This window comes from Mustela erminea, chromosome 7 (genome assembly GCF_009829155.1).
Source record: "Mustela erminea isolate mMusErm1 chromosome 7, mMusErm1.Pri, whole genome shotgun sequence".
Classification (NCBI taxonomy): Eukaryota; Metazoa; Chordata; class Mammalia; order Carnivora; family Mustelidae; genus Mustela; species Mustela erminea.
In genome coordinates, this window is record NC_045620.1 from 86,462,279 (window position 1) to 86,534,367 (window position 72,089).

The 72,089-nt window shown below is 38.4% G+C and overlaps 1 long non-coding RNA gene across 1 annotated transcript; it reads right to left on the reverse strand.

Annotated features, from left to right (window-relative positions):
* Positions 1-11,013: 11,013 nt before the first annotated feature.
* On the reverse strand, positions 11,014-35,729 carry LOC116594686. The gene is made up of 3 exons (XR_004287369.1): positions 35,703-35,729; positions 27,166-27,171; positions 11,014-11,103 (listed from the first exon to the last, which is right to left on the reverse strand). It is a non-coding gene; the product is annotated as an uncharacterized LOC116594686 (long non-coding RNA).
* Between the last annotated feature and the right edge of the window lie 36,360 nt (positions 35,730-72,089).

Genomic DNA, 72,089 nt, shown 5'->3' on the forward strand with positions numbered 1-72,089 from the left:
TTAAGGGATACTCTAACCTGTCGCTTGAAAAAGTACTGAGAAAGCTCCAAGAATCAAAAACATTGCTCAATGCAAATTGATGGCTTTAAAAAATATGTTCTTATTGTGGTGAATTTCAAACACAGAATAGTACAATGAACTACTCAGGTTCAACAATAAACTCATAGCCAATCCTGGTTTCAGCTATTCTCCCTTCCCATGTTATTTTGAAGCAACTTATACATCATATCATTTCATCTGCAAATATTTCAGTAAGTAATGCATGTACCACCAAAAGATAATGAATCTTTAAGAAATCATAATACCATAATCACAGCTCTTAAAATTAGCAATATTTTCTAAATAGTTTTCAAATATCTAGTCAATGTTCACATCTACAACTGTCTTGTAATTGTCACAATTTTAAAATTTGTATGCCTGTACTAGGAGGCAAATGAAATCCACATATTGCAATTTATTTGTAAATATTTAATATCCTTTGATTTATGGGTTCCATCTAATTTCTCTTTTGTCGTTCATGTAATATGTTTGTTAAAAAAAATCAAGTAATAACCCCTAAAGATTTTTCCATAGTCCAATGTAGCTGATTGCATCCCCATGGTACTGTTTAACACTTTCCTCTCTCCCCTCCTGTAAATTGGTATTTGGAACGAAAAGCTTCATCAGATTCAGGTGTGGATGGCATTGTGAACCATTAGTCAAGGATATATATTCATGTATCTTATAATGTCTTAGATATAAGGTGCCTAGGAAATTCCAGGCTGTAGTAAGGTGCCATTCACTTACAGCAAATAAATAACTCAAACAGAGAGAGTTCACATGGCAGGATGTTATTCTAAAACTCACACAAGCTAACATTTCCAAGTCAAAGGAAAAGAAACTGCATGAATTTGGGGCTGCAAGCACAGGTACTGTTGACTCATTTATAAGGATGTAAACACATTTCTCGGTGTTTCATTGATCAACCTACATCATAGCACACTCCTGAAAGCCCCGCATGAACAAAGCAGGCTAAAAATGTAGTTCTCCCTCTAAGGTGTCTGTTTTCTCCCCTGCTCGCCTTCTAATACCCTCATCTTTCCCATCTTTGTCATATTTGACTAGCTCCCTGGCAGCAAAGTCAACTACAAATGATTTTGAAAGAAACATCCCTGGAACAAAAGTTGATGTAAATCAATATATATTACAAAATGCAGATGCTGGGTAGATATTCTTTGATTCTCTGACTCTGACAAATAGGAGTTCTGTACAGCCATCTGGGCTGAATCCACAAAAGTTATACTTTCAACCAACACCGTGCCGTCAAATTTCAGGCAATGGAGAGCTGAAATGGAGTGTAAAGACAAAATATGAAGGCTTGCTTAGAAACTATTTAGTCTGTTCCTCTTGTTTCTCAAAAGCTCAGAGAATCTAGACTTCCAGTTAAAAGACATGGTGAGTCTAGAACCCAGTACTCCTGAGTTCTAATCAGTGGCTTTCTGCACCGCATCCCCTCCATTCTGCTAAAAGGCTAAAGATATCTCAGCTCACAAGTCCAAAGTCTGTATAACCCTAAGCCTTCCCATTACTGTCCTTGAGCTGAAGCCTAAGGAAAGATCTCTCTGGAATGAGGGAATGAATGATCTTCTATCTACCCACTCTCTATATTAACTGGGATTATACTATTTCACTGTTCACCTTTCCTACCTTGGGATAGAAAAAAGCAAATTCTTTTCTCCCAAGGCTTCAATATCATCAACAATGTCAATTTCTTCCTCCATTGCTACTTATACATACCAGGTGGCAAGTCTAAGCAGTTCTGTGTGTCATTCATCTCTCGTCCTTTGTCTCTCGTGCACCTGCTCAGATCCAGGTTACTCGATCCATGAGTTATGGCAATCTCTTCTCCCTGCTCACTTTCTGTTCCCACTAAAACAGATGTGAACATGGTGCTGCATGGCTGGGATACTCCAGTTATTAAAAATCTTCTAAGGACAGTTGTCATCCATGTAGCCCAAATGCAAGCTCCTGACCCGGATTTTCAGTGCTGTTTCACCAGTCAGTTGTCCCATACTTAATCTCACTCACTTTTTGTGCTGCTGGCTTAACCCTCTGATTTCATGTTTCCATCCCCTCATAACATCTTCTCCAACCCTCTCAAAAGACTTTGCCAAACCTATAGATTTCATGCAGAGAACATTTTAAAAAATAGGCCAAGTTCTCTTTCTTCTGAGACATCTCCACTTTGTACAAATCCCAACGTCCTTGACGTCTCATTCATGATATTTTCCACCATAAGTACATACTGTGTTATCTCCACATACAAACTCCTCTGGCTAAATTAACACCACTTATAGGAACATTCTGACTGCGAACAAATTCTCCAACTTCTCCATACAATTGCAATCTACTGATAAATATTTTTTGAGTATTTATTAAATACTACATAATACTACATAGGAGGCACTAATCTAAATAGTATGGTGTTTACCCCAATGTACTAAGACCCTTATATTCTAGCTGGACCAACAAAACATGCACATTTGAAAAGATTGCTAATAACCAAAGCAGATAATCTTAAATGAACAATCAGTAATAGCCTAATAATGGCTGCTATGGGGAATTCAGAAGGGAGGTCCTGGAAGAAGAAAGAATTTAGACTGGCTTTATTTGAGATTTTAGTGGGTGGGGAGAGGGTCAGAATTAGCTAGGGCATGGTGAACACATAGTGCAGGTAATTAGCAGATATGGACCATTTTTAATCTTTAGTGTACTTCTTAAAAAAGCACAACTGCTGACTATATACAGGACAATGATAATGTTAACAATGATGCTAACGATGGAGTTGTGAAGGAGGTAAGGATCCTGACAGCACTAACAAATGACAGTGATGATTCTAGTGAAATAGGCCTTACAAGAGAAGCCATTTTCTTTTTGCCAGTCTGGACTTGATTTGTATCAGTTAGTGTGAAATAGTCTCTCATTTCAACCTGCCATCCCAATCTCATTTTGATAGCAATGCTGCAATGGGCTATTTTTTTCTTGCTTTATATCAATGGCTTAATGAATTTGTTTTTTTCAGTGGAATAGGAGAAAAGTTTGTGGGCTGATGCTAATTTAGCTGGCGAGGGTCTTGTTATTATACTTAGATTTGGTGAAGTATGGTCCATGGAGTGCTCAGGAAAAGCACAAATAATTGACAGCTTTCCCCAGAGTTTGCTTTCCTTTAGATGTTGCCTCAATTTCATCCCACTGACTTGGCTTCGAAACTGAGGATAATACAAGCCAATAACCTTACCTCCAACTGAAAAAACAGTGTCCGTGTATATAACCAACGTTAAGATTCTCTTGTTAATGCATTTATACGTCTGAACTCACAAGAACACACACACGCATACAGAGGCACACACAGGCGCTCCATTTCACGTGAAAGATCTTGCCATTTTACTCTTAAGCTTGGGAAAATTGAAGGCGCGAAGGCAAGCATGTTCTCAGTTCCACTCTGTAGAGGCTGGAGCTAAAAGGACGCCTGGAAAGCAAATGCGGTGACCTTTAAAGGAATCAAGAAGAAGCTATTTCCAGCACATTACTAAATGCTATATTTTAAAGGTTCTAACCTTATTTGCTACAAGTGTATAATATCAAGAAACCCTTGTGAGGGAAGGGTCTGCATTCATCACATGGCATAAGTCACTTACAGAAGAGATGAGAAAGTTATTACTTTCTAACTTGCGGACACCAAAGTTCAACCCAGCTCCTTTTGTGGTTGGCTGCATTAAATAAGGTTCAGGGATCACTTGGAGAATTACAGGTTTCTTGACCTAACAAAAATAGAAAGTTTTCTGCAAATAACAATGGCTAGATCATCATGCAGAGCAGTTTATGACACATACACATATCCACACTCCACTTTTCACAGTTGCTGCCAGCTGGCAATCTGACACTTCCTTCATCTGTGTATGGTATCACATTTACTCTTCCAGTTGATGAATAAGTACGGATCTATAAGACCCACTATCAAAATAAAGAATGAGTAAACAGAAGAAAATTACTCATTAAAAAAATCCTAACAAACAGTATTTGAAACTGAAGTTGGACTGCACTATGAAGGTCTGGAGAACTATTTGCAAAAAAGTAAAATATAGAGTCATAAAATTAAATATCTTAATATTTAATAGTAGACAGATCTTAATAATGCTCACAATATCTCCTTAAATTTGTATACTTTTTAATAATACAAAACACTAGTATTTGGCCATACTTTTATATTCATAACCTCATTATATTTTATAGATTAAAAGTAAAGATTTCCTGCAGGTCAGCTTCAGTGGATCTTTTTCCCACCCTGATTGCATAATCCACGTCTGTGAAGCAATGAGTTGCCAATTATCTCATGGATATAGGATTTATAAATTGGCCAAGCCAATAAAACATCATGGGGGAGGAGGGCCTATGTGGTCAGAATTGCCTCCAGTTCACCTTTATGCTAAGTGGAGACGTCAAAACATTAGTAAATAACCCTGATCACCTAACAATTTGCTGGCCTCTGTGTTCTGGTCTGACTGATTTCTGATTTTTAACGGTGGGCTGGAAATCCATTTCAACCTAGTTAGCATAAAAATCATTGTTCCTGTTTATTGGTTTTCCATACTAAGAATTCAAAGAATGAGCCCAGAAACACAAACCAACTACACGAGGCCTATGACATGGCTTTTCAGGCAAGAGGGAGTTCTCTTAGGATTCTATCCTGGTCAGAAAACAATTATGTGAGTTTGAAATCTCTTATTTAACTGAAGCCCCAGGCAAAGAAACTAATGAGGGCATTGCTTTCACAAGCAGCAACAGGCAAAGTCAAAGAAGAAAAGAAAACCAAATAGTTAAAGGTAGTATGCAAACTACACTCAGCAGTTTCACAGTTGAGGGTGGGAAAAGCCTAGAATCTCAGCAAGGAGCTATTAAATCAAGGAGCCACTTAGACCTAACAGTCTTGCCAATGGTTCCTTTGTGACTTGCCTCATCACAGTTCCAAAGCTCCCTTAGCTGAGTTACTGAAAATCTAAGGTCTATGGCAGCTGCTGACTTTTAACGGCACAATGAGTATTCTAAAGTGTTTTGGGCTACTATTGTTGAGACTCCCTAAAATGAAACAAAATACACATTGACTTTCATTACAGAGATCCCAGTATTATCGTAAGTCAAAAAGTGTTTCTGCAAGGTAATTCCTTATATCCTAAGATGTAATAAACTCAGCGAAGTTTAGGCCTGTGAAGTCCCTCACACTAGCCCATCCTGAATCAGTTTGGATTGCTCAGTCTGGGCATTTTTTTTTTGCTGCCCCCCCCCCCCCACCAATTGCCTCTAGGAGAAACTTCGCACATAGATGGTTTTATTCAATTCAAACTCAATAAAGGTAATCAAAAGTGACAGTACTGGACACAATATATTGGAGACAAGTGTCAGGGCTCCCCTCATATTCCCTGTTGGCAAAATTAGTCATGGGTTTGCCAAGGGAGACTGGAATGATCTGTTTTCAGTTGAACTTCAGGTTCATATGACTTCAGTGGAAGGACATATTCATTTATCTACTTATAAACATGCTGGATATTGGCATGTAGCCAATAAGCCATTTCTAGGTTCCAGATGGATATCATGCCTTCTTGGTCTCCATCTCTTTGCTCTATTATCCTCTATAACAATAATGGCTAACTTTCACTGAGTGCCTGTAATATGCCAGGCTCTGTTCTAAATACTTGCTATGAGAGTACTCATTTTATCTTCTGAATAATCCTGGCAGTGGGTGCTATGATCATTGCCATTTTCCTATAAAGGAAACTGAAGAATAAAGAGGCTAAAGGACTTGTCAAGGTCACACAGCCAGTGGCAGAGCTGAAATTTGAAACTAGTTCATTGATTTTGGATATTTGCTACCTTACAAAGTTTTATGAGGATTCAAACATTTCTAACACATAGTACATAAATTGACTTATTTTTATTATTTAGACTCGTATCCTATTATTATTTAATTTTGTTAACTAGGTTTTTAGAACCATCTTAAAGACTTTGACTTACATGTAAATTATACTCTTTCCTGGGCTTATCTTCTCAAAATATAGTAGAATTTGACAGGATGCAAATATACAATATTTAATCTTACTAGTTAACAAGGAAACCACCATGATCGTTAGTTTTATGCCTCAACTTGGCTTGGCTACAGTGCCTAGATATTTGGTGGAACATTATTCTGGATGTTACTATGTTTTTTGGGTGAACTTGACATTTAAGTGGACTTTGAGTAAAGCAGATTACCCTCCACAATACAGATGGGTCTTATTTAGTCAAAGGCCTTAACAGAACAAAGACTGACTTCCCTGAAAAAGAAATAATTCTGCTGGTAGAGGTCTTTGGACTTAACTCCAACATTAGCTCTTCCCGGGATCCCCAGCCTGAGCTACAGGTAGGTCCCCTACCCTGAAGATTTTGGACTTATTAGTCTCCATAATCACATGAACCAATTCCTTGAAGTTTCTCTCCCCACCCCACCCACCGTGTGTGTATAGACAGACAGACAGACACACAGACACACACACACAAGCACATCTTATTAGTCCTGTTTCTCTGGAGAACTGTGACTAATATACCTACAACCTAAAATGTTAAAAACGAACCTGACTCCTGGGCATTTTTCACCAGCCTACACAATTCATCATTTCTCCCCATCCTTCCTGGAACCATGAGAGTTATAAAATCCCCACATTTCTCCCAGAGGGGTGGACCTTCACAGTCTCATTTGTTTGTTCTCACTCCTTTTTGGTTCAATTGCCTAGAAAGAAGAACTCTAGGCTATATGATAAACAAACAGAAATGTCAGCAGAGTGAGCAGATTGCTTGAGGCTGTGACTTGTTCCTGGATACCCGGTCATCCTGAGAACAAGCCCACACAGCTCGTGAGGAGGGCCGCTTGGCCAGGTCTCCTCTGCTTCATCCGCCTTTCCCACACCTGACCACAGTCCTTGCATTGGCTGAAAACTAAGATGTGATTGATTAAATATCATGCCAGAGATTTTATGCCTAATTATTTAAATTCCCTATAGCTAATCTTTAAGAACACAGTGAAAAAATATTATCAATAGCTTGCAGAAGATAAATATCACACCATCAAAAGCAAGTGTAGCATTTCACCTTGTTAATCCCTCAGTATGGCCTTCCTTTTCATATGTTAAAGACTTCTTATAGGATGGAATGATGTGTTATGTTATAAACAGCTACTGGGTGGTTTAAGGCAGTCACAGGTGGGTGGTCCCCCCCCTTCTTTTTTCTCACTATTGTCACTTTAAAAATAAAAAAGCTATCTTCTCTAGAAAGCACAAGATACAAAACCAATATGTTTGCCTTTCGATTAAATACCTCAGGCTCTCAGCTTGAGTGCAACACCCCAACATCAATGAGAAGATATTTCTAAGAACTGTGAAATGCAGGACTGTGGCTGCTAGTGTTTCTGTGCAGGAATCCTGCTAATGAGCTTTAATGTCCTTGACAGCTCAGATTGCTCTGGGCTGAAGCATGGTCTACACATTGTCACCTTGGGTGTGTCTTTATTCCTGAACTTAATCTATTAAGTCATATTTGAGGTTTAACAATCAAAATGTTCACATGGATTAAAATGTTCCTTTTTTTTTTTTAAGTTCTGGCCAATGGAACTATGAAAATGACATCACAGGTATAGTCCAAATTTCTCCCTTCCCTCTTTTTATTTTTAACAGACTTTTTTTTTTAAGAGCAGTTTTAGGTTCATGACAAAATTGAGCAGAAGGCTACAGAGATTTCCAATACATCCTCTGCCCCTACAGAGACACACACTCTCCATATATCAATATCACCCACCAGAGCAGATACATTCATGACAGTGGATGAACCTACATTAACACATCATTATCACCCAAAGCCCACAGTCTACATTAGGGTTCACTCTTGGTGTTGGACATTCTATGGATATGGGCAAACATGTAATGACATATACCCACCATTCAGTACCATACAGAGTAGTTTCACTCCCCTAAAAATCCTGTGATCTGCCTATTTGTCTCTCCTCACCTTCTAACCCCTGGCAAGCACTCCATAGGGGAGTGGTCTCCATATGTTTTGGTCTCCATACGTCTCCATAGTTTTGCCTTTTCCAGAATGTCAGATAGTTGGAAGTGATGTGGGAAATAAAGGCAGAAGAGAAATTACTGAATATCCTTACTACCTACAACCCATTGACAAGTCTTTAAAACAGGCAGAGTGACATTCCTCTAGGGGCTCAACTACCTAGTTAGTACTTTGCTAAGGGCAAAAGACAATCTTAGCCGGACCCCCAGGATCCTATTAAGTCTACTTTAACATAAAAAAATTCCTTTAGAAATCTCCTTTATTTCTAACCCCCCCAAAATACCTGTTGGCAATCATCCCCCAAGCATATGGCCCACCAATATAACTTGAAGGGTCTCATGACTAAGGTTTTATTAGACAGTAATAAATGACCTCTTCCCAACAATAGCTAGCCCCCTCAAGGCCCTGGAAACCTTGCTTCCAAAATTCCTTAGAGATTTACACTAGCCCTAACCTTCTCCCAAGTTGGAAGTATATAAGGTGTCGCTCCTCATGACCCCATCGCAGCTTTTTCTGCCCATCGTCTTCCCTGTGCTTAAATAAAACCAACTGTTTGAACAAAAGACGTCTCAAGAATTCTTTCTTAGCTATCAGCTTCAAACCCTAATGTTCTTTCTTACATCAGAAATATACAGATTGCTCTAGGTAGCAAAAAACATTTTCACAATGTTTGTTCCAATCCATGAGCATGGAACGTTTTTCCATTTCTTTGTGTCTTCCTCAATTTCTTTCATGAGTGTTCTATAGTTTTCTGAGTACAGATTTTGCCTTTTTGGTTAGATTTATTCCTAAGTATCTTGTGGTTTGGGGTGCAACTGTAAATGGGATTGACTCCTTGATTTCTCTTTTTTCTGTCTTGTTGTTTGTGTATAGACATGCAACTGATTTCTATGCATTGATTTTATATCCTAAAACTTTACCGAATTTCTATATGAGTTCTAGCAGTTTTGGAATGGACTCTTTTGTTTTTTCCACATAAAGTATCATCATATCATCTGCAAAGAGTGAGAGTTTGACTTCTTCTTTGCTGATTCAGATGCCTTTTATTTCTTTTTGTTGTCTGATGCTGAGGTTAGGACTTCTCGTACTGTGTTGAACAGCAGTGGTGATAGTGGACATCCCTGCCATGTTCCTGACCTTAGGGGAAAAGCTCTCAGTTTTTCCCCACTGTGGATTTTTCAAAGATGGCTTTTATGATATTGATATATGTACCCTCAATCCCTACACTGTGAAGAGTTTTGATCAAGAAAGAATGCTGTACTTTATCAAATGCTTTTTCAGCATCTATTGAGAGTATCACATGGTTCTTGTTCTTTCTTTTATTAATGTACTGTTTCACATTGATTGATTTGCAGATGTTGAACCAACCTAGCAGCCCAGGAATAAATCCCACTTGGTCGTGGTGAATCAGGTTTAAATTCTACCTACATTATATCCTCCCCAATGACACACAGAGACACTGATAAGAAAATTAACTAGCTGCCTAACTGGTTGTTTGTATCACATAATTCAAATTATTTTTTTATCACACCAACCCATTGTTTCTGACTGTTTATGCATCTCCATGATAATGTAAGCTGAAGGCATCCAAAGTTTCCCGGTTTAGTTCTTGGATCATGGTCGTCAGTGATTATTTACTGAATGAATGCCCATTTATTTACTTGTTTTATTTTTTTCTTCCAAATTTGTATTTAAATTCCAGTTAGTTAACATACGGTGTAATATTAGTTTCAGGTGTATGATTTAGTGATTCATCACTTACATACAACATCCAGTTCTCATCACAGCAGATGCTCTCCTTAATCCCCATCACCTATTTAACCCATCCTCCTACCCCCACCCCTTACTCCTGTCCACCTCCCTTCCAGCAACCCTGTTTGTTCTCTGTAGTTAAAAGTCTATTTTGCCTCTCTTCCCCCTCCAAGTTTATTTGTTTTTTTCTTAAATTCCACATATAAATGAAATCATATGGTACTTGTCTTTCTCTGACTGACTTATTTTACTTAGCATAATACTGTCTAGCTCCATCGACATCATTGCAAATTCAAGATTTCATTCTTTTTTTATGGCTGAGTAATATTCCTGTGTGTGTGTGTGTGTGTGTGTGTGTGTCTGTGTGTATGCCCCACATCTTTTTTTCCCCATTCATCAGTTGTTGGACATTTGGGCTCTTTCCATAATTGAGCTATTGTTGATAATTCTGCTATAAACATAGGGGTGCATATATCCCTTTGAATCAGTATATTTGTATCCTTTGAGTAAATACCTAGTAGTTCAATGGCTGGGTCATAGGATAGTTCCATTTTTAACTTTTTGAGGAATTTCCAGAGTGGCTGCACAAGTTTGCATTCCCTCCAACAGTATAAGAGGATTCCCCTTTATTGACATCCTCACCAACATCTGTTGTTTTGTTCATTTTAGCCATTCTGACAGGTATGAGGTAATATCTCATTGTAGTTTTGATTTGCATTTCCCCAATGATGAGTGATGTTGAGTATATTTTCATATGTTTGTTAGCCATCTGTATGTCTTTTTAAAAAAAATGTCTATTCATGTCTACTGTCCATTTTTTAACTGTATTATTTTTTTTTGGAGTGTTGAGTTTTTCAGTTTTTTATATATTTTGTATACTAACACTTATCCAATATGTCACTTGCAAATATCTTCTCCCATTCCAAAAGTTGTCTTTTAGTTTTGTTGACTGTTTCTTTCACTGTGCAGAAGCTTTTTATCTTCATGAAATCTCAATAGTTTATTTTTGCTTTTGTTTCCTTTGCCTCAGGAGACATATCTAGTAAGAAACTGCTTGGGCTAATGTCAAAGAGATTACTGTCCATGTTCTCTAGGATTTTAATGGTTTCCTGTCTCACATTCACCCACTTTGAATTCATTTTTCTGTATGGTGTAAGAAAGTGGTCCAGTTTCATTCCTCCACATGTTGCTGTCCAGTTTTACCAGTACCGTTTGTGGAAGAGACTGGACCACTGGATCTATCCAATGGATAGTCTTTCCTTCTTTGTCAAATGGACCCATGGTTGTGGGTCCATTTCTGAGTTTTCTATTCTTTTCCAGTGAACCGTTTGTCTGTTTTTGTGCCAGTACCATACTGTTCTGATCACTACAACTTTGTAATATAACTTGAAGTCTGGAATTGTGTCCTCTTCAGCTTTGCTTTCCTTTTTCAAGACTCCTTTGGCTACCCTAGATCTTTTGTAGTCCCATAAAAATTTTATGATAGTTTGTTCTACCTCTGTGATGAATGCTGGTGGTATTTTGATAGGGATTACATTAAATATGTAGATTGCTTTGGGTCATATAGACATTTTAACAAAATTTGTTCTTCTAATTAGTGAACATGGAATGTTTTTGCATTCTTTTGTGTCCTCTTCAATTTCCTTTAGAAGTGTTGTATAGTTTTCAGAGTACAGATATTTTACCCCTTTGGTTAGGGTTATTTTATCCCTTTTTGTTGCTTCATTATTGGTGTATAGAAATGCAACAGATTGCTATACATTGATTTTTTAATCCTACAACTTTACCAAATTCATATGTCAGTTTTAGCAATTTTTTTGGTCGAGTCTTTTGGGTTTACAGTATCATGTCATCTGCACATAGTGAAAGTTGGACTTCTTCCTTGCCAATTTGGATGGCTTTTATTTCTTTTTGTTGTCTGACTGCTGAGGCTAGGACTTTTAGTACTATGTTGAATAAAAGTGGTAAGAGGGGACCTCCATATCTTGTCGCCCTTGCACTTAATCACTACACTATAACAAGAGGATTATAAAGAAATTATGAAAGCAAATAAAAAATGTAAAGAGTTACTTACAAAGGCTGCATTTCCTACATGGTTTTAACTGTAAATCAAGGAAAAGTAATTACCCACATAATCTAAAGTAGATTTGGTGGCAGGAATCAGTATTAAAAACAATAACAGAAATCTAAATCTCCATTTTTTCTTAATGTTTGTTTGTGCTAATATTATTATGTTGATTTAGAAGGAACATGCTGGGAACCTATTGAAGAATAATTCTGGGCCATTGTGAGGTACTCCCGGGGTTGGATCACTTCAAATAAGGTGAAGGGAGACCCAAGTCCCACTTCGAAATATAGGTGGGAAAAGTACACTGATGACTTGAATCCCCATATCTGATCTTTACTCTAAAACTATTACTTTTACACACTCTAGAGGGCAGCACCCGAGAGGTGCTACAGCATCATGGTTAAGATATGGAGCTCTGGAGCCCCATCTAGGTGTGAACTGAGTATGAATTCTCAGAAAGAACTGAGTGTGAATTCTGACTCTCCTGCAAGAGTCCTCTTGCCAAGTTTTCAGTCACACCAGCTCTGGCTCCTGATCTGAGCAACGGGGAGAAAAATAGCACTTACCTAATGGGTTATTCTGAGGGTTAAGTGAGATGACACTTTTAAAGGTAACACTTAACCTTGGAACGTAGTAACACCCCAAAAAACTTTGCTAGTATTCTGTAATCCCACTCCATACTGGTCAATAGTGTCTCTCAACTAGTTGTATGCCTAAAAGGTGGGTTTCTAAGATTTTTGCTTTTCTGTATCTACCTTTCTGCTCAGTATTTACAATGCTCAATAAATACATATTGATAGATTGATTGGCAAGAAGAGCAAAAGTTCTCCACATATAAAATTCTGAAACCAAAAAAAAAATAATAATAATTAAAAAAAATAAAAAGACAGCAAGTGAGTGGATTGCCATTTGGTCTTTTGATCATTCTATTTGTATTTGTATGATCAGAATCCTTCTCTTTTTATAAATCAGAGGAATAACTTCAGGAAGCCTCAGACATCTTCATGTAACATTAAATATTAAAATCAGAGCTGTGCATGAGCCTTGAAAATAGCCAGACAAACACATACTGAAAACATTTTACAAAGCCCTCTGCAGCACAATGAGCCAAGGGTGGCCGATGCGTCCGTGCAGCTGTGCACTCAGGGAACACGCACCCATTTGTCAGGGGCTGTCCATCTTGAGCACAGCTTATAGGCCTCTTCTCAAGAATGAGGTCACCCCACAGCCCAGATGGGCAGACAGACTGTAGAATGAGATATGTCTGGGTGCAGATGTGGGAAGAATTGGGACTAACAACCATAATGGAAACAGGAAATGAAAGTTAGGTCACCCCAACTGCACAGTTGTTGAAAAAGCAAAACTTAGCCATGTGGAATAATTTTCATGCTCCATAATGTTTACCACCAATCAGCCAATTTTACCAATAGGTTAGGCCATCACTATGAAACAACAACAACAACAACAAAAAACTCTCAAGGGTATGCATTAAATCCCTTCCCCATCAGTCTTCTTAGATTCTTCCTGCACTTCAACTTATTGCTAGATCTATAAGGTCATCTTATTCAAATATTTTAATAGCAAAACCATATTTCTCCCTACTGTTTAGAGCCACTACAAAGAACTTTGCAAGACCTTTGAAAACTAGAGGGACTTACCTCTTTTATTATCACTAAATGCCCATTATTTTCTCTTGTTTTATGTACCAGTAAGTCCTTCCTTCCCTTACAGTATACATAGATATGGATGTTTACTGTATAACAGATCCACATGCCCACCCATACGCACACAGAGCACAGACATACACACTTAGTGCTTTTGACCTTTATATGAGAAGTTATTTTGGAAAAAAGATGTAGCTGGGTCTCTGGGCTAGGAGAGCAGTGAGTCATTAATCTCTCAAGATGGTTAGCTTATGCTTGCTGCTGTGATGTTACTGACCTCACCCTCCAAAAGCACATCCAAGGCTGTGTGCTGACCTGAAAACTATGTTTGAACAGTCTCTGACACTCTGCCCTTGACCTCACATGGACACTGATGTCTTTTTGGATGAAGATAAAAGTCATGCACAACTAACACATACAGTCTGACAAAATTACCAGCTCCAAACCCTGCTAATTTTTCTTAAACTATGTATGACACTCTACTATTTCTAAAAGTCCATGATTTTACTCTTTAATATATACCAGGATTTTTTTAAAGTTGGGAAGCATCTACACAAAATATTTTCTAATTCTGCAAACTCTCTGTGATTATTCCATTTTCTGAAAACCTTAGAGTCTATGCGCCATGTCACCTAATTGTAAAACATCTTACACAATTCTCCTGTTGTTTCACTTCTATTAGGCCTGCTTTTCCAAATGAAGTGGGCCCAGAAAGAGGCAAAACTTAGGGAAAATGCTTAGGAAAAAAGTAACTTTCTTTATTTGCTATTTTTAAGCAAGAGCAAGGAAGAACATAGGGATTGCTCAGTTAATTAGCTGGCTATCCATTTATGTATATCAGAATTAAGTAGAATTCCCCAGATTTTATCTTATCTACCAAAAAGAAAAAAAAAAGATTGAGACTAGAAAGGAGAGTATGGACAAACTTAGATGAGAGAAACTAGAGCCTAATTCAAGAGTCAAATATAAAACTAGCAAGCTGAAGAGAATGAATTTAAATTCTGAAGAGAATGAATTTAAATTCCACGTCTCATAAGAAATGCACTCAAGATAAAATTACTAAACTCTTTAGAAAACCACAATGCAGAGAGGAGATCTTAGGAAAAAAGAAGACTAAAGAGTTTATCGGGCTACAAACTCAGTATAGTTCATTCATTCAATAGTTTATTCATTGACAAATATGTGTCAGGAACATTCTAGTCTCAGGGACTACCCAGTATGTGCCTGGAATTATTTTAGGCACCTTTAATGCAAAAAACAAGACAGATGAAGGTTCTGCTCTGATGGAGTTGACATTCTAGTGGTAGATATAGAAATTACACAAATGATTAAACGAACATGTAATGGCAACTGGAGATAAGTGCCAAGAAGAAAAATAATCAGAGTAAGGAAATAGAATGTGACTGTGAGGAGATATAAGGGTTTTATTTTATTTTATTTTATTTTATTTTAAGATTTATTTATTTGACAGAGAGAAAGAGAGAGGTCACAGAGAGGCAGAGAGAGGGGGAAGCAGTCTCCCTGTTGAGCAAGGAGCCCTAGGTGGGGCTCAATCCCAGGACCCTGGGATCATGACCTGAGCTGAAAGCAGAGGCTTAACCCAGTGAACCACCCAGGCGCCCCTAAGGGTTCTGTTTTAGACAGAGTAGTAAAATACAGACTTTCTGAGTAATTGATATTTAAGCAGAAATGAACTAAGGGAACAAATAGTAAATACAATGATCTAGGGACAAGAACAATACAGGTATAGGGCACAGCATCTGCACGAGTCTGGAGTAAGGAAGGAGCTTAGTGTGTACAAGAAACAGAAAGATCAAAAAGAATTGCCCAAATGGATAAAGCAGAGGGAGATGAAGAGTAGGGTGGGACAGGTAGGCAGATCATGCAGGATCTTCTTGGCCCAGTAAAGAAGACTAGATTTTGTGTGAGTGTGAGCTGGAGGATCCCGAAGAGCTCTGAGTAGGGAAGTATCATAAGGCCATTTATAATTTAAGAAGATCACTCTGTCTGCCATGTGAAGAATACATTAAATAGGATCCCAGAGAGGAAACCCCAAGACCAGTTAAGAGGCTCTTTCATCAGCACAGAGGAGAGATGGTGACTGGAGTGGTAGTGGTACAGGGATTGCAGGTGGAACACAGCAATGGGTTGAGGAGAAGGAGTCAAGAATGATAATTGGGTGTTACCTAGAGCTAATAGAGTGATTTGTGGGGCTGTCTACTGAGATGAGGAAGATCGGCAGAAGAGTGGAATTGGGAGCAGGGTAGAGAATCAAAAATTGCATGGGAAGCAATATTATTAACTATTCACCACAACTGCTTAAAATAACTAATAGGAACTTTGGCTATATTGTTGCAAATTTAGTATCCAGATCAAATGACACAATACATCCTCTCTACTGTTTGCTGTCTATACAACATCATAACCACTCTGTTCAGTACTAGACTTTACATGTTAAGGGGGATAGTGACAAAAGCCTACATTTAGAGGATGGAGTCTAGGAAAGAGAAGGGGCTTACATGAAAAGAGCTTGAGGAAACTGGGGAGGGGGGAAGTCAGAAATCCAGGCATCACCAGTTGGTTCTCTCTGAGGGCGATGGGGAGGATATGCTCCATGTCTGTCCTTAGCTTCTGGTGGTCTCAGGTGTTCCTCGGCATTCTCCCTGTGTCTTCACCTCCGCCTCCCTCTGTAAGCATCCATCTCTTCACATATCACTTTTGATATAAGGACACCAGTCATACTGGAGTAGGGGCTTACCCTACTCCAGTATGACTTAATCATAATTAATTAACTATAACTGGACCAGGAGAGCCACCACTGAGAAAGGTGAATACAGCACAAAGTGGTTGTTTCTCAACTATTAAAAGAAACTGAACTTATTCTGTGACTACAAAAGGCACTTAAGAAGAGGTGGGTGGAAGATACCAGGAGACAGACTTAAAAAAAGGAAGGGCTTTCTATCAGTTAGGAAACTATTCCAAAACAGACTAGCCAAGAATTCATCAGGAAGGCATATCAGACAGGAAACTGGACCAGATGATATCCAAGCCCCTTCCATCATGAGGGTTCTGTTACTGTAGATGTAAACTCTTCCTGGTTAGAAACCATCATAACCTTATTTTTAAAGTCTCCAATACGGGCACCTGGGTGGCTCAGTGGGTTAAAGCCTCTGCCTTCCGCTCAGGTCATGATCCCAGGGTCCTGGGATCGAGCCCCTCACCAAGACCCGCATTGAGCCCGTCATCAAGCCCCGCATCGAGCATCGGGCTCTCTGCTCAGCAGGGAGCCTGCTTCCCCTCTTCTCTCTCTGCCTGCCTCTCTGCCTACTTGTGATCTCTGTCTGTCAAATAAATAAATAAATAATCTTAAAAAAAAATGTCTCCAATAGGCTACATAGCAGAGGGTCAAAATATACTTAAAAATCCAACTTTTTTGACTTGACATTCAAACCTAGCCAATAAAACTTTAAAAAATATTTGTTAGTATTTTTTATTATTTATTTTTTGTGGAAGAGTGCTGATGAGGTGTTTTTTTCTCTGCAACAGAAAGCCTGGGTCAATTCCTTCAATTAATAACAAACTAAACCTCATAGTAAACAAGGAAAATAACCCTACAAAGTAACTTGGTAAATTGCTCCTGCCCATAAAAAGACCAGATAGAGAGAAAGCCAGAGTGAGTGATAACAGGAAATCATTCCAGTGAGACACATCTGCCAATGATCTTGAACAACTCTATTTCAAATAATTGTTGTAAGAAAAAATGAGATTGCCCCTGTATAAGGCACCTAGCAAGTGCCTGCACCTCAACAAATGGTTACTGTTTTATCACTATAATTATTCACAAATATTAAAACATGTCTATATGTTGTGCTATATGATCTTCGGTTTAAGAATTTCCAGGGAGATGGAGTGAGTCCTTTTCAGGACCCTCCTTTCACAGTGTTTAGAGCATAGTACTGAGGTTCCTTAATGAATCATCCATAAATTGACGGGGTATGATGACCTTTAGATCCTCACTGCTCTCACAGCCAAAGTTTCTATGAGATTTACCACCATGGAGAATATTCCCCCAAATGTGCTAAGACTTCCAAATTGGAATTAATAAGAAATTTTAGTAAAAGTGGCTGAATATGATATGACCATGTGGAAATAACTTTTCTTCATTTTAGTTAGAAAATATCATGAAAAAATGGCATTTATAAAATCAAAAATCCATAAAATCCTTAAGACAATACTTAGCAAGACATGCATGAGACCTATGTAAAGAAAATGTCAGAGTTCCTGAAAAATATAAGCTAATTATTTAATAATTGGAGACATAATGTTCTCAGATGGCAAAACTAAATGTTCTAATCATGTTAATTATTGACAAATTGAGTTGTTTGTTTAAGCATATCCAATAAAAACCCCAACAGCATTTTTCTCTCATTTAGCATGCTTGACAAAAAAGTTTCAAAAGTTCGTATGAAAGAATGTGTTTGTGTAAGAATGGCTAAACATATTTCAAAGAGAAAAAAAATGAGAAAAGACTGGATACAATACTGTAGACTTTATATTTCAGTACAGAACAAACTAAGTTCTGAATATACTCTAAAGCTAAATACAAAGTCCAAGCCTTCAAAATAAGGCAGGAAACCCAAATGGGTGAATATCTATCATCTCTCTAGTAGGGAAAGTCTTGAAAACAAGAGAACAAGCAGGAAAGAAGGAATGAACGAACGAACGAAGAAAGGAAGGTAAGAACCCATGGGATTGTTGATTATTTAAACATAAAGGTTTACATTATTTGTCAATTAAAATAGTATTAGCTAAATTAAAATGTATATAAACCAAAAGAATATTTGCAAGAATATGACAGAGGTTTATTACTCAGAGTATAAAAAACTCATATGAAGTTTATCTTAGTCCAGATGTCCAAGATGTGGACTATAAGACAGGATTAAAAGTTGGAGGATTTTAAAGATACAAATGTAGTGATCCGAAGGGGCACATGCACCCCAATGCTTATAGCAGCAATGTCCACAATAGCCAAACTATGGAAAGAACCTGGATGTCCATCAAAAGATGAATGGATAAAGAAGATGTAATATATGTATGCGCATGTGTGTATGCACACACACATGTACTGGAATCAAAAAACTGGAATATACATATACTGGAATATTATGCAGCCATCAAAAAACTCCAAAATCTTGCCATTTGCAACAATGTGGATGAAACTAGAGGGTATTATGCTAAGCAAAATAAGTCAATCAGAGGAAGACAATTATCATATGATCTCACTGGCATTAGGAATTTGAGAAACAAGATAGGATTATAGGGGAAGGGAAGGAAAAATGAAACAAAACCAAACCAGAAAGGGAGACAAACTAGAAGGCGACCGTTAATCTCAGGAAACATAAAGACAGTTGCTGGAGTGGAGGAGGGTGAGTGGGATGGGGTGGCTGGGTGATGGAATTGGGGAGCGTATGTGTTGTGTATTGTGTAAGACCGATGAATCATAGACCTGTACCCCTGAACAAATAATACATTACATGTTAATTTTTAAAAAGTGGGAGGATTTTATTAGGTGTATTAGTTTCCTGGGGCTTCCATAACAAAATACCATAAACTTGTGGTCTAAATGGAAATTTACTGTCTCACAGATCTGGAAACTAGACATCAGAAATTCAGGTGTCCACAGGGTCAGTTCTTTCTGCGGGCTATTGGGGAGGATCTGCTCCGTGCTTGTCCCCTAGCTTCTGGTGGTCTCAGGTGTTCCTTGGCTTATGGATAGCATTCTCCCTTTGTCCCCACTTCATCCTCTCTCTTTAAGCATCTATCTCTTCATATGGTGTTCTTTATATAAGGACACCATTCATATTGGATTAAGGGACCCTCCTACTCCAGTATGATATCATATTAACAAGTTACATCTGCAATAACCCTATTTCTGAATAAGTTCACGTTCTGAGGTACTAAAGGGTAGGACTTCAACACATGAATTTGGGGGGAGATAATTCAACTTATAACACTAGGAGAACTGCCTATGTGAAAGGAAATAAGGAGGAAGCCAGGCACGTTGGGAGAGCCATAAGAGATGGGGAGAGATGTAAGCCTGCCTGATAGTCTAAATAAAGGACAGGAAGCCACAGGAAAGTCCTTGAGACAAAATCAGCCAACGAAAAAGTTCTGTGTCTCCTAAGAATGGGTCTGCTTTGGCATCCCCCCACATTCAGTCATTGGTAAGGAGTAGCCCATCAGTGGTGTGGCCCCAGTGTAAACAGAACAATGGATTACAAAGTGCTGCAGTTAGGGCCCTCAGTCAATAATGCTTCTGTAGTAGGGGCTCTGGGAGGCACATTCTCATGGCTGCCACAATACCATCATAGGTAAATAGACAAAGAAAACATAAATAGTTTAGCTTCACTGGCAATCGTGAAAGTACAATGTAAGACAGCACCATTTTTTTCTTTATAAAATTATGAAAGTCAGGTTCTTTTTTAAAATAAAGATATTTAGTGCTGGTGAGGGTGAGCTGTTACTAATGTTACTGATAGGCTGTTATGAATGTAAACCAGAATACTATTTGGTAAAAATGCGTCTTTTAAAATTACCATGAGCTTTCACCTAGTCATACCTCACTTAGAAATCTATCCTGCTCAGAAATTCATGTAAAGATGTATGCACAAAAATGATTACTATAGTATTTATAGTCATAAAAAATAGATGCAATCAAAAAGAAAGTTTTAATCACAAGAAAATCTAAAGAAAATGTTGATGCATTTACTTAATGGGATAACATAAAAGCTACCAAAATTACACTTTTGAAGAGATTGTAATGCTACGGGAAAACCCTTATGATAAAATGTTAAGTTAATGAAGATCATTTGTTTTTTCATATGTAATTTGAACTCAACTATGTAAAAAATATGGGCATAGAAAAAATAACTGGAAGGAAACATGTCACATTTTAACAGTGATTATTCTTGGGTATAGGAAGATTTTTGCATGATTATACTCTTTGCATTCATCTTTTTTCTTCTATTTTGCAAAATGAACATTTAAACCAACCATTTATTTATGTTAAAATGTCAGCTCTACCACAGGAGAAAAGGAGATAAGAATTAGCCAAAGGCAGGAGGTTTTGGTGACAATAGCAGAATTGAGAGAATTAGAATCTCTTATTTTCTCATGATATGGCAGTGAAAGTGGAAGAGAAAATAAAGTAGATAACAAAATGCACCTTTGAGATTTGCTACTATCCGTGCTCCATGCAATCCTTATTCACCATGGGCAAAGAGGACCAGTTTAGCTAAAACAACTGGCTTGACTCCATTCTCTATAACCACCTCCCACTTTACGTCTAAACCAAAAAGAAGTGGCAATCCACTTTTAATAAATCCTCTCGATCCTAGAAAACAAGTGTCCTCTCACTAGAGAATAAAGCCTAAATGTACTGTGAGAGACCCCATGGCATCATTTCCTTTCCGTCACCTGGGGCTTACAAACTTATGTGATACCCACTGCTTTCTCACTTCCCTTCTGCAGAGCAGGAGATGGAAACACTAGGGCAAGCTGTTGTTTAGATGTCTCCTCCTTCGCCACTCCTTCTCTTCTGCCCTGTATCCACCCTCAGACAAAGCTGCACCTCTCCTCCTTCAGAGGAAATCACACCATCAGTTATATCTCAGTGGAGAAAGAGCACACCTACTTGACGTGGCGACCTTACTTTTCAGTGGTCAGTTAGTTATTGCCACAGTATGAATAAACTAGCTTGCCAGAGTCAACAGTTCAAGGAAGATGCTGTATTTTGCAAATCAGACAAATGGACAGCAAAAACATTTTTCTTTCTTTCTTTTCCCCTAACCAAGAAGAGAATCATTAGAAACAGAACTTCCTTGCAAAATGTCCAGTCTAATTTTTAACACAAATTGTTCAGAGGACTTTTCATCCTTTTGACATGGAAGAAACTAATTTATGTTCAATTTTAGAGAAGAGGGAGTGGAAAGAAAAGGGGAAATTCGCCATCCCATGAACAATAGCTTGTGAACAAGCTTTAAAAGTCTTGTACTGTTATGGTGGCTTGCCTCTGAAACTCCATTTCCAAATGTCTCCTGACCACATTACTCACATGATTTCCTACCACATCCTTCCAGCCATTCTAGTGTGTCAAGACTTCTTTTAAGCTCTCCCCTCTCCCTGGAGTGTCATTTCATTGTTCCTTGGATTTGACAATAGTGCCTTAGTTTGTCCCATCAACCTTTTTCCCTGGGAGGCAGTCGGCACATTTTAGCAGACTTTACAGCATTAAAGAAAAAAGGGGTGGGGGAGCCCTTCCTGATGTCTGTTCTGAATTTGTTTGTGTTCTGTTCTATGTGTATCCTTCCTTTGTTCTGTCGTCTGCATCAGATGGAAAGCAATCATCCTGCCTGAAATGCATCTATAGCCAAGGCTCCATGTAAATTACAGAGAGAGATGACAAATTTCATGGCCTGGTTATGGTAAAAATGGCAAATTTCACAGTTTGTCATGGATTAATAGAAAGGGAAAACAAACACAAATGAAGTCATCCCAATTGTTAGAAATAATTCCAGAGTGACTATTTGATGAATTTAAACAATGGGATGGAATGCAGGCCGTTCAACACGTAACCCACGATTTTAAATTTAATAAAGGACCTTGTAGTTTTATACTCAAACATACTCATGCTGAAGTCTGAATTCAAACACACATTTGCACGTCAGCCTGAGCTCATAATGGGCAAGCCCCAAATTCCAAACACCCAAGTTTACCCTCCTTCACAGAAAATAATAAGCATCCATGAAATGTTTTCATGATGAACCATGGACTGTAGATTTTTAGGGTCATTGGTGACATCATGATAGATGAGGAGATTTATCTGCATGTTTGGAAATGTTACACAGCTCAGTCGATCCACCTGGAAAGTATCTTTAAAAGATTAAGGAACTGAGCCCATCTTCATAGTTCATGCTCTTTAGTTCTAGTTTCAACTTTATTCCCTCTCTTTGCTCATTCTCAGTTACCACTGCGACCTTGTGAAAAACGTGTTGACCAGGCTTCATTCACCATGGGATTCTGAGTAGGGTCTTAGGAAAGAATTGGGTAATCCATCATCATCTCTTTAAACTCAGATTCTGTAGCCTGGGCTTTAGGGCTGGCATTCCTGCGGCTTTGGTAACTGTTTCTCCACATTGTCTAAAACCTCTCAAAAGAATTCCTCATTGTTTCAGAACCTGAGCAGCATTTTTGCACTGTACCTCATTTCTGTATCTGTATTTGGTATATGGGCCATGTATTCCTTGTCTTATCACTATAGCATTCATGTCTAGGGTCTGAAAGAAGCATATTCCGAGATTATAACAGAACTGCAGACAGTCCAAAAAATTCATTAAAGCTAATATTTTCAGGTTGCCTGATACTTGTCAATTCAATCAAATTGACCATAAAAAGTTTAGTCTGAATAAACCTTTCAGCTACTTTGGATTCTTCAACAAAATAAAGAGTTCTAAAAATAATGTAAATTCCAATAATATGTGTACAGGTAAATAAAAATGGGAAAAAATTTAAATGATGACATTTGATGCCTTCAAGCACTAAACATTTAGAGACTGTCCAAAATTCTAAGGTGGAACAGGCACTGGACATTCTGAAGAGTTTATGTCATACAAGTGCCATTTGAATTTCCTAATAAAGCATCATTCATTTTTCATCACTGCATCTTAATAGACTACTATATCCAAAGCAATCGCATTTGGTATGTTGTCAACTTTGAAAATCATGACTGACTTATCTGAAAATTGGACACAAACAACAAGGAGTAGTGAAATACAAATGCCTCTATTTTTACTTTATTGGGAGTTTTCCAAGAAAATGGAACAGAACACAAGCAAAATAACTTTGGCTTCACCTTCAATCCCTTCAGTGCTTACATCAATAGTCTGTCTTACTTTTTCACCTAGTTTATATATCACTTTGCAATGTTCCCGAGTGTATGTCTTACCTATACAACTAGACTGTAAGTTCCTTTAGGGTAGGGACTTCCCCTTATTTAACCTATCTAGGGAGCAATAAGTTCAGAGCCATAAGTTCTAGCTGGCTTGAGAGGCATTCCTAAGGACCACATCAAGGCCATCAGCTGCACAGCTTGCCAATTTAACTGTAGTCATTTGCAACAGGTCTTCCTAAATCATTGCTAAGGACGCAAGCCTCCAGAGCTCCATGGAATATCACCACTTAATATTCCCAGCACTGCTATAGAAAACAGTTTCATATGCAAATATAGCCACTCAGCTTTCTGATCATAGAAGCTTCACATTAAGGAAAGGCTGCTAGAACATCTGGTGTCCCATCAAGTTCCAAATATCACCATCAGTAAAGAGTGAGCTTGACTTGGTGAGCGAGGATAAAGGCAGTAGCTTCTGGCTGAGCCCCCATTCCATATTGCTGATGGAATCTGAGGAGTATAGTCATTTGCTCTAAGTCTGTGACAAATGATATAGGTTCTGGCAGATAAGGAAGAACTTAAATCTGAAGCTGTTTTAAGGCCACAGAGTCATATGCTTAGTAGTGCTCTATCGTCTTAATCCTCATTCCTTTTCAAGAAAATTCTGCAATTTTATACAGAGGAGGGTAAGAATGGAGGTGGTGGGCAACATCACAGAGCCATTCTAGAGGTAGGAATTTACTTTCAAAAATAGAGATTGAACAAAGAGATTGAGAGTTGGGTGCAAAGCTGAAGTCTAAAGAACCCAAAGCAGTCCTCAAAGCAATAGCTAAAGCCATGGGAACTGGAACAAAAAATGAGAAGTAGAAACCCAGAGCTAGAAGCTGTAAAGAATCAAAAGTGATAAATCTAATACCAATGAGCTATAACTTAAACAATGACCATTTTTATTTACTTGTTCTCTTATACAAGTTTAAATCAGACGTTTAGATAAGCCATAAAGTTTGAAGAACAAAGACAGAAATGTACATTGCCTCTTCATGTTTCTTTCATCTCATAGAAAAAAATGAGGGGACTTCCTAAACATACCCAGTGGAAAATTCAGGTTCAATTTGAAAATTCTTGAATCAGGAGACTGTCTCCCTTGTCCTTTCTTCTTAGCCCTACCCAATGCATCATTTTCAGGAATTGGCCCTGGTTTTCTTTTACTGCAACCTTGAGATCTCTATTTTGAATTTTGTGGCAACATGAGAGGTAGGGTTTGGTCTTATTAGGCTGGGTGCAGGTATGAGTGGTAAAAATGTAGTTGACTCCCTTCAACGGGAGTTATTAGGGTTGAAATGTGATAAATGCAGCCTGAAGAAACAGCCAGAGCTCTCTCACAAAGCTTGCTCCTCTCCTGCCTGATACCTGTTAGGTGCATCTCATCTCAGAGAGCAATCTGTAGGTCTTCTTAACTGACCTAAAACATCTCCAGGTATCCTGCTTCCAGAGCCATGGCAGCAATCAGATTGCAAGTTAATGGTTAATGGTTAACAAATTACAGGTTTATGGTGGCAGTCAGATTGCTGGTTAAATTGACTTAAGTCTAGGAATGCAGACCTGGGTTTGCCACTTACTAGCTCTGAGTCTTTGAGTAAAACTACCTCATTTTTTTTTTTTAAGACTAAATTCCCCAGTTAACAAAATGTATCTTGCTTTAAGATGCATGTGTGTATTAGGTTTATAAGACCGGCTGTGATGATGATGATGATGATGATGATGATGATGTAGAAGAAGATGATGATAATGTTGATGACGATGGTACTTATTAGCTACTTAACCCCAAAACAGTATTTCCTACTGGTATAGGTTGGCCAGCTCTGCTCCAGGCAAGACTCAGGGATTCAGGCTGTACCTAATAAGTGGTTCTGACTGAAGCCCCCATTAAATCCTCTGTCTATGCCCCAAAAGGGAGGAAAGAAACAAAGAGAATCTCATGCAGATTTCAGAGGCCAAGAAACTGTTTACACCCCAATAACCAAAACTTGTCCCACAGATCCACCTACATTCAGTAAGGCTGGGGAATACACCCAGGAAGAGGAGGGGAAACACAGACATTGGTGAGCACTGCTATGATCTGTCCTGGCCACTATGGAGGCAGTTTATCGAGTTATTGGCTGTGGATTTGTGAAACTGGGCATGAAGGATCTTGAACACTCAAAACCAAGATATAATCCAAAGAACCAAGAGTTGTAAGTGGAGATTTAGAGAAGACATCTTCGTAGATGGGGAGCTAACAAGGGATGAATATAACGATTTTAGTGGGCCTGCTCATTGCCCTTCTGCTTCCCTGGATAGTAGAGAATGCTTCTCTCCTTAGTCTCACTGTAGCTAATACGACATGAAGCCAGATGTCTTTGTAAAGTCACTGTTTCAGAGGCTGCAGAGATCACTATAAATTGGTACAATCGAGAAAGACTTCAAGTGAAGAACTTATCTATGTTTTTAGATAGGTGAAGAACTAAACAATGGATAGAAGGGTAAAAAGTTCATGTTCTGTTAGCTATATTTTTCCCCTCATCACCAAGCTTTACAATGAAAATTAAAGAAGGGAAGATCACTAAAATTTTCAGTTATAGGGTGACAACGGTATTAAATAAAAATAGCAACAACCTATGTTCTTCTATTCAAAACAATTAAAAATGTGATAGGCAAATTATTTTTTGAAATATTTTATTTATTTATTTGACAGACAGAGATCACAAGTAGGCAGAGAGGTAGGCAGAGAGAGAGGGAGAAGCAGGCTCCCCACTGAGCAGAGAGCCTGATGCGGGGCTTGATCCCAGGACCCTGGGACCATGACCTGAGCCGAAGGCAGAGGCTTTAACCCACTGAGCCACCCAGGGGCCCCGGCAGATTATTTTTTAAAGATGATAACCTTTCAGTTTCAGTTCTGAATGTGATCATACAGGCCAATCCTTTGTCAGTAAAGAGAAATTTTCGTGAGGGATATTTTCAAAGAGTGTTCCTGGTCTGCTTATAGAACTGCCTAAGAATCTCATCATACTGGTGCCTTCTGTTTTAACTGAACAAAGAAAGGGGAGGAAAGTAAGTAAGATAAGAAGGACTGGACTCAGAAAAAAAGAATATCCAGGAAGTGATCAATAATTCTACATACTGTCTTCTAGGGTACAAGGAAAAGAGTCAAGGGTTTTACCACCAAGTTTAGATAAAGTCTCATAGCTTGAGAAGTTTTCATGCCAAAGCATCAATGTTGCATTCCCTAAAAATACTCTATGTATGTTATAAAAAGGAAATAGAACAACATTATAGTTCAAGCACCTACAGATCTTCCTCATTCAAGTGACTTCTTCTCAATTATTAGAGGTCTATAGATAGATGAAAATGTAATTCTGTTATGTAGCACCTGATAACAGGAGAAATATGGAGAGGCTGATACATACCTAATACCCAGTTGTAATATTTATTATATTTTATTTCAATTAGCTTTTCTCCTAATGTTAGAACATGATCATAGGTAATGGAATTTAATTAACTTTTACAGGTCTATTCTAACAAATAATGTACCCTATTTTTAATGCATTTGTAAGAGCAGAAGCATTTACCTTTCTCTGTGATATACGTTATCCATAAGAAAAACAACTTATTTTCTCTAAAACCGTTTCTTCCTCCTGAAGTTTCTAATTTTTTTTAATGTTTCCTCCCATGCTGCTGATTTATCACTTGCTTTTCAGGCCCACGACCTGCCCTTCTATACTCCGCTCTGTATTACTGGGGCTGGAACGCTACAAACTACATTTCCCAGATACCCTTGCCAGCTGACTGGTTATATTCTGCCTGGTGGAGGAACACCTGGAAGATCAGAAAGTGGGTGGAAAGACAGAAGCAGTGTTTTTCTCTGCCTCTGATTTCAACAGCACAGCGGCTGTTGAGTTTCTGGTGGTAGGGCAGCAGCACAGGCAGAGGGATTATAACCGCTAGAGAACGGGCAGCCCCTCGTACATGGTTCTTGTTACAGTTGAGGCAACTCCTCATAGGCAGTTCAGCAGCAGCAGATTCTAGGCTCCTGGGCTCCAGCCCAAGAGCACCAATAGCTCCCTCCGTTTTCCATTAGTCCAAATTTGAAAACTTGAGGTCATTCATGACCATTCTCCCTCTATCTTACAGCTTGTCAATCATCTTTTTCATCACAATAGGTCTCACAGGAATATATTCTTTCTTTTCTGTTCCCTCTCCATGGAGCTGGCCCACTCCCGACCTATTTCTTGGGCCACTGCAATAGTCTCCCAGACACTGAAACTGGCAGAGAGCTGAGGTTTTTTTTTTTTTTTTTTAAGATTTTTATTTATTTATTTGATAGACAGAGAGAGATCACAAATAGGCAGAGAGGCAGGCAGAGAGAGAGGGGGGAAGCAGGCTCCCCGCCGAGCAGAGAGCCCGATGCGGGGCTCGATCCCAGGACCCTGAGATCATGACCCAAGCTGAAGGCAGAGGCTTAAACCACTGAGCCACCCAGGCGCCCCGAGAGCTGAGTTTTAATTTTGGTTCTTCCACTTATTTGCTGTGTGGCCTTGGACAAGTTATTTAACTCCTTTAAAATTCAGCTTCCTCAACTGCAATAATGGTAAGCAAAACGCTAACGCTTACTGAGCACCCACAATGTACTTTGGGTTCTGCTAAACACTTTATAGGCATTATCTACTTCAATACTGATAATCCCATGAGCTGAGGTTATTCTCCTCATTTTTGCAGCTGAAAAGAAACAAGATTTAGGAGGGTTAAGAAATTTGCTTAAGGTCTCACAGCCAGTAAATGGAGGAAGTCAGAGTTAAACTCAGACACTTCTAACTTCAAATCCCATACTTTAAAGCTTATTTAAGCGCTGATCATAATATAGATATTGTTAAGGTTATTGTGATGATTAAATGAGACATATACAGCACTGATAGGGTCAACATATAGTAAGCATTCAATGAATACTAGATATTATATCATAAGAGTGCTGTAATAGTCTTTATATTTTGTACATTATATGTGTGCATCAATATTTTGTGCTCAAAATATTCTGCTTTGTCATCTTAATGCAGATAACTGGATGTTCATTTCCCACAGAAACATATATGAGATTAATAGGAAAACAGAATTTGCTTATAGTTAGATTTCTTGGAACATATAAGTTCTGTAGACCCACACTAGCATTAAACATACCCTCATATTTCCTTATGTATTAATTTGTTCATGCCTAAATATATCCTTTTCTTTTTGTGTAGGCATAGTCTTAGTTAACACTTAATATAAAAACTAAGTCTTGAATCTTTGAGTATTGGACATAACAGTAAGACAAATGGAAAATCCAACTTCTGGGAAGGTGGACATGCCCAGGGAGAAAAGTAGCAGCCCAATTATAGAGAAAAGGGGGAAAAACATAAAGGAAAATCCCATACATGCCTAGAGTTAAACACAAATCCAGTGAACTGTGCTTCAAAATACACTCAGGATATCTTTTCAGGTGGTTTAGCTTTGTGCTTTGCTGAACTGCTGGCTTTGTTTGTTCTGATAAGAATATTTTATACCCAAAGGTCAAAAATTAATAGCTAGCAACCCAAAAAAGCTTCTTGATTACTTTCTGTCATCAATTCTTAAAACTTCCGGAGCATCACCTTATCCTCAATGGATTTTGTTCATTTTTAAAGCAACCTGTCTCCTCTTCTCATTAGTGGTTAATTAGAATTAGTTCGTCAGTAGTCATTGCAGTGTAGTAAAAAGAGGAGTGGACAGGTGTCAAGAGACCTGAAGTCGGATGGTGACTCTAATGCTAAATACCTTTGTGAACTTTCTGGGCATTCATTCTCTCATTTATACAATGAGACCTGCAGTTTCATCTTGTGCAGAAATTTTATGATTCTAATTAAGAATGATTTTCCATTCTGATTCATTGCAATGAATTGAAGCACACCCAAAGAATGAATTTGGCTGCATTCCAAAATGCTGCCTCTGGGAACTCTAATCTTAACAATTTCACAGAAAATTCAGTTGGCCAAACACTCTCTGAACAACTACTATGTGCAATTGCTTAATGTTTTGGAGGATACAGGTCCTAGTACAAACCCCCAGAGATCTTATAGACTAATTGGCGAGGCAAGACACATACACCAAAAAAGAAGATGTTACACACAAGGCAGAACAGGACATGAATCAGTATCAAAAGTACTAAGAAGACAACATGGCGTAGAATAATAACTGACAAAAAAAAGAGCATGGGCCACTTACAGAAGAGTTCAAAGGCAAGTTTGACCAAAGTGGAAAGGATGGTAGAAGAATGAGATGAGCCAGAAAATAGTCTGGTCAGATAGTGACAATTGAATACCTGTATGAGGAAACTTGACTTCACAGATTACACAATGAGGAACTATTATGAGGTTTTGTGAAGAAAATAATAATTTCCAGAATCATGCTGAATTTCAAAATTATGTTAGTTTTCATGACATACAGATTTTTCACACATCTGGAGTACTGCTAAATCTTTAGAATTTGGTCTTCATCTCATTTAAATTGGATGGGTTGAACAGATTCTTATAATCTGCAAGAACACCATTTCAAACATACAAGTCAAACTTCCACACATCCCCTTAAGTGGCATTTGCTTCAATTAAGATACTTTTAACTTAATGTGAATAAAGATCAAAACTAGAAGCTAGTGGCAAAGTAAAAGCATCAGAATGCCAGTCTCTAAAACCTTCTCTTTCTTCTCATAAATAAAGTATAAATCATTCCATAAGGAGCTATTGAAGATTGGCTTACCTCGCACACCTCTACACATGTGTTGCCTATTCATTCCTGCAGTCTTCCAGTAAAGTTAAAACTGTGTCTTTTTTTTTTTTTTTTAGATTTTATTTATTTATTTATTTGAAAGAGAGAGAGAGAGAAATCACAAGCTGTGAGGAGGGGCAGAGGGATAGGGAGAGCAGACTCCCTGCTGAGCAGGGAGCCCAAGGCAGGACTTGATCCTAGGACCCTGGGATCATAACCTGAGCTGAAGGCAGGTGCTTAACTGACTGAGCCACCCAGGTGTCCCCAAACTGTGTCTTTATCCTAAGAAGGCATTCAATTATATTTTAGAGGGTGACCATCCCAACCACTTGGGTGGCTGATGGACATTTCCTGGTTTTGTTGTATTTAAAATAACCAAACCAAAAGCTTCCCGCATTCACCACCAGTAGCTAAAGACAGAAGAAACCTCTATCTATTAACATGAAACTTTGCTGTTTTCTCTACTGAATTAACTCCAATCATTTTCAAGAAAGAACATTTCAATACATTTTTCTGACAGGTAGGAAATTAACTACATACCAGAAGCTATTGAATTCAACTTTAACAGTATCAATAAACATTTCTGATTAAATTATGAAATTGATTTTATAATTTTGACCATTATGTTTTTACATCAATATCATCATATGACAGTAAATGTAGTTACTGCTTCCTTATTGATCTCAGACATAGCACTCTAAAGTACTCATTTGACTATATTACAAAATCAAACTTGATTTCCTGTAGTACTGCAGTAACTTCAGGTCATAATCTAGTCTGAAGAATCAAAATAGATGAATTATTCAGTTATTAAAAGATATATTTTTCCTTGGAGGAAAAGGAACACTTTGGTCAAGCCACCCTTAATGGTTATGATATAGGATATTTCTCCATATGGGATTACTTTGTGTGGGTCTCACATAAATACACTATCGCCTCCTGCTTGTATGTTATCAATCATGTTTCTGGTGAATGATGTAAATACCACTTGAAGAAAAAGAAATCTTTGTCCTTCATACACAGAAATGCAACAAAAATACAATGTTTCCATGACTGAAAAAACCCATGTCTTCGTCTCACTAGCCCATCCCATCAAAATAATATTAATACATTGAGTCATTGTATTTCCCAGGAAAGCTACAGGTTTCATGTATCTTTCAATGGATTAATTTTAAAAACAAACCAAAAAATGATGCACTGAGTGTGTGGCAGAGTTAATACAAAGCTGTGAGCGCTCACCTTAGAGGCCCAGCATCCCTAGATAAGCCCACATAAAGACATTTCATGTTTGTCAAAACTTCTTCCCTAAAGAATTGATTTTCAAATTAGAGTATGGGGAGACCACTCAAATTGTCTTGTCTACTACTCCATTAGGTATATAAGGATAGCAAGGCCTACAGTCATTAAGGGAGACAAAGAAGGAGCCATAGCTGGTTTGTAACAGACTAAGACTAGACCCGAGTATCTTATCTCCCAGCCAAAATCCTTTTTTTAATTTTTATTTTTTTTTTATTCCAGGTGCACCCTGATTATAATGTTAGAAGTAGCCCATGAAGTAAGAGTTTACATACCAAACCCAAGGTAAATTACATCCACCCCAGAACCAAACAAATGAGTCCATACTAGAGATGTTCTTAGGCTAGACTTCGGGGGTACTACCTTAGGGGTTCTGTCTGTTTGTTTTTGGCCTTTGGTTTTGGTTTTGGTTCATTTCTACTTCCATGAAACTAGGAATTCTTTGTAAGGATACTAAAAAAGAAAGAAAGGAAGAAAAATTTTCCATGCATTTCACAAAGAACTAAGTTATGAATTCAGTGGTTCAAAGTACCAAAAAGATACATACACTTTTTCTATGAGGATCTGTCACCACTTTGAGTTTGGAAGGTCAGATTATATCCCCTCCTCTTTGCTTCTCTTTGTCCTTGCATTACCATTTGTTAAACATAACTTCCTTGAAAAGGTTTCTGTTATATGACCAATGTTTAAAAACAATGGGAATAAAAACATCAAATTATAAGTGTTCAATAAATAAAGTCCTAGGATCTTCAAGTTGGATCCAGTCATTTTTTTAAAAGATTTTATTTATTTATTTGACAGAGATCACAAGTAGACAGAGAGACAGGCAGAGAGAGAGGAGGAAGAAGGCTCCCTGCTGAGCAGAGAGCCTGATACGGGGCTCGATGCGGGGCTCGATGCGGGGCTCGATGCGGGGCTCAATCCCAGGACCCTGGGATCATGACCTGAGCTGAAGGCAGAGGCTTTAACCCACTGAGCCACCCAGGCGCCCCAAGTTGGATCCTGTCATAAAGCTCACTTCACCCAGGCCTGCTCAGAGTAGAAATGTCCTGTGTACCATCCCAGAAAATACCCACCTGGTTTTGTCTCACAACTCTGGAGCCATAGGATTTTCTCTTTTCTAGATAGGTCATTCCATTTATGAATAATACTGAACACTGGAGGTTTTTCATAGTAAAATACTAAAATGCAGTCAAATGCTCTACCACTGAGCTATACCCCCAATAAAATACTAAAATGTATTAACTGAATGATTTAATGCCTCCAGAAAAAAAGGGGGGGTATTAAAACTGTCCCTTTAATTAACCAGGAGTCTGACCCTAGATATTAGTCACCTGTTTTATTATAAGATTATCTTCCTGGTTTAGTTTGAGGTAAGATAAGCATATCTCTGAAAGGAAAGATATTTCCAGGAAGCTTGGAAGAGACAAAACAACAGAAATCTAATTTTTTTTTTTAACTGACTCAGACGTTGGATTTCTTCTATAGAGCAGAAGTCTTGGAAAGGACATGGTAGCACCTATGACTTCAAGCTAATCATAGGCACTGCTCTAACCAGGATGATAACCTATTCATTGCTTTAACAAAGACGACTTACGGTATGAATAGGCAACCTCTGAGATAGATCAACAATTGCTTTGTTAGACAATTTTATAGAATGTCTTCTGTATGTGCAGCTCTTCGCAATACTCTCTACAATACTCTTAAGCTCAACCTTCATGAGCTACTGTAAGAAACAGATACATAAATCTGCATGAAGAACACAGAGAATATGTTATTGCAAAAAGAAAGGTCAGTGATCAAAAGGAGAAAGTCCAGTTTCCACCAGGGGTTCCATCTTGTTCTGCTTCTCTTGCCTGGATTCTTGGCCTTCTAACAACCAGTTAAATGTTCCACTCAAATTCATTTTTCACACTGGTTATTTATGACCTTTCTAAAATACTAACCTGATTTAGCTATTCCCTTGCCCCCAAGTAAAAGTGCATGTTCCTGGACATGATATATAGTCATTGATGAAAAGTCCCTACTGTTCTCCAGCCATGTCTCCCAGTACCAGCCTCACCTCATACTTTGTCCTCCAGCCACACTGACCCAGATACCCAGAGCTCTCTCAACTCTGGGTCTTTACCCACATGACTATTCACTGAGGATGAGAGTTTTTCATTATTTTCTTCGTAGAACAAATTCTGAGTGAAGCTTCAGGTCTCAGCCCAAGTATTATCTTGCTAGGAAGTCATCCTTACCCTCCCAGTCAGGGTCTGACTTTCCTCTTCTTGGTTCAAGAGCACCCTATGTTTATCTTGGTTATAGATTTGTAAACTACTGAAAATCTATAGCTATTATGGTCCACACCACTTGGGTTTTGTGATCATCTTACCCAAAGGGAGAGAGAGAAACAAAGAGAGTGATGGAAGATGGATGAAAGAAAGAAAGGGAATTTTTCATAAATTATTATTAAACAGTAGATGATAATCTCCTAGATGACAAAGTTTAATAGATGAGTTAGTGAGATGATGTTAGTGGCTTTAAGTGGCACAAAGGAGTATTTATAGTGTCTACAGATTATATTCCAAGCCCTGTCTGCTCAGACATCCTTTAAGTAACTTAGTAATATGAAAACTCCAATTATGATATAGGTGAAGGACATTCAGCATGGGTTTCTTTATTTTGGGGGGTGGCAAAACTTAGTCATCTCTTTATTTTTTAATTAACATACAATGTATTATTTGTTTCAAGGGTACAGGTCTGTGATTCATCAGTCTTACACAATTCACAGCACTCACCATAGCACATACCCTCCCCAATGTCCATCACCCCGCCACCCCATCCCCCATCCTTCTCTCCTCCAGCAACCTGTTTGTTTCCTGAGATTAAGAGTCTCTTATGGTTTGTCTCTTTCTCTGGTTTTGTCCCATTTCACTTATTCCTCTCTTCCCCGATGATCCTCTGCCTTGTTTCTCAAATTTCACATAACAGCAAGAACATATGATAATTGTCTTTCTCTGATTGACTTATTTCGCTTAGCATAATGACCTCTAGTTCTATCCATGTCGTTGCAAATGGCAAGATTTCGGGGTTTTGATGGCTGCATAATACTCCATCAGACACACACACACGCACACACACACACACACACACACACACACACACGCACACTCACATCCCACATATTCTTTATCCATTTATCTTTTGATGGACATCTAGGCTCTTTCCATAGTTTGGCTGTTGTGGACATTGCTATAAACATTGGGGTGCACATGCCTTTTTGGATCACTACATTTTTATCTTTGGGGTAAATACCCTGTAGTGCAATTGCTGGGTCATAGGGTAGCTCTATATTCAGCTTTTTGAGGAACCTCCATGTTTTCCAGAGTGATTGCACCAGTTTGCATTCCCACCAACAGTGTAGGAGGGTTCCCTTTTCTCTGCATCCTTGCCAACATCTTTGTTTTCTGACTGGTTAATTTTAGCCATTCTGACTGGTATGAGGTGGTATCTCATTGTGACTTTGATTTGTATTTCCTTGTTGCTGAGTGATGCAGACACTTTTTCATGTGTCTGTTGGCCATTTGGATGTCTTCTTTGCCAGAATGTCTGTTCATGTCTTCTGCCTATTTCTTGATTGGATTTTTTGTTCTTTGGGTGTCAAGTTTGATTAAGTTCTTTATTGATTTTGGATACTACCCTTTATCTGATATGTCATTTGCAAATATCTTCTCCCATTTTGTCAGTTGTCTTTTGGTTTTGTTGATTATTTCCTTTGTGCAAAAGCTTTTTAACCTCATGGAGTCCTAATAGTTCATTTTTGCCCTTGCTTCCCTTGTCTTTGGTGATATTTCCAGGAAGAAGTTGCTGCAGCTGAGGTCAAAGAGGTTGCTGCCTGTGTTCTCCTCAAGGATTTTGATGGACCCCTGTCTCACATTAAGGTCTTTCATCCATTTTGAGTCTATTATTGTGTGTGGTTTAAGGAAATGGTCCAGTTTCATTCTTCTGCATGTGGCTGTCTAATTTCCCCAACACCATTTATTGAGGAGACTTTTTTCCCATGGATATTCTTTCCTGCTTTGTTGAAGATCAGTTGACCACAGTGTTGAGGGTCCATTTATGACTATCTATTCTGTTCCATTGATCTATGTGTCTGTTTTTGTGCCAGTACTGTACTATCTTGATGATGACAGCTTTGTAATAGAGCTTGAAGTCCGGAATTGTGGTGCTACCAGCTTTTCTTTTCTTTTTCAACATTCCTCTGGCTATTTGGGGTCTTTTCTAGTTCCATACAAATTTTAGGATTATTTGTTCCATGTCTATGGAAAAATTTGATGGCATTTTGATAGGGATTGCATTAAATGTGTAGATCCCTCTAGGTAGCATAGACATTTTCACAATATTTGTTCTTCTAATCCATGAGCATGGAACGTTTTTTCCATTTCTTTGTGTCTTCCTCAATTTCCTTCATGAGTATTTTATAGTTTTCTGAGTACAGATTCCTTGTCTTTTAGTTATATTTATTCCTAGGTATAGTATGGTTTTGGGTGCAATTGTAAATGGGATTGACTCCTTGATTTCTCTTTCTTCTATCGTGTTGTTGGTGTGTAGAAATGCAACTGATTTCTGTGCATTGATTTTATATCCTGACACTTAATGAATTTTGTATGAGTTCTAGCAGTTTTGGGGTGGAGTCTTTTGGGTTTTCCACATAAAGTATAGTATCTTCAAAGAGTGAGAGTTTGACTTCTTTGCTGATTCAGATGCCTTTTATTTCTTTTTGTTGTCTGATTGCTGAGGCTAGAACTTCTAGTACTATGTCGAATAGCAGTGATGATAGTGGACATCCCTGCTGTGTTCCTGAACTTAGGGGAGAAGCTCTCAGTTTTCCCCACTGAGAATGATATTCGCTGTGGGTTTTTCAAAGATGGCTTTTATGATATTGGGGTATGTACCCTCAATCCCTACACTATGAAGAGTTTTGATCAAGAAAGGATGTTGTACTTTGTCAAATGCTATTTCTGCATCTATTGAGAGTAGCATATGGTTCTTGTTCTTTCTTTTAGTAATGTAGTGTATGACATTGATTGATTTGTGGTGTTGAACCAACCTTGTATCAGCCCAGGAATAAATCCCATTTGGTCATGGTGAATAATCCTTTTAACGTACTGTTGGATCCTACTGGCTAGAACTTTGCTGAGAATTTTTGCACCCATGTACATCAGGGATGTTGGTCTGTAATTCTCCTTTTTGACGGGATCTTCGTCTGGTTTTGGGACAAAGACAATCCTGGTCTCATAAAATGAGTTTGGAAGTTCTCCTTCCATTTCTATTTTTTTGGAATGCTTCAGAAGAATAGGTATTAATTCTTCTTTAAACATTTGGTAGAATTACCCTGGGAAGCCATTTAGCCCTGGACTCTTGTTTGTTGGGAGATTTCTGAGGACTGCTTCAATTTCCTCACTGGTTATAGATCTGTTCAGGTTTTCTATTTTTTCCTAGTTTGGTTTTGGTAGTTTATAAGTCTCTAGGAATGCACCCATTTCTTCCAGATTTTCTCATTTGTTGTCATATGGTTGTTTATAGTATGTTCTTATAAAGATTTGTATTTCTTCAGTGTTGGTTGGATCTCTCCTCTTTCATTCATGATTTTATTAATTTGGGTCCTTTCTCTTTTCTTTCTATTAAGTCTGGCCAGGGATTTATCAATCTTATTAATTCTTTTAAGGAACTAGTTCCTTGTCTCATAGATCTCTTCTACTGTTCTTTTGGTTTCTATTTCATTGATTTCTGCTCTGATCTTTATTATTTCTCATCTTTTGCTGGGTTTAGGCTTTATTTGCTGTTCTTTCTCCAGCCCCTTTAAGTGTAGGATTAGATTGTGTATTTTAGAACTTTCTTGTTTCTTGAGAAAGGCTTGAATTATTAAAGAATTATCTCTTAGAAGTACCTTTGCTGTATCCCAAAGATTTTGAACAGTTGTGTTCTCATTTTAACTGTTTCCATGAATTTTTTCATTCTTCTTTAATTTCCTAGTTGACCCATTCATTCTTTAGTAGGATGCTTTTCAGCCAGCATGGGTTCCTTTAGTCTGTAAGTAGCTCTACTAATGACAGAAGGAAGGATTGGCTCCTCAAATATCATGGCTAGCACAGCATCATTCTTTGTTTTTTAATATACTGAAGTCCATCCAAAGATAGGGTAAAGTAGACCAGACTTTAATGGAGCCAGGCTCTACATTAGCAGCATCCACAAACAATCTGAAGATGCTTATATCCTTAATTTTGTTCACAAGAGAAGTTTCATTTTATGAAAAATAATCGCTGGTATTATCCCTAGGACTCAGAGCTTGAATTCAATTTAAGAAGCAACAAGGCTTTTCATTTTCCTTCTGCCTTAGCTGTTTTCTAACTTTTTATGTTTTTAAAGTTTTAAATAAACTTCTCACTTTAACTTCACAACAAAGTTTTATCCACTACTGAAACTTCAGGTCCAGCTTTATTGATTAAAATAACATAATGGGTCAAATACTCCTTTTATCTGTCTCTATGATGCCATAGGGAGTGGGCAGTAAGCAGTTTGGGTTTGGGGACATTGGAAACTCATTCTGGAAAGTAAGCAAACATTGCTCAGCATAAAATTTCTTTGGGCAAATTTATAAGGTCTAAAATGGACACACGAAGAATTTCCTACTATTTTAAAAAAAGATTTTATTTATTTATTTGACAGAGAGAGATCACAGTAGACAGAGAGGCAGGCAGAGAGAGAGGGAAGCAGGCTCTCTGCCCAGCAGAGAACCCAATGTGGGACTCGATCCCAGGACCCTGAGATCATGACCTGAGCCGAAGGCAGCAGCTTAACCCACTGAGCCACCCAGGTGCCCTCCTACTATTTTTAACCAGTGTTCACACTGTATAGATTCACCAAATTCTTGGATCAGGAATTAGGAAGGCTGTGATCTAGACCAGTGTTTGCCATGTGTTTTTTTAAAGGGTCAGATAATCAGTATTTTAGGCTTTGAAGAGCACATGATCTCTGTTGCAACCACTCAACTCTGCCAGTATAAACAGAAAACAGTCTCACAGATAACATATGAACAAATGAATGTGGCTGTGTTTTCACAAAACTTCATTTATGGGCACTGAAATTTTATTTTCGTGTAGTTTTTACATGTCACAAAATCTTCTTTTGATTTTTTTTTTCAATTATTAAAACTATTCTTAGTTCTCTAGCCATACAAAAAAGGCAACCAGCTAGGTTTCTGCTGTGGGACTATACTTTATCCACTCCTACTCTGGAATATACAAGCATATATCTCTGGGCTATTAGGTAGAAGCTAAGCTATGCTGCAGGTAAGGTAATACACAAAGATTAAACTGTTTTTTCCCAGGACTGTGGGTACCTATGGGAAAGCTAACAGGGACTCTGGGTAATACTCTGCCAATTCCCAGAAAAAATTCAAAAAAATGAATTCAAATATTTTTACATGCCTGGTTTATCTTGCACTTTGCATATGTTGCCTTATTGAATCCTTACAATAGCCATATGAAGGCATTTTTTTTTACTTCCCTCCACTTTATGGAAGTATAAACTGAGGCCCAGAAGGGTTGTATATAACTTGGCCAAAGTTACACAGTAGCAAGCAACAGGCACGGGATTTTCACTCAGTCTGTCTGATTGCAGAGTCCATATTCTTTCTACCCTACTATCCATAGCATAATGCTACTCAATCAGCCACTATGTTTGGAATTCATTGTGTATACCAGCAAGTGAATGAGTGACATGGGAGTTACTGACACTGACATGCAAATACTTCCTTGACGTCTTCCCATGACATCCATGATCTGGTATCAATCTTGATATCCAAATTCTTCTCCCACTGTTTTCTTACATAAATCCTTACATGCTCCTCTTTGAATCCTGAAGATGCCCTGCCTCTGTTTTTGCCTAGGCCACTTCCTTGCCTAGAAATTCCCAACCCTCCGGGCCCAATTCAAATATTACTAGTACTGGGAGCCTTGCCCTACTTTCTCCCTACCAGAACTTGAAAGTGATCCTTTTATTGTGTGGCTGTTCAAAGCACCTTGTACCTCCCTACTGCCCTTAACATCATACTTATTTATGTTGGGGCTTTTTCACCTGTTGATTATTAGTACTTTGAGGGAAGAAAAAGCATCCCCATGATTCTTTGAATCTTCATATATATATTGCATAGGTTGAGTACTCAATAAATTTGCAATTTGGGTTAAGAATAAGGTTTTCTATGCAAAAAAAAAAATCTATTACCATCTTCAGTAAAATACAATGTAGATCCTTTACGATGGGCAATGCAACACGGGCAGGTGACAGGCCACTAATTTTTGTCTCTTATATCTAAAATTCAGTCCTCCCTTGACTATCTACCTCAACTATGTTAACGTTAGAGGGTAACCTTAGAAGCTTCTCCCTCTTTAACATTCTATCCCAAGCATGGACACTTAACCTTTTCCTGAAATTCCTGTAGCACAACTGTCGTGAGGCAGAAGCAGTTAAACAAGAGTTTATTAGAGGATAGAGGATGACAAAAGGGAAATAAACGTAAAAAGGGAAATTAGATTGCATGAGTTACATACAGTTCACAGCTTTGCAGCTTAGCTTAACCACAGGGAAGCTTGCATGTGGCTAGGGCCTTCTCAACTCCCTACTCCTGAGAGTACATGTAAATGCCTCTGAAGTCTTTGAAACTGAGACTCAAAATACATGGTCCCAAAGAGATGATAGTTTGCCTTTACTTTGGCTCCCAATCTGCCGTCAAAACTTCAATGTCTTTTGTTAGAGAATCTATACCTTTATAAGAAAAATAAGTTCCAGAATGTCTACTTCCTTTAGGTCATAAATCATCCTTATCCAATGCAAAAATTCAGATTTGGGGAGAGGAGTGAGGTGGAAATCAGAATCTGATAGTAGATAAAAGAAGAGAAGAGTTGTTTGTAAACTGCATTGAGAACAGTATAAGGTTAAAGTGGCTCAGATTCCAGAGGAAAGGACTTGGGTAAATTCTAATAGAAATTTCCTACTAAAAGGATAGTTTAGCCAGGGAAAGGCTATACAGAGTCAGGATATGGCAACAATGTTCCAACAGAATTGAGGTGAGTCACTCTCAAACTGTCCAAGTCTATGACAGTTTGAAAATAGGGACCAAGAGGCCAGTGTACGGACTAGATGAGGTTTAAATTTCTTTCCAGCTTTAGGTGTCTTTAAACTACACATTGTGGAATATGACACTTGAAATGGGAACTCAATTTTTAATATAAAATCACGGGCAACATTTTAATATTAAATTTTAATATGATTGCTTTTTTTTCTTTAATTATAAGAAAATGTACTGAGTGGTGTGAAACACTAAAAAGATGCCTAAACTTTAGTGACTTATTTATAATAGTTTGGGGACAGAAAGACTGGAGAAACTGGTCGTGTGACCATGAGCAAGTCAATTTCTTCTGGGTTTCCTCATCCGTAAAATGGGAAATGTTTCCCAACGCTGAGTTAGGATCAAATGAGAGATAATAGAGGTGAAAGAGCTTTGAAAAGTAGAAGGCACTCTCCCAAATGGAAGGGATTATTATTAGCTAAATGCATTGCAGACCCAGCAGCAGCAGGAAGCCTCAACCCCTGCAAACAGCAGTCCAACAGGTGATTTGAGTAAGGGCTGAGGTTACATTTTGATTAACCCATATGAAGCCCTTACATCATATAATGCAACGTGATACACCCAAATGGAGCCCCCTTCGAGCCAAATTGGGCCTCTAGTTTCATGTTGTTACAATTGTGTTTTTCATTAATTTCAGTGACCCTTGCAGTTCCTCATCTAAGGAATGGGGAGGAGGGGGGATCTGTAAGGAAGACTGCGACAGAAGAGAAAAATTTGGATGCTAAGGGAAAGGGATGTTAACTTTTGCAAAAGAATAAATTAAAAAAAAATAACATAAACAAAACCATTAGGTCAGTTAAACAAGCAGGCCATTGAGACTTGCCAAAGCATGTAATGAAATAGATAAGGACAAGTGTTGGGAGGGTGGTTTTGTTGTTTGGTTTGTCCCCCAAAGGAAATATCTGGCAGGGTTATGCCTTGTTATTAATTTATCCCATGGTTGATATCTTTGCTTGGTTTTATGTATAAATAAAACAAGAGGCTAAATCTAATTTACTTGGTGATATGTAATGAAACTGTTATTAGAAAAGCAAGAGTGGTGAAGTACTCTTTGAATACTGTTTTTATAAGTCCATTATTAGAGATTTTAAAAAATGAGATGAGACGATTTACAGAAAAAAACACTAAACCAAAACCAAAGCAAAGAAAGCCCTGGTTTGGACCTGCTGGGTTTGAAAAGTGGCATTCAGTTCAGCATGACTAGCAAGATAACCAGGCAAATGATTCATCAGGCTCATAACTCAGCAGGTGTATTGCTGTGCGCCCGCCAAAGAACCATTCACGGCTCGTTTCAAGCTGTGACTTTCTCTGTGTGGCAAGAACAAGAGAGAAAGATCAGGCACTCGGGTTTCCTCCTATGGGTGCGTCACACATCATTCCCATTCAACTATATTCAGAAAATATTTATCAAACACTCATTCGTTACCTCTAAATGACACTGGTTGCTGGTGGGAATGGGAATGGAGGTGAGGAAAGGAGAAAGGGAGAAAGGAGAAACTATCCTTGCACTCAAGGAATTTATGATCTGACTGAAAAACCTGGTTTCCCCCAGGAAAACAATTATTCAAGTACAAAGCAGTGTAAAGAGTGTAAACCTAAAGGCAAGAACACACAGGTAGCACTAAAGAAAAGATATACAAAACAAAGTATATACTCTAAACCAAAACTGGATTTAATAATTATGTGGGTATGTATATCCACATGTAAAGATTCACATACATATCAACAGAATAATAATTATAAATTAACATACTGATAGGTTTATACTAGTTACCTCTGCATAGGGGATTATAGCTGATTTTTTTCTTATTTATACAGTTTTGTACTTTACCTTTCCTTTCAATGAACAAAATTTACTTTTGAAACCAAGGAAAGACATTTCTAAAAAAAAATTACTAAAAAATTACTAAAAAGAAATATATATGTGCATGTATATATACAAATGCAGAAACCAAACACACAAAAACAAATTCCATGAAAGGAATGAGAAATGTCCTCAGGCATTCTGACTAGAAGGGGCAGAGGCCCCTAGAAGTGGATATCCCTGAAGGAAGCCTGAGAGCAGAGTTTTTCCATCCGAGACCCATGTGAGGGGAGTGGCCAGCCATCTCTGTGAGGCTACATACAAGAAGAGAGGGTGCCAGAGAGAGTTCTGAAATGAAAAAGCTGGGAGTGCCTAAAGGTGAGCCGTTGGTGAGCCTTGCCATCATCAAACAATTTGTTATTTAACAGGAGCAAATTTTACATAGTTTTGACCAAACTATGAGCCTTCTCTTTACACATCTCTCCTAAAGAAGACTCCTTTGGTGTGAATTCTGGATTGTTAGTGATATTACAGTTTGCAGTAAACAGTAGAAAGAGCTTTCAGTTGGAATGAGTTGAATCAGGGTAGAGTTTTTGGTATTCAGGAAAAAATAAATAAGAATTACTAGTGGAGGGAAGGATTTTTTTTTTATTTTTTATAAACATATATTTTTATCCCCAGGGGTACAGGTCTGTGAATCGCCAGATTTACACACTTCACAGCACTCACCATAGCACATACCCTCCGCAATGTCCAGAACCCCACCCCCCTTCTCCCAACCCCCCTCCCCCCAGCAACCCTCAGTTTGTTTTGTGAGATTAAGAGTCACTTATGGTTTGTCTCCCTCCCAATCCCATCTTGTTTCATTTATTCTTCTCCTACCCCCTTAACCCTCCATGTTGCGTCTCCACTTCCTCATATCAGGGAGATCATATGACAGTTGTCTTTCTCTGACTGACTCATTTCGCTAAGTATGATACCCTCTAGTTCCATCCACGTCATCGCAAATGGCAAGATTTCATTTCTTTTGATGGCTGCATAGTATTCCATTGTGTATATATACCACATCTTCTTTATCCATTCATCTGTTGATGGACATCTAGGTTCTTTCCATAGTTTGGCTATTGTAGACATTGCTGCTATAAACATTTGGGTGCACGTGCCCCTTCGGATCACTACATTTGTATCTTAGGGTAGATACCCAGTAGTGCAATTGCTGGGTCATAGGGTAGTTTTATTTTCAACATTTTGAGGAAGCTCCATGCTGTTTTCCAGAGTGGTTGCACCAGCTTGCATTCCCACCAACAGTGTAGGAGGGTTCCCCTTTCTTCGCATCCTCACCAGCATCTGTCATTTCCTGACTTGTTAATTTTAGCCATTCTGACTGGTGTGAGGTGATATTTCATTGTGGTTTTGATTTGTATTTCCCTGATGCCGAGTGATATGGAGCACTTTTTCATGTGTCTGTTGGCCATCTGGATGTCTTCTTTGCAGAAATGTCTGTTCATGTCTTCTGCCCATTTCTTGACTGGATTATTTGTTCTTTGCGTGTTGAGTTTGCTACGTTCTTTATAGATTTTGGATACTAGCCCTTTATCTGATATGTCATTTGCAAATATCTTCTCCCATTCTGTCAGCTGTCTTTTGGTTTTGTTAACTGTTTCCTTTGCTGTGCAAAAGCTTTTGATCTTGATAAAATCCCAATAGTTCACTTTTGCCCTTGCTTCCCTTGCCTTTGGCGATGTTCCTAGGAAGATGTTGCTGTGGCTTAGGTCGAAGAGGTTGCTGCCTGTGTTCTCCTCAAGGATTTTGATGGATTCCTTTCTCACATTGAGGTCCTTCATCCATTTTGAGTCTATTTTCATGTGTGGTGTAAGGAAATGGTCCAATTTAATTTTTCTGCATGTGGCTGTCCAGTTTTCCCAACACCATTTATTGAAGAGGCTGTCTTTTTTCCATTGGACATTCTTTCCTGCTTTGTCGAAGATTAGTTGACCATAGAGTTGAGGCTCTATTTCTGGGCTCTCTATTCTGTTCCATTGATCTATGTGTCTGTTTTTGTGCCAGTACCATGCTGTCTTGATGATGGAGGGAAGGATTTTATTCAAAAAAAGGTAAGTAAGGATGGAGAAGTTAGGAACTACCCAGGCTGGATTTCAAAAAGGGACTTTTGATAAGAAGCTGAGAGAAAGAAAAGGATTCTTTTCATTTTTGAGTGATCAGCAGCTATTCCTATGAAGGTGACTACATGTGACAGAAATAGGGAAAATGGGTTTTCCTGTACATTAATTATGTTATCTCCACTTACCTGCCCCCCACACCTTCTAAGATGGGGGTCAGCAAACATTTCTACAAAGGGCCAGATAGTAAATATTTTCAGCTTTTAGAATATTACCATATCGGCCACAACCATTCAACTTTGCCACTGTCATTTGAAAAGAGCCATAGAGAATACATAAACAAATGTGGCTGTGTTTTGATAAAACTTAATTTTTAAAAGATAATAAAAAAAGAATCATTGATACAGCTGAACAATAAAATGAAATCATCTGAAGATTAAGTTAGATATCAGGAAGATAAAGAAACTCTAACAGAAAAAATAAGAAAAGAAAAAGAAACTCTACCACAGGACAGATTAAAAAAAGACAAGAACAGAAAATATAAGACATTCCAGGAGAATACAGAAACATTAGAGAAGAAATTATCAAAGAAATAATAGAAGATTTGACTCCTCTAAATAATGATACACTACTACTGTGTGGGGTAGAGTATATGGAAAAAGTCTACTATCTAGACCCATTCAAATGATAAGCATTCCAAAGATTAAAAAATTCCAGAGATTAAAAAATACTTATCTACAAAGACAAGACAATGAGATGTTCATGAGACTTCTAATCAATAATACTGGATTATAGAAAATAATGGTTGTCCTCAAAGTTCAGGGAAACATACATTCCATGTGAAAATTACATTGTTGATTTTAAATATTGTTTGTTGATTTTCAATTTTTAGTATCAACCAATTGACAGAGTATACTTAATTTTAGCTAGAGAACAGAATGTTATTGTCAGAAACAACAACATAATAAACAAAATTTGGGTAGTAGATGTGGAGTAAGGAAGAAAGAAAATATTGCAGAAGACTGGACTCTTAAATTTTCAAATAGAGAAGTCAACAACTTTGTAACTTGGCAAATCAAGAAATGGAAGAATATAAGGTATATTTTTAAAAGATATAATTGTAACTACCAGGAAAAATAGAAATGGAGAGTGTTAATTTGCGAATGATTCCTCTGGACAATGGAAGTATACTGCTGTAGAGTGTATGATTTTTTACATGCATTATGTTATATACATACACATATATGTATTTATGTCTGTGTATGTATGAGTGATGTCTGAGTGGGATCAAAATGGGGTCAGGGGAGGAATGAACATTGCCCGAAGGCTGTGGTTTTTGAGACAAACCTGCAGCTTTGGTGGCCTCTGGATACAGATGTGATGTTTGGATTGCAACACTGCTGGGAGGTCACAGATGACCTCAAAATTGCATGCACAATGTTTAGATAGTATCAGGCAGGGGCATCTCTAGCAATTTAGATATAGGATGTGTGCATGTCAGCCCAGGGCTGGATGGTCTTAGATGTGTCAGTCAACGGGCCTGCTATGACCCTTCCCTATTCAGAACATCACGTTGAAGGATGAAGAAAGCAGCATTAAGGTTGGACTTTGCACAGGGATGGCCAATGACTAGATTACAGTCAATCAATAGCCTACTCATTGGTACATGGTATGACCTGGTAATTAGAGTTGGAAGAATTCAGTTGAATTCCTTTACTTAGGAATTTGAATTCAGAATGTCGAGAAGGATGTCTAGAAGTTGACAGTGTCAGAGAATTGCTGTGAAAAGGTCTACAAACTGCAACTGTGAAAGCCCAGAGCCACTTGTGTCCATAACTGTCCAAGGTTCCAGTTGTCCAAGGCTTCATTGTACCTCCTGTGTTTGCTTTCCGAGGGAGTCCATCTCCTTGTTCGACTGTATGTGTCCTTCCAATAACTACTCCTTTTACTTGAGCTAGCTTGAGACAAACTCTTTTGTGTAACCAAAATCACTCTAACTAAAAGAAAAGCCAGAGAACTATTTCACTTTGCATTCAAGAGGGAAGAGAGGCCCAGTGACTGCTGTCCCGTGGGACAATAGGATGTGCTCGTTCCGCATTAGTGCAAGCCTACCCTGTACCATAAGAACTGGGTGCATGAGACTAAGATTGCTTTTCAAGAAGGGTAGATTTTTTTTAATTGTTTAATTTTTTTCTCTATTAAAGGTTGCTGGTCTATTGTACTGGAGATCTCAAGATATTTCTCAAAGCCTCCAGTCTTCTAAAATAAGCCTAGGAGAGAACTTTAAAGAAATAACCTTAAAATGCTCTTTAATGACAATTTTGCTTTTCAGATCCATAGAAAACAGAACCTAAACTGAATTTGCACCTTCAGAATAGGGAATAAGAAAGATATTTTAAAAAGAAACAAAAAACTTTACTAAAAAATAAAAACCAGATTTGACCTAGGAGCCATAGACTCCCAATCTGTGTTCTATGAGATTAGTCAGACTGAAACATCTTTCCCTTATTTTTCCTTTGACATACAGTTCTGTCTTTGAATCTATATTACGCATAGACAGGATCATGTGGTACATTAGTTATATTCAGGCTACAGCCATAAAGAAAGCAAGTTCTTGCACCAGTCACTTCAGAGGGAGTTAGAGCTACGGAACAGAAACATTGACAATCAAAACATTGTAAGGTTTTGTTTGCTATTTTTGTATGTGATTTCCTATAGGGATCAGAAAGGAAAATTTCGTGATGACAAAGGGCTTATCTTAGTTGGTTTGGCCTACTATAAGAGAATACTACAGAGTATTGTAAAGATACAAACTTTCAGTCTATAGTATGGACCAAAAGGTAAGAAGTGATGACACCATACTGTAGCTCCTTATTCCAACTTGCACGAAGAACTTCAAGTGGCAGAAAAGGTGGTGACAGATGAAAAGAGGAAACTATAGTGATCTAAAGAAGAAAACAAGAGAACCTGGAGCAGGCTGGTATGACTTAGCACCAAAAAGTCTACGTAGTTTTTAGAGAGCATCATTCACTCAATCTGTATCTATTAAACACCTCCTATGTGCACAGAACCAAGGCAGCCATGGAGAACAAGGCAATAGGATATGAATTTTGTCCTTGACGAGCTAGTCCCACAGAAAGAAAGAAGAGACCACTATGAGAGGAAGTGGGGGGAAAAAAAATCACTCACAGCTGGTGAGGAGTGAGGCTCCAGAGAGAAGTCAATGTTGGGTTTCCTCCTCGACCAGGAAAAGGAGATGTAAAATTGTCTGGTATTGCCCATTTTTGTACTTACAAATATTTCTTAAGCCACTGAACACATGAGAGTCAGGAAGGAAAAACCAGTCTTTGCCCAAAAACAGATTTGCAATTTCAGGGCAAGAAAGGCCTAACTTTCCAGACAACTCATGTTAAGTTTGGATGGGTGTTCTTACCCCTTTACTCACATCTATAGTAGGAAGAAACCGTTATTTCCTCTAAGACCAACCCACTAATTAACTGCACAGATGTTTGTCTATACGCTGCTAAAGATCCAGATACTTAGAGGGGTCAAGTTTACTAGCTGACTGACTTGTTCACTTTTCAGCTTCCCATTGGTATTCCTTAAAAACAACCTGAGATGGGATTATTTCTAGACAGGTCAAACCAGGTGTGTTATTTGCCAGTCAACATTGTAATAAAATGCTGTTCCCTATTTAAATAAGAGTATGCCCCTGATGTACCCCTCGGAGATAGACATGGTCATATCTATGCCATTTTTTTCACACAATGGTCCATCCTGCTATCAGGCTTATGGGAAGATCTTTCTATTTGGAATGAGTGATTATGGCAGAGAACACATTGGCTTTTTCTCGGCTGTATGCCTTCAATTGGGAAGTTTCTCTTAGACAGTGGTCATGTTTTGTGCAGCCCAGTGTAAACACTGCTGCTGCACAAAATTCCCAAGAATTGGAACTACTAAAGAATTCTAAAGCTCCTAAAGAAAGGAATGAGTCACAGGAGCCTTCTAACACGTGTCAACCTCATACTTGCTTCATTTAGATGTTGCAGCTTTTAGAGAGATTAGAGAAGAGCAGAACAAAGAACAACTCTGCAATGCATTGACTGGCTAGGTGATGGCTGAAGCACCATCCCCTCTATGCAAGCAGAAGATGTCCAGGCGGGGTCCAGCCAAGCAGTGAAAGGTTGCTATAGATCTCATAACTTATTGCCTTCTCTATCAATATCCAATTCCATTAACACTTAGAATGAAGGAAATCTTGTGTTACCTTGTTTTCCATATCCTATCAGCAAAAGTATGATGGCAATCTATAGAACAGAGAAGTTAAGAAGCCATAATTCCCAGGTGACTCAGCACTTCTGATTTTCAGATGTGTGTGCTTTAATCTGGTTCTCCTAAAGGTACTGGCCCTTGGCATCAAATTTTTCCAGTCCTCCATGCTCTGCTTCACAGTGAGTATAAACCTCTCAGAGAAGAGAAATGACTTTCAGGAAACCCAGTGAGTTAATTATGGATAGAAGTTGAATTCAAATCCATGGTTATACTCCCCAAGACCTGAGGGCTAATTGGGCCAGAACTTCTTTAATGCTCAGATTGTGAATATCTCATATATCTCCAGTGTATCTCATGCCTCTGGCCAGCATGTCTTTGAAAAGCAGACAGTGTGGAATGAGATTTTTATAACTTTTGAGTCTTGAGTGGAAAAGGACATCATATCAGCCCCCTCCCTGTGTCTTGGGTGTCAAGCTCTATTCAGAAGGAAGTCACATTCATTCAGGTATTTTTATATTTCTCTCATCCTCCAGTCTCTCTACTGACCCATTTCCATTAGCTCCCCTCACACTTGGTTTAATTATCATCCTCCATTTCCTTAACTCTTCTGCCAATTCCCGATACCAAGCCTTTACATCTCTTTGAGGATTTCCTCTTCCTTCTCAGTAGTTTCTCTGATTAGTCTTTTCCATTCTTCCAGGAAAGAAGGTTTGGGTTTTTATCCTCCAAAACTTACTGTCTTGCTAGTAAAGTAATCTCTGTTTTCCCTTCAAGGCCAGCAATGAATCACTACCTAGTGATTCTTTGGCCTTCAGATTGGGTCTTTGGGGCCATACAATTCTGAAATTTGATTTTAAAACTGGGGGTAATATAGTATGCTTCTTGTCTGCTGGTATTCATAAGGCAAATTGTTTCTAGTTCCACCTGACTACCCTACAAAAGCATTCCCATTCTATGGTCTATCTTCTTAAATTCCTACTATGAACTTGGGCTCTAGAATGGGCTGAATTCCACTTTCACTGGTTGCATGATCTTGAATGAATAACTTTACTTTATGTGAGCATTGATTTCTTCACCCATAATTTTAATGTTGTAATCTCTGCCCTACCTACATCAGTATTGCTTGGAGAATCAGCAGAAATAATAGATGGGAAAGCATGTCATTCACTCCAAAAGGTGGCATAAATGTTAAAATTATTATAATGATAATGACAATAATGCTAAACCTCTTTCCTTAAGTAACACATTTATGTTAGTGTTAAACGTGCCCCAAAATGATTAAAACCTGTCATATCTGTTTAATCTGTCAATTGAGCATAGGGAAATATGGCTGAAAAATCAAAAGCAAAAATTAGCCAGTTGCAAAAGAAAAGAGAAAGGAGGTATAGCACTGAGGGGAGAAAGGTTGAGGAAATTTAGAATCATTCTCAGAGAGGGCAAAGCTCTTGTGTAATTTCAGTAATATCTCCCCTGACCTGAGACCATAGTAAATGGTGCAGCCAGGAGCCCGGTGTCTGCTTGGTGGAGCCATACACAAAATCGTTGCTGAAATGGAAGGATTTCATGTAAGCAGTACAGACCCCTCCTCAGTGACCCAAAGGAAGCTAGAAACCCTGTGAGGACATGCAAGAAACAGTCTTCTATGAAACATCCCAGAGATTTATCCCTCTGCCCCAGAGGGAAGAAGGCAAATGGGAGTAGATGTCAGTAACTGGAGTTCAACAATCCAGAGCTGAACCAGAGAAATACTGGTTTCTTATAGACGAGTTTATATGAGTGTGCTCTTCTCGTCTTCTAGGCTGGTGGCCAGAAAAACATCTGTTACACATTTTACTATGGGTCTTCTGAACACATGACGCTGTAACCCAAAGGAGGATGTAAATGGTGGGGAAATTTAGAGATCATAGCCGGCCAGAAACCAAACGTGACATTGGCCCTTTAAGGCTTTGTCTTTCTGACCATTCCAGGTTTCTAATCCTCCTGCCAAGTGGGCTAGAGGCCAGAATATTTCTTAACTTTGAATTTATTTCAGGGTGTTAATCTCATAGGCAACCAACTCCTATTTAATAAACTCAAACTCCCCAGCCCCCCCTCCCTCCAAGAATGGCTATGTCTGTTCTCCTGATGGCTCAGCATACATGCGCCTGCCCCCGTCTTTTCCCGTCTGGGGAAGGTGTTGACATTGGAGTGTCAGGGCATCGTGCAGCTGTCATCAGCCCCATGCCACAGATGGTACCTCAATTATGTGTCCCCTTCCCAAGGCACTTGTCCCAGCCACATGAGCAGTCTACCTGCCTCTGGGACTCACTCTGAGTTCCAGAGGGCCAGGAGAGACAGAGTAGCTAAACTCGAGAAGAGTTCAGGAGCCTTTAGCTCTAGGACTGAGCACAGAAAGAGTGGGCTTTTCTTGCCCCTGCTTCCAGACCTATTTTTAATCACTAATCATGAAGGTAATGAGAAAGTCCTAGAATTACAAAGATTCCCATTTATTACTTCTGGCTGCCCCTCCACAAAGTGTCTCTTTTCCCCTTTGGCAAGAACAGATCACTATTGACACTTTTAGAAGGCCCTGAGCCCCTCTCAATTATTGACCTAATCTCTGCCTGCTCTGAAAGCAGAATTCTTTCTAACTAGATTTTTTAGAAAGTTAAGAGGCTACTCTTTGCTTTATTCATTGGAATGACTTTGTGAGCTAATGTATTCTCCTGTCAGTGTATTCCATGCAACATCTGCAGGATGTGGAAAGAACAGAAACAAACCAGATGTTTCAAAAAGGTAGCTCCACTAAGCCTTCTTAACATAATTATTACAATATCACATCCGTATTTTATTGTACGTCTTCTATATTTATACTCTGTTAACTTTTCCTGTAGAAATCCAAACCCAATGGATCTGAGTTCCTTCTAAACAGATTTGCAATCTTAAAAAAAAAAAAAAAAATTGACATATATCCTCCATTAAATCCAAATTTCCTTTATCAAATTTTAGAGGGGAAAAATAGATTAAGGAAATGTAGATATTTATCTCAGCCTTCAACATTTACACTCATTTAGTTAATTAACACTTAATTACACTGTCAAAGGGGAAAATTTTACCACACGACCAATGCCCACCCCTCAGGCCTTCACTTCTTCAGAGAGGCAGACCTTTGCTCAGAGCCAACTCCTTCCTCCATGAAACATTTGTAATGATTACTTGACTAGGAGTGCAGATACAAAATTGCGAAACTGAGAGCCATCACTCACTATAGCCCCGCTGGAGTTCTCAAACTGGAGCAACAGTGCCCCCCAAAGCAAGCAGCAAGAAACAGCCTGTAAGCAGACACGAGGCTGCCCAAACTTCTGTTTTCTGCTTCATAAGCCGAGGAGATATTTTAAGAGTTGCTGGCCGAAAAGCAGGCTCTATTACAACCAGACGAGCATTCCAACCAAGCTGGGGAGCCTCGGCTGGAAACAGAGAATGTTTCCACCTATTTTAACTTAGACGCCAGAAATTCTCTAAGGAGAAGAAGGGGGTGGGGAGCAGAAGAGACACAGTAGAAAATTGGAAAACTTCAGAAGTTTGCCAAACTCAAGGGAACAAAGTATAACTAGATTAATGCATTGATCTTATTAACCAAAATGCAGCTGAATGGAGTCGTTTGTCATCAGAGTTTCTCCATCTTTTAACAAATGGCAATATTTTTTGGTCTCACAGGTTCCCTGCCAAGTGGAAGACCTCATTAAAGCTGTTGGAAAATAATAGCATTCTAATTAGTTTAATTATGATATGATGAATTATCAACCCAATTTTTAAAAACAATATGCAATTAGCCTTTTTTTTTTTTTTTTAAAGCCAAAGACTCTGTTTTCCAAAACAGGAAATGAGGCATAAAACCCTTAATTTCATTGTTAGGGCAAAATCTTAGACACCCTAATGTAGTGGTATAATGAGCATATAATGAAACCAACAGTCCCCACTCCTCTAGCTACTCCCTTTGTGCATTGACTAGACAACATTTTGGCTCCAAGAATGGAAACTGCATTAAGCTGGAGCCTGACCCAAATTTTCTCTTTCAAGTTCTAAGTCCTGTTTTCTATTTTCCCTTCTATCTTGGAATAGGGTCACCCTATAAAAGATGAAATATCACATTCCTTAAAGACAATGAACTGATGATGTCATATCAGCATGCATGGCTTTTATAATGCTCTTGGGGACATGGGGTATTGCAAGGGGGGGAAATGTGGTATTAGAAATAGAGAATGAAAGCCAGGAAGCCTGAAAACCAAACTTTCAAAATCAAACCATACAATCAACAACATAATCATAAGCACCATACAAGAAACAACCCCTCTCATCCCCACCAGAAAACCACAATGAGACCCTCACCCACTACACTCCTACTAGAATGGCCAAAATTAGAAGGACTGATAATATCAAGTGTTTGTAAGAACAGGAAGAAACTAGAATACTTGGGCATATTTAGTGGAAGTGTAAATTGGTACAACCACTTTGGAAAACTGTTTGATGGCATCTACTAAATACATAAATCCTAAGACCAGAAATTTCCCTCCTGGGTTTATATACAACCTAAATGGGTATATACCAAAAGGCATGTGCAAGGATGTGCAGAGCAGCTTTACTCAAATAGCCTGAATTGGAAACATTCCCAAAGTCCATCATTGGTAAGACAAATAAATTTGTAAGATATTCATTCAATAGAATATTACATAGTTATAAGTCCCAGACACAAAAGAGTACATGCTATATGATTTCATTTCTATTTTTTTCAAAAACAGGCAAAACTAATCTGTGGTGATAGAAGTCCGCCTAACAGTGGTGGAAGTAATGACAGGGCAGAGCACAACAAAGAGCCCTCTGGGGTGTGCAGAAATGTTTCTTTATCTTACTATGGATGTAGTTACAAGGGTATGTATGTATATAAAATTCATGCAGCTGGACAGTTAAGTGTATGCATCCCCCAAAAAGCAAAGGCAAAAGCAAGACAAAGAATAAAAGAAAGAAAAGGGAAAAAACCTTCTGCTGACAGCTAGCAAGCTTGGCTTCAAATATAACTCATATAATGGCGCTTCCCTACATCAAGCCCTTCAGGGCTGCCCACTTCCTCTGACAATGAACTGCAAACTCTTCACGTGGCCTACAAAGGTCATGCATGTTCTGAGCCCAGCCTACCTGATATCTCTCACCACGTCTGTCCCACTTCCTTTTGCTGATCCCCATTCCAGTCACACTGATGTTTTTCTCCTGTAAAACACCAACTCATTCTGACCTAGGTCTTTGGCACCTACTGTTCACTCCGCAGGGAACACTCTTCTTCCAGATCCTCCTAAGAGCACCCCCAACTCATCAGTCAGATCTCAGCTCAAGAGCTCTATCAGCCTCCCCACACCACTGCCTGTCTCTTGTCTACCACTCTACTTATCCTTTTCAGTTTTATATGTAGCACTCTCATTCTCTAAAATTACTTTGTTTACTTACTTATTTTCTGGGTCCACCACTAAAATGCATCTCCTTCTGTCTCAAGGTCACTACTGTATCTCCAGGGCCTAGGATGGAACCTAGCATCTAGTAGACACTCAGTGAATATCTGCTTAATGATGAATAAATAATGACTTGGTAAATGAATAAATCATTGCCCTCAAAAGTTAATAGGCATGGTAAAAGTAATAAAGCATAGCATGAAAGTCAAAAGAACACTGGATCAGGAGTCCAAAGACTGAGAAATGTAAGGTAGATGATCACCTGTTTCAACATTTTTTATATTCATCTATCTACATCTAGTTGGGAAACTGGACAGTCTAACATGAGAAGATAACAATCTAAAGTGGCAAAGGTCCAAAAGAGACCTCAAAAGAGAAAGCTATCAAGTCAGTCCGGTGTGGTCCAGGGGACCTTGCAAAGGAAGTGGGGTTTCCACTGGGCTGGAAGTCCGGGTGGAAGCAACGAATAGATGGGGAGGAACAGAAGGTCCTAAATAATGGACTTGGGTCAACAAATATGCAGAAATGAAAAAGATCAAGTATCACCAAGGGCCAGGAGCAAACGAATATCATTCAAGTGGAGGACTGTTAAAGAAGATTACATCCCCAATAGTGTACAAATAGTGACTTCTTCCTCATTTTTGAACATACCCAGATCTCAGAAGGGGGCTTAACAATTACCAGTGAACCAACCTTCTCCCAAAGAGAAGCAGCTGTATTATATTATGGATTACACGAGCCCCTCTTAAAATTGTGGCCTAAAAGGTGAAATGAATCAAATGTCAGAAATTTGTATGATCATCCCTGGCAGGATAGAAATTTAAAATATGTATACCTTGTGGGAGAGAGGTTTGTACACAAAACAAACAACTTGTGAAGATACATTCTATTAATCATTTGCTTTAATATTTTGGCTGTACAGAGCTAATATTATTGTTTAGTCTTAAGAGTTAAAATGCTATCTTGGCATCTTCATCTGCTATCATTAGGTCAGCCATAAAGCTTTTAAAAAAACCCAACAACATACAATTAATTTTCAAACTATAAATGTTTCCAAATAAGTGATTTGAGAAAATAGGAATCATTTGATTAGACTGAATATGTTGTCCATGAATTATGAAACATGTGAGAGTGTGTGTGTGTGTGTGTGTGTGTGTGTGCGTGTGTGTGTAGTCAGAGTGTGACTATGAATAACACTTGCCCACTGATTTCTAAGTAAAAAAGTATCTAGAACCCACACAAGCTCAAACTACCAGAAGTAGGATGCAAGCAGAGATGAAGAGGAAGTTCACTCTGCCAACTATCCCTCATCTGAACATAGTTTGGAGTTTGATCTGGAAAGAAGAAAGATAGAAGGCTTGATTCAATTGTTACAGAAATGATTCATTTCTTCTTACTGCACAGCTGAAAACACACGGACAGAGGTGAGGGTTTTACTGAGAAAAGTTCAGTTGGAAGTTAGTTTGCCATTGAGCTCATAAATTGTGAGTTTCAGACCTGCAGTCCTAAAGTTGGGGCCAAAGATTTGCAAAGTCCATCTCCTGGTTAGAACCAAAGGATTCCAGTGGGTTATTTGCTCTGGATTCTCTCCCTGACTCCATAAGGTCGGCAAAGTTGGGTCTGCTTTCCAGAGGACCGATCTTACGAGTCACCCAATTGGATTAACATTTGGTGTTCTGGAGTCTGGTCCATATTTCAGAAAACTCTCAATGGGTAGAGCTATCACTATCTACAATATCTGTACTTTCTGATAATCCTCAAGAAAGTTCCAACCATCACAGACCAGATGACTACCACAGTTAGAAAAATCAGTAGTATATTTAAAGAAGAAGGCAAAGCAGGAAAAAGATGAGGGGGACAAAAGATGTCTTTCATTTATGTGAAGTGGTAGAAAAACCTCCACCAATGAGAAAAATTTCAAATTCTGCGTCCATCATTTGTCTCCGGCTGTGTGTACATGGTTGGCAATGAAACCCTGCTATCCCTAATTTTTACTTAAAATGATTGCTACAGTGCATGTAATATATGGAATCAATTCCCCACTTTTAATCAATAGCTCTACAATGATGACATATTGGTCTATCTGAAGGTTGCTATTTAGAGGTTTTGCACTATCATTCAATCATTCTAAGCTGACCAACTCCATCTCTAGCTACCTATTCAAACCAACTCACTTTGGGGTTTATTTATTAATACACCATTGTAGTTTAGTTATCATTCCTTGAAAACCATATGGAAATCCCCACTTCCAGGTCTTTTCTCACACTACTCCTTCTCCACACAGAACTCTCTCTTTCCCTATCAAAGCATACTCTTCTGAGTTTATGTTACTTGCCACAACTTCTTCCTCTGCCTCTGAACTGCTATAACACTTAGTGGTATCATTTAGTTTCTAGCTAACATAATTTTTTAATCATCAGCTCTCTTGCCCTTGATCACTTTTTAATATTCTCATGACTGGTGAGATATGAGATTCATAACGAGTGTCCAACCTAATAATGGCAGCACTGAAAGCAGAAAATTCTGGACTCAGATGAACCTGGATCAAATCCCAGCTCCCCTGCTTTCTAGATTCTTCCTTTCCTGGCCCCCACATCCACATCTGTCATCAAGCCCTGCCAGTACTACTTCCAAAATGCATAATTAGTCTAGTTACTTCCTTTCTTCTTACTGTCATTGTGTCTGTTCATACCACCACCATCATCTATTGCCTTAAGCACTAAAATAGGCGTGTGACTTCTCTTCTTGTTTACAATCCTGCACCTTACCTTCCATTCTCCATCTTACAGCAAAATTATCTTCTGTTTAGGGTAAACCAGACCATCTCCCTCCCTTGCTGAAACTCTTCAATGTTTTCCCACTGTGCTTACCATGAACCTCAAATCCCTGATCATGGCTTCAAGATCCTTCATGATTCAACCTCTGCCCCCATACTCTCACCTCTTTACCCCTCTCTCACTATATTTGAGCCACACTTTCCCTCAGTCAGTTTCTAAAAATGGCTGTGTTCATACCCGCTTTCAGGGCCTTTGCTCAGAAGTTATCTCAATCTGGGATCCTCCTCCTGAATCTCAACTGGGCTGGCTTCTTCTCAGCTATCAGGTTTCAGCTCCAATGTCCCCTTGTCACACACAACTTTCTTGGTCACTCTAAGTTTTTCCTGTACACTTTGTCATCTCTATTATACCATCTTATTTGTTTCCTCAATGGCACTTACAACAATCTATAATTATCCTGCTTATTTGTGCCCTTGTCTGTTAACTGCCAACTCAGTGAAATGGACAATCCGAGAAATCAGGGATCTTATCTGTTCTGTCCTCCACTGTATCTGTAACTACTAGAACAGTTGTAATGCATAATAGATGCTTCATGCTCAATACTTGGAATACTTACTAAACAGTATATGTTAATTTATGAATGGACTTATGATGCATATATTTCTATTTCTCCCTTCCTGGCTTTTGTGCAATTTTTGTTATATGTTTTACTACTCTATATGTTATAAACCCCATACTATATAACTATTATTATTAAGCCGGTCCCTTATCTTTTAAAGAGATTTAGCTAATAAGAAAACAAACATATATTTAGCCATGCAGTTGATGTTTCTGATGCTCTTCATTGTGTTGTGTAATCAATATCCCTATCTGGTATCATGGGTTTTCTGCTAAAGTATCATCTTTAACATTTCTTGTAGTACAGTTCTGATGATACAGTGTTCCAGCTTATGTATGTCTGAAACAGTATTTTTGCTTTCATTTTGAGATACATTTCACTTGATATGAATTCTAAGTTCTGTTATTTCAGAATTTTAAAGACATTGCTCCACTATCTTCTTGCTTGCATTATTTCTAATGAAAAGCATGCCATCATCTTTATCTTTGTCCCTCTGTGTGTAATGTCTTTTTCAGTGGCTATTTTTAAGGTTTTCTCTATTACTAGTTTTGAGCAATTTGATTACAATGTGTTTGGTGTAGTATCCTTTATGTCCCTTGTGATTAGAGTTCATTGAGTTTCTTGGATCTGTGGATTTACAGTTTTCATCAAATTTGGAAACCTATTAGCCATTATTTCTTTAAACTCCTTTTTATCTGTCACCATATTGGCTATGTTCCCTATGCTGTACTTTTCATTCCCATGACTTGTTTTATAATGGAAAGTTTGAATCTCTTAACCCCCGATGTCTATTTCACCCGTCTCCACCCGTCTCCTCACCACCTCCCCTCCAGCAACCACCAGTGTGTTCTCTGTATTTAAGAGTCTTTGTTTCTTTTTGTTTGCTTGTTGGTTGGTTGGTTCATTTGTTTTATTTTTTTAAGATTCATCAATTTATTTTAGAGAGAGAGAGAGAGTTGGGGAAGGGAAGGGACAATGGGAGAGGGAGAAAGAGAATCTCAAGCAGACTTTCCACTGAGTGCAGATACTGACACGGGGCTCAATCCTATGACCCTGAGATCATGACCTGAACTGAAATCAAGAGTCAGACACTAACCAACTGAACCACCCAGGCACCCATCATTTGTTTTATTTTTATATTCCACATATAATTGAAATCATGAGGTATTTGTCTTTCTCTGTCTCACTTACTATACTTAGCGTAACGCTCTCTAGGCCTATTCATATTTTCATATTGCTACAGTGGTAAGATCTCATTCTCATATATATATATATATATATATATATATATATATATATATAAAACCACATCTTAATCCATTCATCTATTAATAGACACGGGTTGCTTCCACATCTTGGCTATGATGAATAATGCTGCAATAAATATAGGGGTGCTTTTCAAATTAGTGTTTTCATTTTCTTTGGTTAAATGTCCAATAGCAGAATTACTGAAGCATATGTATTTCTCTATTTAATTTTTTTGAGGAAACTCCACACTGTTTTACACAGTAACTGTACCAGTTTGCATTCCCACCAGTGCATGAGTTCTCCTTTTGCTCTTCATCCTCACCAATACTTGTTGTTTCTTATCTTTTGATACTTGTCAGTCTGGCTGGTGTGAGGTGATATCTCATTATGGATTTGATTTGTAGTTCCCTGAAGATTAATGATGTTGAGCCTCTTCTCATGTTGGTCATCTGTTCAGATCCTCTGTCCACTTTTTAACTGGATTATTTCTTTTCTTCAAATATTCTTCAGAGTATTTCTTCAAATATTTTTATGACCCATCTCACTCCCCTCTTGAGAACTCTAACATAGATATTAGGCTTATCAAAATTGTTTCACAGTTCACTGATGTTCTTTTCATTTTTCTTGAGCTTTATTTCTCTGTTTTTCCTTTGGGATAGTTTCTATTGCTGTCTTCAAGTTAAACAATCTTTTCCTCTACAGTGACTAATCTGCTGTTAATCCCATTAAATATCCTTTTCATTTCAGGCAGTATAGTTTTCACCTTTAAAAGTTTGAGTTGGGTCTTTTTTATATTTTCCAGTCTCTACTTAACTTGGTCAATCTTTCCTCTAGCTTCTTTAACATACAGAATAAAGTTATAACAACTGTTTTTAGTGTCCTTGTCTAAGAATTCTAAAATCAGTCAGTTCTAGATTAATTTTGATTAACTGGCTTTCAAAACAGATGGGTTATATGTTCCTGTTTCTTAGTATGCCCAGTAATCTTTAATTGGACATTGAGCTTTGTAAATTTTATTTTGTTGCATGCTGGATGCTTTGTGATTCCTGTAATATTTTTGAACTTTTTTCTGAGATATTTAGTTATTTAGAAAATTTGGTCCATGCTTCATTTGCTTTTCAGCTTTGCTAGATAGCCTTAAGTCTAGAGCTATTTATTCTCCATTACTAAAGCAAAACCCAATGCCCACTGAATATGTGAAGTCTTCCAATCTGACTGGTAGAAACAGGCACAATCTCCTACCTTGTGTGAATGTTAGCTTCTGTTTTCTCTAATCTTTCTAAATGGTTCTTTCTTCCTCCTGGGTAGTTGCTTCACACACATGTGCTGATCAGTACTGACTATTCGGAAGAAGAGCTTCTACAGATTTCCAGAGTTATCTTTCTAGCACCATCCCACTCTTTGGCACTCTGTTCTGTGACCTCTACTGCCCTGGTCTCCCTAGATTCTAAGCTTCAACTCTTCATTCAGTAGTTGTGCCATAACCTATAAACTTTCTCAAGGCTACAAGCTGTAGCAATTGTGGGTCTCATTTCATTTGTTCTCATGTCTCAGGGATCTCTGTCCTTGAATGGCTGATATCCAACACATTGAAAACTGTTATTTCATTTTTTAAAAATTTAATTATTTCAAGGGGAGAGCATATCTGGTCCATGTTACTCCATCTTGGCTGGAAGCAGAAATCCCATGGTGCATATGAATATGCCTAATCTTCTTTCTCTTAAAGCTACTATCTGGGGAACTGTTCTAATGGATAATAAAATGGTAACAAGAAGGAAAACATTTAAAAAAATCAGAGAAGGAAGAATGTACCCTGAAGACCCATCCCCTAGTTATGCTGCAGCTGGATATTAAGGAAAGGAGAAAGGAATCACCTTTATTGATTACTACATTATTTGGAGTATATGGAATAAGCTATGCTACATGAAATTGTTTTCTATTTTGATGGGGAGAAAAAACAAACAAACAGGTAGAGTTAGTAAGGTGAAAATAAAACCACTCTTGCAACCCACCCCCTTACACACACACACACACACACACACACACACACACACACACACACACGGCCTCTTATCTCATTAAGTGATGTGACCCTTCTCACAAAGGAGGGTCATCAGCAAACACAATGGTTTGCGAACACATCACAGGATGTGCTCATTATACCACAAAGATAGAGTAGGGACCAAGCAATCACAGGGCAACATGGAAAATTGTTTTATAAGCCGACTTTTACAAATTGATTTCAAAGCTGGGGAGCAATTACCATTAAGCAAAATAATTTGCTGCCCTGAAGAGGGTAGGGCAAGGCAGTAGGTCCAAAGATAACCTAAGCCATCATTAGAGAAATCCAGTTATTTAGTCAATTTTACTTATTTACAGGACTAAAGATTAATGAGTTCAGATACTCATTCAGACAGTAATTAGGTTTCAAAAACATACTATAACACAATCAATCATGGCTCTTGAACATAATGGCATTAGGGCAGAGCCCTCTTTCAGCTCTAGTTATTAGCAAGTGATTGGTGAACACTGGGCTTAAGCTGAGAGACTACCCCAGGGCCCTGAAATAAAATGAAAGAAGACCCTTAAACAAGAAGAAAGTGTACCTTTGATCCTTTATCCTTTGCTTGGATATTCCGAAATGCTGTGCTCAGGATATGTAGGGTTTTGTAACAGAACATCAAGGACTGGTGGCATTTCAAAATGTAGTTGGTGCTTCACTTTATATATCTTTACTTGATAATCTAACTATTTATCATCCTTTGAATCTAATCTATGGGGGAGAAGTATCACTTCTTTTTTAGATTTTTTACTTTTTTATGACTTTATGAATAAAGATAACTCAAGAGTTTTGTAACTATATTGGAAACTTGTGGCGTGAAAGAAAAAAACAGAAAATAAAGACAAAGAGCTTTTTGGTAAGGGACAAGTTTCCACGGTCTCCTTTATTTAGCAAAGAACACCTTCTCTTATTATAACACGGAGAAATTAGAAATAGGTATGTCTTATCATCACAGAATCTAGGGTGGAGAAGAGAGAAGAGATAAAGGAAAAAGCAATAATCATTTGTAATAATTTTAGATTCATAGAAAAACTGAAAAGATATTAGAGAGTTCATATACACCCTTCACCCCCTTTCCCCTAATGTTAACATCTTACATCACCATAATATACTTGCCAAAACTAAGACGTTGACATTGGTACATTACTATTAACTAAACTCTATATTTCATTTGGATTTCACCAGTGTTTCCACTAATGTCATTTTTCTGTTCCAGGAGCCAATCCAGGAGCCATACCATTTTTTATTTAGCCATGCCTTCTTAGTCCCTTCTGATCTGCGACAGCCACTCAGTCTCCGTGTTTCCCGTGACTTTCATCATTTGGAGGAGTACTGGCTTGGTATTTTACAGAACATTCTTCAGTTTGTCTGAGGTTTTCTCATGACTATACCAGAGTTACAGACTTTTAGAAAGAATAGTATAGAGGTGAAGTACCCTTCTCATTACATCACATAAGAGGCTATAAGGATATCAGCCTAATTTATTACTGGTGATTCTCACCTGGATCATTTGGTTCAAGTGGGATCTTCTGGGTTTCTTTACTCTAAAGTTACTACTTTTCTGTTCCCATGCTCTATCCTTTGGAAGTGAGTCACTACATCTAACTGCTCCTTGAGATGGAGGAGGGAATTAACTTCTCTCTCCTGGAGAGGGGCTATCTATTGAAGTTATTTGGATTTCTTCTCTAAGGAAGATTTGCCCATTCTCCCCCATTTATTTATTTGTTCAATCATTTCCCTCACCTATTTTTAATATAAATTTCTTCCTAAGTGCCTTACTCTATATATTGAATTTTACATCAAAGTACAGCATGTAAAAACTTATGTTGTATTGCAAAGACTCACCAGACCTCCTTGGAAGACACATGCTTATCCTTCATGAAGCCACTGTACAGTACCGAACTTGTAGCTTTACCCTTCACATTTTTTTCTTTGATTTTATTTTTCTGTGGTTGTTTATGCAGATTCCATGCATTGCTTTTGAGAGTGTTAAGACTTTCTCTGATGTAGTTAATTTTTTCCTACTGAATATGCAGACTACGGAATTAATCTAAGACTGTATAAACTTAGGCTGTGTCTCCACAGTTTCTAAGAACAGTTGAAAAATAAAAATATAATATTAGTATCATTCAATCCAGCAGTTGTTTGGTTTCCATAACAGCAAACAAAGGCTTTGACTGACTTTCTCTAAACTAATCGTGTTTCTCTCTGTTTCTGCTTGGACCTACAAATCCTTTTACCACATGAAGGTCCTTGCAAAAAAAAATGAAGAATTGCCATGTTTTCCCCTACATGGTCTCCTCCCTCCCTCCCCTTCCCCAAGGGAAGAAACTCTTTTAAACCTTTAAATTTGTCCTGAGATAGACAACCTTGGAAGAGCACAGGGATTTGCATTTTATGTTTGTGGTTTATCTGAAGCTCAATCAACTGACTTCCTGAATGAGCCATACCAAATTTCTTGTGTCCTATGCCAGGCTCCATGTGAGTCACAAGTCTAGCACTGGTTTCTCACCAGCTTTTCCAGGGGAGAGCAACATGAGACTCATGGTACCTCCTTCATCTCAGCTCTAAGAAACAGCTCTGTCAACAAGGCATTGATTTCAAGTAAGGGTAAAGGCAACCCCTTAGTATGTCTCCCGGCATGAATATTGCCAATGTTAACATGTGCTGTAAGCCAGGCTTTCCCTCATTCTGTCAACAATAAGAGGTGTGCAGGAGCTCAAGGAGGAGCAGAGAAGGCTGCCACCCCTGTAGGATGCCATCAAGTCTCTGGCACAGAACCAGACCTGCTGAGTATAAAGAGGACACAGACCCCTTTATCCTTATCCCTGCCCACTGATGTTCCCCCTGTCAAGAACTCCTTGCCTCTTTCTTTCCCAATCTCATTCATCTTTCCAGGCCAAAAACACTTGATCTCTTTTCAAAGGTTTCCATAGCTCATGGATTTCCACTCTGCAAGTTTTGAGTGTCTAGACATATATGCTTTTTATTATATACTGTCTTGTATTTGCTCTTTCAGATATGTTCCTTTCATTCCAATCCAACTTCCAAGGTTTGAGGTTTGAGGTCTAAACACAGTGTCTTCCACATTTTATCAGTCCTTTCTGCTAGAATGTAAACATCATGAACACACTGAAGACTTGTTTATGCTGTGTTGGTTCTGCTTACCAGGAGACTTAGAAGACACGGACTCAAAAAATATTTGCTGCACAGGAAAGAAAAATGAAAGTCTCCTCACAGTGCCTAGTGCATCATCTGGATCCTCTACAGTCTTGCTGACTACTTGATTAACTCATGCCTGTTCTCAAGCAGCTTAAGATCTAAAGTAGCCATAAGATAACTATATCTGGTATATTTCCAGTAACTGAAATATTATATGATAAAAGCACTCCCCTCCATTTCCCTCAGCTGCTTTCTTATCTTGTTCTCTGAGCAATTCTATGATGCAGGTTTAGTGACTGATCTCTTAGCATCCTACTCTGGGAGAATATGATTGAACTACCTTCAGTATTTCTGATCCATTGGCAATGACAACAGTAAGCATTAGCAATGAAAGGGCTAGTTTAATAAGGAAAGTTAATTTCTGTACCCTTTCTTGTTTATCTAGAAATGTGAAATCATAACAACAACAAAATCAGAAGTCTTCCCAAAGTGTGGTTTCCTAAAATTAAAACACAGGAATTTTCTCTATATAAATTTTATGTCTCCTACTCTGAAACTTGACCTTTTTATCTGTCAGTAGGCAAGCTTGGGTTGAGCATATTTTGTTGTAGACATAGTCTTTTTTTCTTTTTGGAGGCTTGTTCAGAACCTCACAACTCCAAATAAACCAAGCATGGCCATTTTGTGAGCATTCAAAATTCTTCAAATATTTATTTATGCTTCTAAATTGACAAAATGACTTTAAACTGTAATGGAACTACAGAGATATGTATTATACATTGTTACAGATATGCATCTTGTTTCTTTTCAAAATTTGTTTTTCCTCAATTAAAAAATTATTACTACAAAGGATTTGGAATTTTGCAAGATTTTTTTAAACAACTCTATCCATTATTCCGTCCTCCTCACAATAAGTGTTCTTAATCCCTTTATCTATTTCACCCATCCTCCCATTCATCTCTCCTCTGGAAACTTCCAAATTTTTAATAATTTCTCACCCAATCTTTTTATGCGAGTAAAATTTCTGTGGATGAGGGCCGGGGGGAAGCCTTTTAAGGAGTTCATATAAAATTCGATCTGGTCAAAAGACTATATTCAAGTTAAAGTCTCAAAGGCAATTTGGTGACAGTTAATCTGTTAGGGTTTTGGTAATGTATGTTTGCACATACACGTTTATAAGATTAAATACCCATAAATGCTTCATTGCATTTCCTTTTTGGAGACTGTGGTTTGCCACTTGACTTGCCCATTTGTACTATTTCACTTCACGTCAGCTTTCCTCATTATTGCCCTTATCTCCCTTGTTTACTTATCCCCAACCTAACCCGACCCCTAGATTCCACGATCCTAGGACTCATACTTTTATCAATTTGTCTTACTTGCAGACAAATGGATTTGATAGGCCTCCCTAAATGTCCAACGTGTACTGCATGGGGAGGATATCCTAACCCTATCCCTTCAGCACAACTTGATCTGAACAGCCAGCCGAACATAAGGAGATAATGAATAATAGTTATCAAATCACCAGGACCAACCTGTGCAGTACAAGAGTCAAGAAGACCAGCCACTAAGCATGCCAGAGTCAGAGATCCAGGTCCCTAAAAGGGAGACAAAGAGGCTACTGCAAGCCTTTCCTGTGTCCCAGTTGTGCCTGGAGATTCCCCAATTCAAAATTTCTCCCTGCCTCCATATCCATGCCCAATAAACTCAGATTCCAGGGTTAGACATTTTCCCTTTCTGGAAAAAAATTAACCCCTACCACTACCCCACCATATTGAATACAATGTCTATTCACAAAATTAGTTGGATGAGGATCATGGTTGGATTCATCACTGCGGAGGCCAGAAAGTCTCTCCAGACACAGAAGTGACCATCAGGCTGAAGCTTATGGTCAGTCCTTCATGTTCAGAGTTTCTCACATGCTGTCCCCTCCTCTCTGCCAATCTGTTTAGTGACAACTAACCCTGGGGCAGTGGAGGGGAGTAGGAAGTGAGAGGGGGGCCAAGACAGAGTTTTCATTTTCAAGGCATAAAAGATGAACTTCAGGCCACCAAATCTAAATCCACAACCAAGTCAAGGCTCCGTACTGGTTTGAGCCATTACTCAATGTTCTATGCCTTTAATATTTTAAGAAAAGTTTATTATGACAAGTCAATGACAGCACTTTTAGTAGGTCAATAAATCATGGACATATCATATCACAGAGATGACAGCTATGTAAAGCATCACAGGCAACCTGATATTATTTCAACAAAATAGCAACTAGAGTCTCTTGGCACTACTATAATTTTAAGTCAAGGTTTAAAAATATATTATTAATATTACTGAATGGGAAATTTTCTTGGATGGGGTAATAAGAAATGAAACAATTCACTGCAAACGTTAGTGTGCAAAGGAATAAGTATTAAGTGGGGATGCAAATCCTGTTCTTACATTGGTGTTCTGGTTATATTTTACAATTTGCTAATATCAGGGTGGGGGGAGGGAAAAAAAAACCCCAAACCAAATGAAAAATAGGGTAAAAAGATTGTCAAGAGCTTCCCTTCATGGCCTCTTTCCAAGCACATGGAAAGAGAAGAGATGTTAATTTTTTAACATGGTTGGGGCATGGCAGAGTAGAGTCTGGAGGCTGACCCAACCCTGTTTTGAGACTTTCATAGCGCGAACTTCGAAGCAGCTGTCAGAGCTGGGGGTGACAGATGTTAGCAGTGAAGGGTGCAAAGGCAACAACTTACCCCTCCTTCCAAACTGTGAAAATTATCCTGTGCCAACATTTTTCTGTTCTTTGAGAGGAGAGGGCAGTGGAATAGCAGGATTAAGAAAGAATAATAAACCCTGATATTTGGGTTTATACTACTTTCTAGTTTATAAAATGCTTTCATATATTTTATTTCATTTGACCCACAAATCAACTTTCTATAGTAAGCAATTTAGGATCTGCTGTAATTTTTTCAGCAGAAGACATAGGGAGGATAAGTGACTTTCCCAAAGCTACATAGCTACCCATGGTGGAAAAGGACAATAACCCAGTCTCCCCACTGTCAGTGTGCTGCTTTTCCCATTATGCATGTTTATCCTACTTTTCATCTGGTTTGGGTTTCTCTTGCTACCTGATCCTGATATTATTAAATTATAAATCATAATCAGAGTATCAACATGAGAAGCCATACTTACAACCCCTTCCCCACTTAATACTTTATCCCCTCTCATACTAAACTATTCCCTCTCAAACAAAACTAAATATGTTTCCTTTTTTAGTACCCCATGCACAACTATGTTAGGCTCACATCACTATTTCTTTTAACATCTTTTTAAAGATTTTTTTTTTTTTTTAATTTGCCAGAGAGGGAGAGAGAGTAAGCACAGGCAGACAGAATGGCAGGCAGAGGCAGAGGGAGAAGCAGGCTCCCCACCCGATGTGGGACTCGATCCCAGGATGCTGGAATCATGACCTGAGCCGAAGGCAGCTGCTTAACCAACTGAGCCACCCAGGCGTCCCTCTTTTAACATCTTTTAACCTGGCAACACTGGAATTCAGCAGTTTGGTGGTCATGGTGCCTTGGGGGCATTAATCCTTGGAGAAAGAGCACCCCTTATAGTCCTTTTCCCAATCCTGGCCTCAGGTCTAGCTCTCTTGCTCTGGTTTCAGACAACAGAGGATGGTATTTCACAGCAAAGAGGGCATGGTGTTCAGAACAACATCTTGGCAAAGGTAAACAACATCCTGCCTGCCCCTTCGGCTCCTGGGAGATACTAATAAAGTGTTCAGGGAGAGCCCTATCATCCAAGTTAGTCTAATGTTTATCAGATTAAGGGAGGTCCTCAGATCCCAACTGTGAGCAGAGATGAAGAAGGAAATGTAACTGAACTAGGTTTACCGTGTCAATACACAGATAAAAATCCCCAACAATCAAAGTAAAGTGAGTCAAGCTGCTGTTTCTCCAATTTATTTACTCCCCCCAGGCTGCTTTGTGTAACTTCTCTTTCCCTCCACAACTCCTCTAGAAAATCATTTCATATAATAATATAAATCTATGAAAACACACATCCCCACCCCTGGAGGTCCTGGCAGTTAAAGCCCAGCATTCTGTTCTCAGGCCGGCTAGAATGTGCTTCCTAAAAACAGCAAGAGTATCCTTTGCTTGATTTCCTTTTGTGGGCCAGGCTTGGGAACAACCTGAAATGAATTCAGCATATAACTGTCAACAGCCCTGCTGGCCAAATCTGTGTCTGAACAGAAATAACCCAAACTGGCAGAGAGGTGAGGAGTGCAGCACTGTGATTTCATCACAGCACAATCCTGCCAGGCGATCTAGAAAGGGACAGCTCTAGGTAAGAAGGCAAGAACCCAAAGAGAAAGAAGTGGCAGTAAGAAGGGACAGGGCACCAACAGGCACAAGGGGCTTCAAAAATAAACAAATTTACACAGCCAGTCTGAGTCCAGCACTGAAGCCACCAAGGGACTGAGTGCAAAACGCTCAAATTCTGGGGCTGGCACTACCCCTTGAGCACTGTGTCAGCTGCACGAGTCAAGTCACTTGTCTGGTTTTTCATTTGTTTGTTTGTTTTGACTTGATTTTATTGTTGTTGTTGTTTTTTATTTTTTATGTTTTTTAACAGCTCTGTGAAATGAAAATGACAACATCTACTTCCTGGGGCTATTGATTTCATACAATGGGTAGGCAGCAAGCACAATAGATAACAAGAAAACACTTTCAGGCCACCAGAGGTTTTGCTTTTACCCCTTACTAGCTATGGAAATTTGGTTAGCTTACATAAGATTTCTCAAACTCAGACTTCCCAAAAGGGGATAAAAATATCATCTTCATGGGAACAGGGAGAAGAGTAAATAAGATAATGGATGTAAAAGCACTTAACATAATGCCCAGTTTATAATAAATATTCAATAAATGGTTAGAAAACCACACACACATATACACATATTTTATATTTGGTCTGAGACTCCTAGATAAAACTGAATATGGAACAGCTTAGAATAATATAAAATATTCTATTATTTTATAATTTACTCTAAATATAAATACATGTTGTTGTCATTAATATTTGACCTGTGAAAGTCCAACCACCCTTTATGTGACTTAGTCTTTGGATATCCAATAGTTTTGATTATTATTTTATCAGAGCCTATGGCATATTTAATTATTGGTTCCAATCTCCTACAGTAATATTAAACCTCCATACCCTCAATATGGCCTCCTGGGTAAACAAAATTCTCCTTCCCACACCTTGCCTGAGGGTTTGATCACGTGGCTTACTTCAGCTAATTGGAGTCTGCTAGAACAACTGGAAACGGCTTGCACGGGCAGTTTGCCCTCTTACGTGTGACTATAAAAATAGCTTCCTGGAGTTGCAGGTCCCAGAATGACAAGAGACATATGAAGCAGACTTGAAACCAGCTACAGATTAAGCCGAGCCCAGCTAAAGCTGGATCAGCCAACCAACACACATGTAAGCAAGAAATAAATGTTTATTTTTGTATGCCACTAGGTCTGGGACTGGTTTTTACGGGCCATTACTGTGGCAATAACTGAATGACAAAAACAAAACAGCTCATTTTTAGAGGTAAGCAGGGAAGTGCCGGCCCCTCCAGGTGCATCTGCCCTATCTGGAACTTCTGTGCTGAGTGATAGGAACAGAAGCTACTGGAGGGACGGGGTTCTCTGACCCCCTCACAACTGAAGGGAGTGAGGAAATCAGGGATATTTTCTGATGATTCTCCCATAGCACTGGACTGATTCCACCAGTCTGCTTTGCAGATTTTGTCTCCACTGTAGTCAAGAAACATCAAATAATAGAATATGGAAAATCAGGGGTTCTGAAAAGCAAACTAGGCTTCTTCAAAGTAGCTGAAACCCAGCAATAAGAAAGACTAAGAAAACGCAAAGGCAAAATTGTGAGAAAATATGTTTTCAGCTCCCTCTGCAACTAAAGCTTCCCTTTCCACGTTTTCCATTACCACTGTCTAGTTCTCTCTCCCAGCCTTCAAGAAACCAGGATATCTCTCCACCACATAGCCACATGCAAAATCTGCCCAGGCACGAATCCCATATCAGTCATTTAAACCTTGGTCTAAATTTTAATCTTTATTACTCCTAGAGCTATTTTCATACTAACCCTGTATTTATTTGTGGAATAAAATGTTTTCCCTATTTAAAAAAAAAAATCAGGAACTACCATAAGCATGGTAAAGTTGTTTGGTGATCTTCTTGGGACTGGAAAGAGAAAATTTCCCCAAATTCTTAACAGTGGACTACACATAGACAACTTTGAAAAGATGGTCCAGGAATGAGAATAATAACAGCATTGTGTAAGTCCAGGTATGCTTTACAGGATAATAAATGATTTGGCATCATATTTCAAAAGTGATCATTTTGAAGCTGTGTAACTGAGACATAGAAAAAATTGTAACTAATGGCCATCAAAAAATTAAAAAAATTGTAACTGATGGCCATCTAGAACATTCTGTAAGATGTTAGCACAGGTGAAACCTATCATCTTAGGCATTATATACTGGAAATTCCAGAAAACTTCAGAGAGAGCTTTCAAAGTTTCAAAGCTGGAACTCTACCAGGCAAGGCTTTGAAATCTAAGAGCATAAATGTAAATCTACTTAACTAGAAGTATTAGCCAGTTCCTTCTCCTTACTTCCTACGGCCATGTCTTCCCATTCTCACTGCATTACTGGGAGGCAGAGAGAGAATGAAAACACTGCCCTCAAGATATATAAATTGAGACAGAAACCTCAAGGGTTAAGTCATTTGTTCCAGGGTGACAGAGGAATATCTCCTCGAGAAAAACCAACCCTGCCAATTCCCTTCCACAGCAATGGATGTTTCAACGATGACACAGGAAATTAAAATTCAGGAAATCTCTTAACAGTCAACAGTAATAAAGTCAAGATTTAATAAATAGGTAAGGACCATAGCTTTGGAAAATTACTTCTATCAAACTCTATGGAGTGATTATATGGCCATTTTAGCTCCTTTCCTCAGAAAGGTGTTGGAATAAGGAATCAATTGATCAATTAATCGATCACAGAGGTTATCTCTGTAACATATATCCTACCAAAATATACTTAACTGCCTATTTTTTAAATTTCAAAGCAGTCTTATAACATCTCTGGAGAAGGATCAGGTCCTATGTAAGCCCATGTAGCACCCAAAACTGCTTACAATGCCCTGGCTCTGCCACCAATGAGTGGCTGGGTTTGAGGCAATGCCAAGTACTGCCTTTGTAAGCAGTGTAGAAAGTAACCCTTACTATGTACACAAAAAAACCCAGAGATAGAATTAATTTAAACAGAATGGGCTTTTTTATTTTAATGTGAGCTTTTATTCATTAGTTGGAGTGAGAAAGATCCTAAAGCCTATATTTGTATTTAAAATCTTCTAGCCCATCCATTGAGGAAAACAAACTAGTTGATAACTCAAAATTGCCTTCTTTGAAAAAGCAGCATAGGCAGAGGTGAGAGTAGGAGTAGAAGAGAAAAACGGTGATGCTTCCTAGTATTATTGAAAAATCAAGTCTCTGTGAGTAAAACATTTTAGAAGAAAATTAGAAGAAACATTTTAGAAGTTGAAAGTGGATTTTTATGAAAATATGTGCTCCCTGGGGATTTTAACATCTTAGACTTCCCAAACTGTGCTGGGGAAGTGAAAACTCGTGAGGAGCAAAACATTGGGG